Raw genomic sequence first — 72,089 nt, 5'->3', positions numbered from 1 at the left:
CCTCCCCAACCACCACCAACTGGAATTAGCCCAGGAGGAAGGAGGTGAACCAGCACAACTCTGTGCCGCCCACCCCTAATCCTCTGAGCCGATCCAGGGGAAGACCATGGTTGATGGTATTGAAAGCTGCAGAGAGGTCAAGTAGGGCAAGGATGGATGCACAGTCTCCATCGACCCTCGCCAGAGATCATCCAAAAGCACTACCAATGCTGTTTCCATCCCATACCCAACCCTGAATCCCAACTGAAAGGGATCCAGATAATCTGCTCCATCCAAGGTCCTCTGAAGCTGCTGTGCAACCATCTGCTCAATCACCTTCCTTAAAAAGGGGACATTAGATACTGGATGAAAATTGTCCAGTATAGTGGGGTCCAGCAACGGCTTCTTGAGGAGGGGACAAACCAAAGCATCCTTAAGAGGTGAAGGAACAACCTTCAAGGAAGCATTAACCTTGGCTAGAACCCACTCACACAACATCCCAGGGCCACTTTAGTCAGCCAGGAGGGACATGGATCTAAAAAGCAGGTGGCTGAGCTCGCAGCCCTAAGGACCCTGTCCACTTCTTCAGGTTTCAGACTGTTCCCAGATAACAGGGCAAACCTCCTCCCTAGGCATCTCTGCCAGGCCTACAACAAAGCCAGCATCCAACTGAGAACAAAGCCGAGCGATATTCCTTTTGTAAAGTAATAAACCAAATGTATATAATCTGTAGAGTTGTTTCATTTGGGGCTCTTTCTTCAGCTGTTTGTTGTTGGGGATCCCGCTGATCACTGTAGCGCATTCCAATAAAAGTACACTTTGTTCATCTATCTTCAAACAATTTGGCTTCTTATTTAAGGTGAGCATTTTTTTTTTCGTAACAGAAGCATGGATGTTTTACAAGGATAGAAAGATGTGGAAAGGTATAGTGAATGGCATTGATATAAACTTTTTCTTACTGCATGCCTTTAATTTCTTTTGCTACTTCATACTTCTTTCCTGCATTTTGCATAATATTGTTTAACCCAATAGAAATAATATGATGGAATATACATATCTTATAAAAACATCTATTTTATAATTCTTTGCAAAGAATCCAACAAATCATGGCATTGCATCATACATAATAAAGTTGCAGGGCAAGCTACAAATCTTTTTACCAGCCTTTTGAAAAAGCAAGACAGCAAATGAGATAAGGAAATGACTAGCTTATTTTTCCCCTCCTAAACATTGTCTGAAAGCAATGGAAAAATGAAAAATATTAAGTAGTCACAGGTGTACAACTACATTCTTTCTAATGGTTTTCTTCCACAAGTTGTAATCCTTGTAAAAAATGCTTTGAAGTCTCAAAAATGTCCTCTTAGAATATACACATTATATGTTATGGATAGCTATGGAGGCTTGGTTTAAAGAATCCCAGATGACAGTTTGGGGGAAAAAAGGGGGGGAATAACAATTGCATATTCAATGAAAGCATACTTGAAGAAGGAAATCAGCCCTGCATTCTTTCTTTAAAATTATATTGATACTCATGGTTTGCACATGCTTTTATGCAGTGAATGAAAACATCTGTCTGGTATTTCTGAGGATCTGGAAAGCAAATGGAAATAAGATATACTATCCCAGGCTTTTGATCTTACTTTTATTAATTGCAGATCAGAAAGCAAAGTAAGAATCCAGGTGAATTGTCTCACTGTATTTCTAGCCCAAAGTTGGATTTGTAACATTAGATACCCTGTAAGAAAAAAGAAATCCAATGTGTAAAATACATTTGCACATGAATGAGGAATGAGCATTTCACTGAAATGATACATTTGGATGTTTTGAAGCTATGGGATCTTGTGCTGCAAATCCTCATGGGTTGCTATGTACATGGACATGTACAAATGATGAGATAAAGGCATAAATGAGTGGCATGACCATGTAGAATGTAGTTACATTCTTCTGTAGAACAGTTCTCTCTCTCTCTCTCTCTCTCTCTCTCATCTATCTATCTAGTTATCATCTATCTATCTATCTATCTATCTATCTATCTATCTATCTATCTATCTATCTATCTATCATCTCTCTCTCTCTCCCCTCCCAATTGATGTGCTGTCATGTGCTTGAGGCACATGGGATATTCCAAGAAGTAGCAGCAGATTTGGAGGAGCCCAAGTCTAGCCTACATCCCTCTGACCAACTCCCTGTGTAGAATGGAAGCATTTTTCATTGACCCAACAGTTAGTGTTAAAACTAGTAGTTGCAGTCACTAGAGCAGTTCTCAGTGGCATCTTGGCAAGTTAAGAAAGGTTGTTGGTGCTGAGACCTTAATATTAAAACTGACATTCTCATCCCTCTAAGTGGTCCTGTCCCAAAGAGTCCCAGTAATAGTCCACCGTTTTATGTAATGCTCAAAGCTACTAAGAAATGCATTGCTTCCTAGCCTTCTGCTCCTCTTACATTTTTTATTCAACATTTGAGAATATGATATACATAATGGGGGTGGGGGGTCAGGGCAGGGCAGGAAAGGGCCAATATATCAATTAACTTTCAGTACCCATTTCCCACACTACCCAGTCTGTACCCAAAACAAGGTAATCACAGGTAATGATTTACCTATTTAAATTACTTTTTTCCACTACTTGGTCACTATTTTCTGTGAAGCTGTCCTTTTAGCACTACTGTGGCAGAGTAGATGCTTTTCCACTCAGTATTTAGATTTTAGTAACTTTATAGTCACCTGCCCTTATATTATTCCAACTAAGGACTTTAAATGGCTTGAAGATTTCATTCCCCTACCTCATTATAACTGTTTTATGTACACATCTGGAAAGATTGCCTGCTTCCTATCTGGTTCTTTCACATGAAGCAGCACACAGGCAATATCATTGGTATGATTTCCTCTTTAGGTTTATTACCCAGTAAAGCTACCTTGACAGTCAAAATTTGATGTAGTAGGTTAAGGGCACTGGGTTAGAAACTGGAAAACTGAGTTCTAGTCCTGCTTAGACACAAAGCCAACTGGCTTTGTAGCTCTTCCTCAGCCCTAGGAAGAAGGCAAGGGCAAACCATTTCTGAAAAAGTTGCCAAGAAAACTGCAGGGGCTTGTTCATGTAGGCACCAGAAGTCAAGACTGACCTGAAGGTACACAAACACAGACACACACACACAAGCTTGCCTTAGGAAGATTTCCTCTTAGATTCTGCAGTGGGCTCATTGATTGTCCTGGTGGTGGATATGGCAAGCCCACAGTGCTCCCACTGCAAAACATTTGAGCTTTGGCTAGCAGTGCTAAAACCACAATTCTACTTTTGTCTACAGTGCAGATAGATAGAAAATCAGTATATGCTGAAGAAGCATATTTTCTCTCAGGTATGAAGGATTCAAATGCATGGAATGCATGCACCATCTTTCCAGAAAATTATTTCACAGAGATGGGTCTTCTGAGATTTTATTATCCTTGTGGGGAAAATGCCCTCTTTAAATGAGGAATCAAATCATTTGGAGGTTGATTGACTGATTGATTATGTGCCATTAAGTCAGTGTTGAATTTTAGTGACCAAAAAGATATTCTCCATGATTGGAGATAGATACAACAAAGTATCTTTCAGTGGCATGCACAACTAGTGATCACTGGACTCCTTGCCACAAGAATGCAAAAGAGCTCCAAACTAAGCAGGGTTACGGGTTATATGCTCCCAGAACTGTTACATAGAAGTGACAAAGAAGGAATGTACATCATACTGTGACCTTGACATCTGATAAAAACATGGGGTGACCTTACTATGGTCTGATCTAGTGCCTCTAAAATCTACATTCCTCAACGTCTCTAAGCCTGCCCCCTTCTACTGATACTAGCACCTTCTAACATAAACAGTCCCCTTTATTGTACCTATGTAATGTCTCCTTTCACACCAGGGAAAGGCAACTATCTGGTTTCTGTTATCTATCTCCTTCCCCTTCAGGGTCATCAGGCTGTTTCACTTCTTCTGCTCTGTCTAATATGCATTCCAGAATCATAAGGAAAACATGGAATATTGTTTGGCCCTCACATTATGGTCCTTTGATTTAGACGAACAATAACATTGAATAATAATGACAATTAGTAGCACTTACAAACTTCATTAAAACCTATTACCTTGAAATAAAAGGTATTGAGTCTAATATTTCTTAAATGAGAAACATTAATCTACACTATTCCTTTCCCTCAAAAGATTCCAAAACCACTTCATTTGATTCTGAAAACTTCCCATTCTCAAGTGAAGCTGAAAGCCCTCAGCAATTGCAATTCCAGCCTCCTGAATGTATTTAGATAGTTATGCATCTTTTGCCTGCGTTGATCCCCCAATGACATCAGAGCAGCTTAACCAATGACACTGAGGATTGAGCAACTGGAGACCACAATTAATGAGAAGAGAATGTAGAAATGAAGATGTCAGAAGACAAGGAAAGGATTCTAGGAGAGGATGAAAATGCAGCCCATTGTGCAATGAACACTTGTCTAGTGTTCAATAAAGCCCTCATTCATCCGGGTTAAGGGAAGTTTTCACTGAGGGTTACCCTGAGTTTCTGCCAAAGCTAAATGCAGCAGTATAAGGAGATCATTATCTGAGAATAGTCCAAAAACTGCTCATACCATCCCAAAGTTCAACCTGGACTCAAAAAGGTCATAGCAGGACAAGAAGGAGCATAAGGATGCTGAAGATCAGAGAACTGTAAAGCAACTTTTAATTAGCAAAGAATCAAAATAGTTGTGCCATGTTCCTTACCACATTTCCAGATTATCATAATATCCTTCCTTGTATGAAGAACTGGTTGCAAATAATATTTTGAACATCTGCAAACATCAGAGATAATCCAATTACCCATGTCAGCTTTTTGTTTAGCAGATCAAATGCCAATCTTATTTCAACATGTATGATTGATCTGCAGTGAGACAAGACATCTATCCTATTTGTCTAAAAATAACAAGATCTAAATTTCATAAGCCAGTCATTGCAAAGACCATAATTAGTGATTTCAGCATTAAAGTTTCATTACTACTTAGATTACAACAATGATGAAAATAAATCCATAAATCCCTTGAATAATGATCTACCATCAGGCAACTTCAACCCAGTTCACTAGGTAATTATTGGCAAACCAATGTATTAATGACTATCAGTATATCAATTCTAGCTTAACGTAATTTAGAGCCAATGATTCATCTACAATAACGCCTCATTGAGACAGAACTGTGTTTCTTCATTTTCTAGGAAAGTCCACATGCTAAACTTCCCCCGAGAATGTAATCAAGCTACACCATCATTTCATGCAATACTTGATTCTCATCCAACTTTTTAGGTATCATGCATGTTACACAGCATATATTTGCAGCTTAACATATGAAACTGGGGCCTGATGTGACAGCCAAATGAGAAAGAACTACATGCCTATGTATTTGTCAAGAGGTTGTGCAACAAGAAAAGAATCAATCAGGGTAACAGGATGTTATCCAGGTGAGAGCTTCTCTCATGTTAAAAATAAATAAGGAATTTCTATTCTATATACCAGTTAATAAAGTAGCACCAGTCAACTGGTATGTGCATTCAAGGGCTCAGATAAGCTCTGAGAATGCTTTCCTTTTGAACCCAATCCTTAGAATTTAGGACTGAATGTCTAGAAACATTTATTTATCTTTGGTGGAAGATTTAGATCAGGCTTGATCAAGTGGCCACCCTTTAAATGTTTTTAGGATTATCATTCTCAGAAGTCCTTCTATCTTGGTGTGGGCCATGGGAATGCTGAGATTTATACCTGGAGGCTACAAGGTTGAAGAAGGCTGATCCTAGTGCACAGAAATATACAAAGTCAGAATATTTACTGATCAAATCCCAGTATTATCTATTTTAACAAGCAGTATTTCAGTATTTTGAGAAGAAGATCCTTTCTAGCCTCTCCTGGAGTTTCTGGAATCTTGAACTTTCTGCATGGAAAACATGTGACATAGCATAGAACTGGCTTTCCTACACTAATGATTTAATGCTTTTTTTTTTTCAATATGCCTTGCTATTCTCTCATCTGCTTGTAGAGTGTCATTTGATTTATTGCTATATTATTGCATATTGTTATTGTTTGTAAACAACTTGAGAATCTGCTTCTGGAAGCAGGCTAGCAGGATACCAGTTGAGAAAAAGAAAGATGAGTGAAAGAAGAGAATGGAAGCAGGATCCCAGGGTGAAGTGAGATTTAATAGCCAGGAGGAGAGAAATCTTCAGTTGCAGGTAAAAAAACCAAATTGCATAACAGATATGGAAGGCTAAATATTTAACAGTGGAATAATCAGTGGCATCTGTGGAGGAAGGGGTAAAGATGGCAAGTGATGACACTTGCATGATGATGTCAACTGCTGCAACTTACACAATTCTGTCAGATGTCATGATGGATTTGCATCAGACTTAGGAACATTGTTGTGTCCTAATGGTTTGCTTTGGACACTGCTGAGGATAATGTTTATGTCAAGGTTCTAGTTGTTCATGTAGTCTGCAAGCAAATCAAATGTGAGGGGGATATGGCACAACAGTAAAAGGCAGGTAATCCAAAATATAATTTCTCAGACTTCTTTGATTAGACAAGTGTTTCTCAACCTCAGCAACTTTAAGATGTATGGACTTCAGCTCCCAGAATTCCCCCAGCCAGCATGGCTGGCTGGGGAATTCTGGGAGTTGAAGTCCACACATCTTAAAGTTGCCAAGGTTGAGAAGCACTGGACTAGACAGACAGATTAAAATGATATTGTTGAGGTGGTGAGGAACCATTGCACAGAGATTCATAGCAATTGCAAGCTACTTAATAATCTGGGCAGTTGCAGAGATATTTTTCATTCCCAGATTGGTATATGATATTTATGAAAACTGGTGCTTTATGCATTTTGGTCAAAACAGGTGCTATTTACATGTTCAATCTCTTTCTCCCAATCTAAGTGAAACTGCTGGTATGCCAAAATGCTTTCTTTTTGTGGCTTTCATTATAACAGGAACCAAAAATATGTTAGATGAATGCTGCAAATTCCCAGTCCATTGCTTATTCTGGTTCTTCAACTTTATAATAATAATATCAATTTTTAAACATGTACTATGAATACAAAAGATGATGATTTCCCAATGCCTGCTTTACTCTGAAAGACACAAAAGGTCTGGTAATAAAGCCTTGGCTCTTTTGAAATCCAGCAAAAAGTGCGAGGGTAGAGGGATACTAGATAGAAACACAGTGGCAAAAATCAATATTAGCTTTTCATGTTTCTCATTCCCAGGAATCACTCAAAAAGTAATTGCATGCATACCAATGATCATCTTCAAACTGAAATTCATGTAACTGGTCAACTTGCAAACTGTTTGGCCTGAATTCACAGTTCAATAAATATTACATTATATGTTATTCACCATTCAGATCTCTCTCTCTCTGTCTCCCTCTCCCTCCCTCCCTCCCTCCCTCCCTCCCTCCCTCCCTCTCTCTCTCTCTCCCCATCCATCCATCCATCCATCCATCCATCCATCCATCCATCCATCCTTCATCCATTTATTTTACTAGGCTTATTTGACTCTGACCAATTTACAATCCTGCTATATGTAGACAGGATTAAAAGAAACAAATACATCAATCCAAATAAAAACAACAACCATGAACAGAAAGAACCACAGAATAATAACTTCCCATACAAGAACATGCAGAAGAAACATAATAAGAGGGTGCAAGATCATAGTTTCCCATGATGGTCAGTAATGGGAAGCTATTTTCTTCTGATGACAGTTTCTTAATCACACCTAGATATGAATCCATCATTCAGTCCCAGACTAACTATAATTAAAGTAAGACACTGTTTACGTGATTGTCCTTTGTTCACAATTCCAAGTTTTAAGTACCAAGAACGGAGGGACCTGGACCCATAAGCCCCAAACGTGCTGCGTTCTGTTCTAATAACAGGACAGCATTATTTTTTCCTTAGTCTGAACATGAGTTGAGCTGTCTGATTTTTATTTATTAAATTAAAAGTCCAAATGGTCTATTTGTACTCCATCTTTTAACTAGAGTAGTACTTCTTCCTTTTCTGCTTAGGGTAATGGCTTCCACATCCATAAGGCAGGTTTTAGCAGGAGGGGCTATTTTGTTCTGACTGTGTCTGGGGAAAGTGGGTAAACTTCCTTGGCACATGTTGCAATCAAAGGATGAATTACACTTTCTTCCATACCTGTAATTAATGAAATACACTTCAAGGAAGTAAGTTACCTATTATACATGGATAGGCTACTTTTCTTTCTTGTGGGCCACATTGCCAAGAGTAATCTATTAGGGCTTTGTCACAAATCAGTGGTGGGCAGAATTGAGGCCCATGGTGTGTCATCTTTACACCAAATGGAAGCAGCCACCTATTCTCTCTTTCTGACCCTCACTTTTCTGACCCTAACTTTCCTTTCTGTCTTCCTCTATGGGTTTATCTGCACTGCCTAGTTCCTTTCTTGCCAGAGCATGCAGGCAACTGTTTCTGGAAGGCAGAAACGGAAGATGTCACCCTCTATTAACCCTACCACCATCCAAGGTGACTCCAAGGCATCTTTCTCTGCTCTGCTTGTGAAGTACACTTGTCTCTGTCATGTTGACTTGAGGACTCTGCCTGTTTGGGCTACAGCAGTGTTGTCCAAACTTGGCCACTTTAAGATGAGTGGACTTCAACTCCCAGAATTGGGAAATTCTGGGACTTGAAGTCCACTCATCTTAAAGCAGCCAAGTTTGGACAACACTGGGCTACAGCACTTCAGTTTGTTGCAGGCTCACCTCAACAGTTCATTGGCTACTTTGCAGAAGAAGGGAGCCCCTTTCAACTGAGACACATGCTTATTATGTACAGAATAGGTTCTACATCTCCTTTTACCAGCACTGCTGAAATACCAGGATGGTACAGATCTTTAGTTAACTTAAAGAAGTTTGCCAATTTGAAACCCAACAGATTTTTTTAAACTATAATTTTTTAAAAAAAAAATTTCAGCAGTCTATAAGTTTACCATTTCACTGTTTCTCCAGTTGTGTGAGGTAGAATAAATAGTTTCATTCTAGCTCCCAGATAGCCCATAGTTTTCTTTTGGCTATCTGGGGGATGGGGGTGAAATCCTTCTAACTCCATGATTTCTCAAGAAAAGAAAAATCATCATATCTATCTATCTATCTATCTATCTATCTATCTATCTATCTATCTATCTATCTATCTATCTATATTATTTAGATAATTTATATGGCTGCCCAGCTCTCAAGAGGGACTCTGGGCAGCTTACATATGGTTAAAAGCATAAAAAGAAACCAAAACACACAAATATTCCATATGGAATAACCAAGGCCAACCAAAGCATATTCTGATTCAAATTAGTTTAATTATATCCATATCATCTATACCTATATCTACACATACATACATATACTGACAACTTTCTTCACGGTCAGTAAAGATCTTAACTGCATACACATGCATGCTCATATAAGGCAAATGTAAATGCCGAGGAAGACCCACCCACAGGAAGGAAAGCAATCATTAGTCATTTTCCAAAAAGAGAAAGGTGTGAGGACACAGCATCAGGTAACTGTCCAATGGGACAATGTGGTGGCCTGCAGTTTGGCCTGCAGTTGCCAAAGTGCCCCAGTTCAGAGTGGATTTCCTTAAGCCACCAAAGAGGCCATGAGCCCAAGGTGGGACCAGCTTAAATGGTACATGCAGCGATTTCCCATGTTGCTATTGTCAGACCCCCAAATGTTTTGCTTGCAAAGAGTTTCTAGAAATTAAAGTCAGACAAGGAATGACAATGTGGCTTGAGAGTCAATGAAATTCCTACCTCTTTGCCACTTCATAGCTATAATATCTTGTTCAGCCATCAGTCGCCTTTATGTCAGCCTGCAAGAAATCTTTCCTATACCGTTATGACTGTCGGCCCCATTTGCCTTGAAAAAAGGAATACATGATACAACAATATCCTTTTATTAGTGCATTTTCCCAATAGGTAGATGAACCTACTCCCATGTGAAATAGCAGGGGTCCTTGTGTACCTTTACCTGAGAAGAAGAGAAGATGTGGTTGAAAACCAGTGAATGGAAATCGAAAATGAATGGCTGGGAGATACAAAAGCATGCAGAAAATATGTGGATGTCTTTGAATGTCGGTCATCATTTGAATGGGGCATGCAGTGTAAGTGTGTCACATGCACATATCCCTTGGGGTGGGGGAAAAAAATGTAGAATTGGTTTCAACTGGGTTTAACTACTCTTGGTTGCATAACTGCCCAGAGTCCCTGGGAGTCAGGCAGCATATAAATTTTGATGATGATGATGATGATGATGATGATGATGATGATGATGATGATGTTGAAAAACTGAGAGAAGATGTGCGTGACACTGATTTTTGTCTATTTTAATATTACTTTCAGATTGCTCTTAAGGGGGGGGGGAGCTACTGATCATCCTAAATTCAAAGTCATTGTTCTTTTGTGTAAATATGGTACTTTTGTGTATACAAAAAACTATTCATATCAAACTCCACTTATAATGCAGAAATGAATATTTTGAAGGATAAGCCTCCTTTAAATGGATAAACCCTTGTGAATAATTACGAATGTTGGGGTTGCTTGTATCTGCTATTTTCCCCCCTCCTTTCTCTATGTTACTCTTATTTAAATCTATGGTTTTACAGTGACTATTGCAATGTTCTGAAGTGCAGCTTATTCTGAAAAGCATCCTGTTATTTTATTCAACTGAATATCATATTCTGAGAGTAAGAATCTTCACTGGTGCCAATAATTACTTTTGAATGAAAAAGAAAAAGAAAAAAAAACTTCAGGCAAACATTTTTCACTTGAGAGAGAAAAAGTAACCATTGCCTCTGATAAAAAGCTCTTACTTGAAAATAAGTTTGCTGTATCTATAGTTAAGACTGTGCTCTCATTATTTCTCTCTAATTAATTACATTTGGAATTGGGTTCTAGTTATGTTTTGTCTTTTCTTGACAAGTATTAGTGTCTCTGGTGATTGTTAGGGCTTTTCTAAATCCACTTTTTGCATAAGTAATTCAGTACATACACTGAATTAATTCTTATCCCAGCAAAATAGTTTTCATAAGGTAGTTATTAACCATCTCCTCCATGAGAAAGACCTTCTTTTCAGTCCTTTGCCTCAGTTTTTGCTCAAAGGGAATGCTTTCATTTAATGTATCAGTATCAGTTTTTTCTGATCATCTTAATGTAAATCCATGGAGTAACTTCCAAAATTCCTTTTAAAAAAAATCTCCAAAACATTGGCGTAGGTTAGAACTGTGATGAATCTAGTTAAGCTTTGAGAAAATGCTACTAAAATGTCATGAATTTGTTGCATAAATATGTAATCTTTTTTGTCTATGTAGTTGCCAATTGTGGATTTTTTTAAAAAAAAAAGAGGCACCTGTTCCTTTGCTTAGCATGTGAGAGCTTCTTAGAAAAAATATTTAGTTCCTGGTAAAATGCTTCCTATTAAGAACAGTCTCTGTTGATTATATCACTATCGAGAATTCATTGCTGTTTCTAGGTACAGTTTATACATTAGATTGATCATTCATGCCACTATTTTCTTTACCATGGTTTCTTGACAATTGACTGGGATTACATTATGTTCATTTTTTAAAAAGCCATCTTGGATTATGCAGCATGCTAAGACAAGAGTGTGCAACTAAAGGCCCCAAGTCCAAATGTGGCTTTTGAAAGCCTTGAGTGTGGTCCCAGCACAACTCCCCCCTCCCCTGGCAAAATAATGCCACTGAACTCATTTCTGATGCAGCCGAAGGTAGAAATTCACAGTATGTGGAAACTAATCCCATAAAGTTTAATTAGTTCAATGTAAATTAAATCAATGAAATTCAAACAAATTTCATTTGGTCTCAGTTTGATCTAGGTAAAACTTATCTATGTCCCTGTCTTACTTGTTACTGGAGTCTTGGCGTGGTTGTGCCACTCAAAGGACAAAGATGCTCTAGGCCTGAAAAAGACAATGCACCCATCTGCAGCTGCTTTAAGAAGTTGTGATGGATGCTAGATAGCTGCTCCTGCAGTTTCCAAAACATCTTTTTCTCTTTGAGTGTGATGGACTGTACAGCCCTAGTCTAGAGGCAGCAAGTAAAACACTTCCTCCTTGTTCCTCGGTTTCTGCTCTGCTTTCCTCTGATTGGAAAACCATTACTCTTAGCCTCCCCTCTCCAGCCTGCTTCCAACAGGAAGAACAATTACTTCCATCCTTCTTCTCTTTCTGCTACCATAAGAACAGAAAGTTGAGAGTTTTTCTATCAGAACAGATAATTTTCTTAATCAATTTCTCTTTTTCCTTTGGGCGTTATACTCCAGTCTCAAGATACTCCTATTTATGTGTTTGCTCATCCAATACAAACCCCAGTGAATTCATCAGAAGATTCAAACCATAGATATCTCAATTTTTCTTAACACCTACTTATTTCAAGCTGGATGACACATGTGCTTCTCCAGATGGTGGTGGACCTCAATGCCCATCAGTCCACATGCTGGCCAGGGATGATGGAAACTGGGATACATGCAGATCACATGTTGTTTTTAGCCCATGGAAATGTATCCTCAGGTGCAGCTTGTGGTTTTGAGATGTATAATTTGCCTACCTCCTGTTAGAGAAAAGACTTTCCTTGACAGAAGGACCAAGAATGATATGTGTAATACGCTGCTTAAGCCAAGACACCATTAATCAGGGCTCAAACCATTATTGTTGTCAGATCACAAGCCTCTCTGTGCATAAAAAGGGAGACATGGATTTTTAAAAAACAAAATTCTGCTTCAGTATAAGCTGCTCTAGCTAAACAATCAACTTGTTCATGGCAAATAAGAAATGGCAAATAAATGAATAGATATTTTGTGGAAAACCCCTGGAAAGCATTGAGTTTTGCTAGCTGGCTGAACGGCTGTCAAACAAAGATGGTCTGTCAAATGAAAGATGAAGAGAAAATATTGTGGTTGTTTTTTGTGCAGGATAAGAAAATGAATGGTACCAACAAAGATTTCCTAAAGTAAAATTAAACAGGATGTTAAAGAAGCGCAGAAATAAGATCTGTTCATGTACATCCTGCTGCGTGTTCAGTCTTGAACATCACAAAGGAAACCCAAATTTCAGTGGCTCTCCCAATCACTGTATGTAAATTGACAACATTGGATCCTGCAGATTTCCATAAGCTAATGTCCTCCATTAGACTACATCATTTAGGCCAGTCAATAAGAATGATGGGATTTGTAGTACATACAGTACCTGGAGAGCATCAGTTTGCTAAGCTATATTGTTTACCTTAAAACTGCAGTATCATTCATTTAGGCATCCACTTCCAAACAGTTATTGCTACAGGTCTTCATTGGCAGCAAGTTTTCTACATATTAATATTTTTAGGCTGTTCCAAAGAAAAGTCTTTTGTTATTCCATATTTATTCTATACCCTGTACTTTGAACAGCTACAAGGGGAAGAAAAAGATCAAGATGCTGATTGTGACTGCAGGATCAAAAGCCCAGATGTTTAAGACATGTAAAAAGGGGGCAGGGTTTCAATTGCATGGTCATGGTCACCATCTTGACTTTTTTGCCCCTCTTCTGCCAACGACCCTGCCCTGAGAATATTCTTTGATGTTTCACAGATATTATAAAGAAGAAACTAATGAATTACATCATGTGTTGGAATTAAATGACACATTTTATATGAAGTGTTCAATCCTAGCAAAATCCTCTGAGCTTCATACTGATCTCTCAGAGCTTTTTTTAATATGTCTTTTTATAAGGGTTTGCTCCTGCAGGCCTATTCATCAATTCCTAATTGTAGAAGCAATTCTACAGTTACACTTCTAAATGTCTGTGCAATTGATGAAACACAAATCAGTCTTTTTTAAAAACACACACACATTTTTGACCACATTCTTCCTCAGAATTTCAGATAGTGGAAATAAGATTAAGAATGTATGCAGGACATGTAATAATGACCATTGGCCACAGCACGGAGGGTTGATCTTGGACAAGGAATGAAATTAGGAAGGCAGCAGATGAGAAATAAGATATAATAATTGGAAACCTCAACTTCTCTCACATTTAATGACTAAAATCATACTTGGATTGTAAGGAAAAATGTTCGGATATATTAAATTATAATGCTCAGAGGACTTTATCAAGGAACTTTTAGTTAGTATGGATGCTAACAGAATTGTGCATAACATTTGTTTGTGTGTGTAGGGTTTTTTGTTTTTGGCCTAGCCTACTGTAATTTACATACAAGATATCTCACCTATAGTGAGGAAGTTGATGTGTGGAACCTTATTCCTACTTAGTCTGCTGTCTGGGCACTAACTCTTGATTAGCAAGTCAAATCTCTGGTTTCCATCCATACTTTTGATATATATTAAAATCAGCCATTAATGGAGGACAGTCCTTTTATTAACTCTATGAAAATGAACTATGTCTTAATTGCAAAACGAGCCTAAGATCTTATGTGTGATGTTAAATACTGAAGTGCTTGGAGGATAGTCACATACACATAAGTGGGAATTTTCATGTTATCTATTACAATTTTTATTTTTGGAAAACTATATAGAAGGTATATAGATATATAGAAATATGGTGAGAATCAGGAAGATCATGTCTCAGCAAGAGTATTTAAAAGCAGCATAATAGAATCTCAGCTATCATGTAAATCACAGGTTAAGAAAGGGACAATCAAGTCCAGGAGTCCTTGATTAGTTAGAAGATATTCTGAAAGGTGGAGTGTTGCCTTAAAAGCATAGAAGGAGCATAATTCCTGGTAAACAGAATATTTCAGTGACGCAAGCATACAACAATAACTTAAACATGCATTTTGCTGCTTAAACATCTGCATTTTTTACAAATTAGATGGACCCATTCACTGATAGGGAGCACAATTGTTCTCTGTCTTCTGAAAATAACTGGAAGAGAATGCAAGTGAGGACAGGGTGGCTTAAATAGTTGTCAATTTATTTACATTACTTATCCTGATAACCCTATCTAGAAGGGCATTGCTTTATTTTTATGAATTTCAACATCTCCAGTCTTAGCCTGAATGTAACCTTGAGTGGCTGAGGCACTAAGGCAAAGCTTTTAAAGGAGATTAGAAAGTAAGCACAAATCTTCCATATTCTTGTAATTGTCTTAGTTTGTGTGTGCACACGTGTGAGCACCTTCAAATCAATCTTGACTCTCATGAACTTCATGGGCAAGTCCCTGCAGTTTTCTTGGCAACATGTTTCAGAAGTGGTCTGCTGTTGCTTTCTTCTTCCTAGGGCTGACAGAGAGGGACTGGTCCAGCTGGTTTCATGACTAGGAGAGGATTGGAACTAGAGTCTCCCCAGTTCTAATGCAATACCTTACAACAGTGTTTCTCAACCTTGGTAACTTTAAGATATGTGGACTTCAACTTCCAGAATTCCCCATGGCTGGCTGGGAGTTGAAGTCCACATATCTTAAAGTGGCCAGGGTTGAGAAACACTGCCTTACAGGTTGTTAATTGTCTTTTGGAAACAAGTAAAGGATGTTTTCAAAAGCTGTAAAAAGAAGGGAAGGAAAGAAAGCACAAGTGTCCAAGATCTATCATGGTGCATCATCAAAACAATAAAGTATATTTTGTTTTTAAAGAAATTTCTAAGGCTGAAGAAGTACACCTCTCTTGTCTAGTGATCTATTGTCAGGATACAAACCTGTAATCCCTGCTTTGTATTTAATCATCTCAAAATGAGAGGTGAGATCCTAACAAAGTTGCAGTATTAACAGTAATGAAAATAACCATTAACTGAAGTAGGGGTTGCACGTTTGTATCCTAACAACAGATCATTGTAAGAAGGGGATTGTTTCTTTAGCAGGGGTGTCTGCAGGGACTGGGTCAAAAAAGTCAAGATGGTAGCCACAACCATGTAATCCAAGCCCTGACCTTTTTTACCTGTGTTGCAGTCTTGGAAATTCTCTTAGGCTGACATGTTAACATCTTCCCTAATGCAGTTTCTGAGAGAGGCATCATTGTAACTATAATTCAAAATTTGCTTTTATCACTTTATTATTGAAAAACAAAATGTCTTGTACTTTGGAATAACTTAGCAGAATTTAGATTGTGTTATTCATTTAATTCATTAAAATGGATAAAGCTGTCCAACTCTATAACAACTCTTTTTTGGTGGTATACAACAAAAACACAAATAAAATATAGATAAAATACACATGGAAGACCCCCAACAACCAGAAACAACAACCACCACCACCATTCTAACCAAGAGAGATACAAGGTTCTTCTACTCACTCAACCCAAGGTCTCTGCCAAGTTGTTAAGGGTTTTGTAAACACCTAACCCTGTTAGGTTTTCAAGACTTTTTTAACCCTAACCCTGTTGAAAATCAGGGACAGATGAATCTTAGGGGAGACTGGTGTTCTAGGTGCTCCAAAGGGCAGATGTGTAAGACACCTTTGTTCAGGTTAGCTTGTACAATATTGAAAGATTAGCTGTTGGTTTGATAGTGCTTAACATTTTTCTTTTTTTTTTTTCTGTCATTTTTTTAATGTTAATTATCTGGTTGTTTCACTGGGATCTGAAGAACTGACTAAAATATTTCCTTATAAAACATAAATGTAAATGCTATAATTTAGCAACAACTGCCACCATGTCACCATTCTGACCATTCTTACCACTAATAATTACTATATGAAGGCAAATAGTGATGGATATACTACCTTTTATACAGTTCTAGTTTATATGTGTGTAAAACCTATTAGAACCAACATGAGCAAAACAAGTCAAGAAGAACTTTTTGTTTTGGGGCATACTAAAAATATACAATGCATTCAGGAGGGAGGGAAAGTAGGACTAATATTTGAACAAATAGGCCTGGACCTTAACTTTTCTTCTACTAAGATTTAAAAAAAAAAAAAAAACCAATGATCTCTCTTAACTGCTACCTTTCTAAACATTGTTTTATTGACATTATTGCTATCTCAACTCAAATATGAACTTTTTGAAAATGGTGTTAATTGAAAAAAAAAAGTATAAAAGCATCAAATCCTCAATCTTTTTGTAAAAAGCACCCCAAACAGCTTAATTCTTCTAAGCAGACATCATCCTATAGTTCAGCATTTTTACTGGGATTTCTGATGACATATTTAGTCTCTTATTTCGGTGCCTGATTTTATTTTATTTTTTTGGTATGTTGAGAAAGTCTTTAATCCTACCTATATTTGGAGAGGAAGGGTAGAGGATGGGACGTTAAATTGAGACTTAGATAAATCCTGGAGATAATGTCTAACTGAGCTGCAAGTGCATTGAAAGTGACAGTAGCAGTTCACTGGAGATCACAGCGTGGGAGAAAAGAAAGAAAAGAGAGGACAGGAAGCCAGAGAGACATGACAAAGAGCATAAATGAAATTAATCTTCCTGCTCACAGTAATTTTTAGGCAAGTTACAGCTATCCATTTCTGTACTGTATCAGACACAATATAATTTAATCCCCAAATTTACTAGGAGAGACTGCAGGAGTTAGTATGCAAAATTTATTATGATATATTGATCCCCCAGTTCTTCTCTAAATAATCTTCCCCCTTCCCACAGGTTTCAGTTTCTATTGGATTATCACTGAATTTTTACAGGGAAGGGATAATAATCCCCTCAAGGCTTATTTTTATATTTTTACAAACTTTTGGCATAAATTGATTGATATATCCTTCTTCAAATCATCCCCCGTTCTTTGTATAAGTTGGAATCTTTACACAGACGTCCCCATGATATGCTTATTTCATTATGTGACCCGTTTAGTCACCAATATCTTAACTAAATACATTTCTGTTGCTTTATGAAATGGAAACCATATGCAGAAATGGACAGAGTTTCCTGACTACTTCCTGAAAAGGAGGATGAACATGTTAATATGTAAAAGATTTGAGAAAGGGTTTTCAGTGGCTAATCTGATTGCTTTAGTTACATAATTTGGCCATGGCAATTTTACATTTTGTAATATCCCAGGCTCCGCAACTCACACATAAGATTAGAGGCACCTTCATCATGCTCTTCCTCTGGTGTAATATATGCCACCATCTGCCAGCAATGCCCCTCTGGATCCTATCCAAGACAAACAGGCCAGACTTTATGCAAAAGAATTAATGGATATAAGTTTGACATCTCAAACCAAGGACAAAGTAATTGCAGAGCATTTTAACCTTCCAGGATACTCAATTACAGATTTCAAAGCAGCTGTTTTGGAACCAAGAAACTTTACCACCCTAGCTGAGCGAGGGGCTACTGAACTCATAGACATCCAAAGGTTTCAGACAATCTCAGAAGGTCTCAACAAACTGGTTTTTGTCTTTTTTCTTTTAGCTCTATCTTCTCTCTTTGCTGTACTTTCTGTTTTGTATTTTAATTGTATTTTGAAATAAGTCCTTATTAAAAAAAAGGTCTCAACAAACTTAATAGGTTTTTAATATTGCAATCATTAACTGATAAAGTGCTTATAATCTGTCTATGTGTAATCTGCATCTGTATAACTACCCTTCTTCCCCCTTCTTTTATCCCCCCACCTTCCCAAACCTACATCAGCTTAGCCATTTCACGCATCTGACGAAGTGACTTCTGATTTATGACCGTTCTAAGAAAGAGATGAGCAGTGCTAATTTATTGCCAGTGATCTTTTCTTAGCTAAGGTTGACTACTTTTTGGCTTGCTGCATAGATAACCAAATCACAGCAAAATCACAGCAGTTTTAAAAAGAAAAACAACAACAACAGAATCTGGAAAAGCCTCACTGTAAACAGCATCAATGTTGGACAAACACAAACCAAGGACAACTGCAAGCAGTCCTCCTTGTTGCAACATGAATCACTTTTTTTTATGCAGATGCTCTATCTCCCCTTCCTCATTGTCATTTGATTACTAAAGATGTCAGTTGAAATGGAAATAACATAGAATGTATCTATGGTTTATGTGTGCCTTTTGCCTTAAAATATCTTAGAAAGACTCTGTGCTACACTGTACGTATACCAGCCTATTGCTCCCCATCAGCATTTCTAAAAGGATACGGTAGTCTTTTCTAGGGAAATACCCTGATCTTTATATAATCCTCAGTGACTTTATCCGGAGAATCTTTCTACAGGCTAGTATGAATCAGCACTAGCTTTCAGCAGTCAAACAACAATAGTACCAACAAAATCTGTCAAAATGTTGGCCCTGCCCAAGAGGAAAGTCATTTCAGGGCGATGGTCACCTCCCTTGTGATTATTCCTCAGTTGGCTCTTGCCATGTACTAATAGACTCCCTTCAAGCCCATGTTATCTTAGGTCAGACCTTTGTTCATTGCAGCACTCCTTCCTAACCTGCTATCCTGTAGCTGTGTTGGAGAATAACTTTCATTATGGGTGTTGCAGCCTAACTCATCTGGAAGGCAACAGCTTGGGGAAAACAGCATTATTTTCTAGGAAACCTAGCAATTAGAAAGTGCAATAAAAAGGAGCAATTACCACTTGCAAGAGGATACATGGAGACATAGAGATGCATGCACACTTGTCCCATGTTCATATTGCAAACCAAAAGTGTGTAGGTATAAATATTGGGACCTCTCTGAGCTACCATCCAGAGTTGGAAAGGAAACAATGTGTTGTGAAAGTTAATTTAATTGTATTTTCTTTTTTAAAAAAAAATCATAATTCTGATTTGACTTTCCTGGGAAGACCTATTTTGTACTATATTTTGAATGCAATTCTATCCGTGGCATGTAAATAGAGGGGGAGCAAAATCAATATTCATTATTAATTTGGGAATCTCAGAAGCTGTAGCATTTGTCTGTCTGGACAATGCAGGCATTCTTTTCTATCTGATCACATCCCACTGCCTGACACAACACGTAATTGGTTGGCACAAAAATGTGCTGTCTCCTTTTCAAAATGCCATCCTTCAGAGTGAGGGGTGTATGGTAAATGGTTGGACTGAAAAAAAGAAAAGCACTTTTTAGAAACTTATCTGCGGAAACAGTGGTTTCCATCTGAGCCTCATGTTGCGAAAACTCAGGGCTTTTGAAAGATTGATCTGAATCATATTATAAATTAGATTTCTAATAACATTTCAAAACTTTGCAGCTAATCTTTAGCTAAGATAATCTGGAGTGCTTTTTCCCTTCCCCAATTTTTTAACCAGAGTCTCTAAAAGTGCTTCCAAGATGAATTTTGAAAATTAATAAGGGAAAATAGATTTTTCTTTGAGATTTATGATGACTTTGTGATATTTATTTTATTGACTTATATAAAGCAAATACACATTCTTATAGCAGGCAGCAAAACTACTACCCCAGCATCAGCCCTTCTCTAAAGAAGAAATGCTTGAAATAGTAGATCTCAGTGAACACCAGTATAAACCAACTACATTCTCATTTCCCCAAATAATTAGAATTTTATTGTCTACTGATGTTTGCATTTCTCAGACCTTTTGACATAATTCTTATTTTTAAAGAAGTTGACAGTGCATTTTATTTTGAGGGGAAATACATGTCAAATATTTAAACAGAAATTTTTCATTCAGGATTTTTTGAAATATAGTGTTGTGGAATTTTTTGCCAAAGACAGGAGCACACCGCTGAGGAGAAGAACCGTGTTGATTGCAATGATCACTGGGTGCCTGCTTTCAAGAAAGAGGGACCCTGAACAATAGAAAGGCGTAGAATTTATACACTTTTGAGGTTGAGAGGCAGAAATCTGAGGGATCTGATTCAAGGATAGGTTTGGATAGGTGTCAAATGGGGGATAAATGGTTTTTCTATTGTGAGATAAGAACCATGGCAAACCCTTAAGCAGACAGGTGATGGCCCTCCCATTGTTTCAGTATGAACATGGTCACTCTTGGGTCATGCAATAGCTTGGAGCTAATCCAGCTTTGCATGAGCAAAGACTGGCAAGGAGGAAGTGGAGAAAAGAGATTGCAGGTGAGGCAAGGGGGAGGAGGGGGCAGAAAGAAAGGCAAGGGGGAGGGGGGAGTAAAAGGTTTGCTGCAGGAGAGGTGGGGGGGGGAGAGTTTCCAGCTTTATTTTATTATTTTTCCATCACAGTAGATTAGTGCAGAAATAAAAGCCCCAAATTGAAAATGACCAGAAAGAGCAACAGAACCCCCAAAAGGTTTCAGCTTTAGATTCTCAAGCCTTCAACAGTTAACTGCTTCAGATGGTTTTTCTATTTCCTAACTAGCTGAGTAATTTCTCCTCCTAATTTCTCATGGCTAGTTTGGTATAGTGGTTAAGGCACCAGGTTAGAAAGCAGGAGACTGTGCATTCTAATCCTGCTTTAGGCACAAAACCAACTGGGTGACCTTGGGCCAGTCCTTCTCTCCCAGCCCTAGGAAGGAAGAAATGGCAAAATGCTTCTGAAACCTTGCCAAAAAAACTGTAGGGACTAGTCCTAGCAGTCAACTGGAGTCAGCACTGACTTGAAAGGGAAAAGAAACAAACAAACCTATATTTGAAACCCTCAAGATGCTCCATTTGTTTCCATAACAATATACTATTACTCCTCATCGATATGTATTTTTCAGTGAATGCAGATTTTGGTTTTGAAGAATGCAAATAGTTTCCTCTCCATAGGCATTGTAGTTTAAGCATTGGATCTGAGTACTTGTCATTTATTTCAGAAGGAATAGAAGTACTGTGCCCATTCTCATAGGGAAAACTCATTTTGAAATATGCTTTATTGTTTGCAATTCCAACATTCCATGAGGGCGGTTGCTATTATTCCCATATTACAGATGAACAAAGAGGAACTGTTGCTGACCAAAGCTGTTTAGTTAATTTATACTTCAGCAATCACACAAACACAGAGCCCCATGATAGAAGTTGACTTAGTGGCACCTCCTGCACATTATATAATGGAAGAGAAAATAGAAGTATCACTAAATGGCTATATCACCCTTATGAAATATAAAATACACTCATTTAGAAAAAAGAAATCTATACCTTGTTTATAAGGTTTAAAAATTGTATTATAAGGGCCCAACCTGAAGTCAGAAGGCCAAGTGTGACCTTCCACCATTGTTCCTAAAGCCTCTTCAGTCAGTTCCACGAAGCTGAAAATGTTGGATATGGCAGAATGGAATAATTATTAAATACAGGAGAGCGATCATAGTAGCTGTGTTTTATTAAACTTTATTGTAGTTTATGTTTAATTTAAATAAATTAAATTGAGCCCATGTCCTGTCTATGCTCAGATTTGTAGGTCCTGCCATTCAGAGTCCAAGGGCTGGGCTGGACTCTTTAAACAGACAGACAGACAGAGACAGCATTATTTAAATAATACACTTACATTTTTGGATTTGTCATGATATTTTTTGCTTTTATAATGTAATGTAAATATTCACTGTTACTTTTATCTCCCTCACAAAGAATATCTTGAAAACTAGTTGAACCATTAGGTATTTAGTTTTGTGCAGCTTTAAGATCTCAGCTTTCCTTTTTTTTCCTTGCTCATTTTTACAACAGTAGATTAAGGAAAAAATAGTATGTATTTAAACTTACAAAGTAATCCTATGTTTTGTAGGCCAACATCTCATTAACAATGGTTATACCAGAATTCTCTTTGACCTTGGACAGGGAAGTCAGATTCCTTCTTGTATCATATGGCTGGTCTTTTTCCAAATCCCTGATCACAGATCATAATAATTATAATAATAATTAGATATAATGGGAGATGGCCAGATGGAATTAAGGATCCATGAGATCCTGCCCCATTGCATTGCTTTAAACATTAAACATTGAAAAAATTAGGATTCTAAAGTGTTCTGAGCAATAGGATTGCTCTGTTCATCACAGTCTGAACAAACATTGAAATCAACAGAGCAAGTTAGTAATGACTAATTAAAGCTGAAATTGTTTAATTCCAGTTCAGGTCAAATATTGAAGTTGGTTTGCCTAATGCAATTTATTCAAGTGAGATTCAAAATAAAGTTGAACTAATTTTCTAACTTGCATCTCACGCTCTCTATCTATTTCTACCATCTAATTTCCCTTTTTGTCTTGATAATACACTACAATATGGAACATGATAAAGAACAGCCACAAAAACTTTCAGAGGAGTTGGTTTAAAATCATCCTTACATGTGGTTTGCTTAACTGATGATTAAAGCATGGGTGTACAGGCATGTTTACTAATGCAATTAGAGGGTGTCTCCTCTCCCAAAGAGGACATTAGCATTACAAAATTTAAAAAAGGTGAGAGAGAAAGTTTCGATTGAATTTTTGGGAAGGGAAGGGAAGGGAGAAAGGAGAAGAAAGAAAGAGAGAGAGAGAGAGAGAGAGAGAGAGAGAGAGAGAGAAAGAAAGAAAGAAAGAAAGAAAGAAAGAAAGAAAGAAAGAAAGAAAGAAAGAAAGAAAGAAAGAGGAGGAGCAGGAGCAGGAGCAGGAGCAGGAGGAGGAGCAGGAGCAGGAGCAGGAGCAGGAGATCTCTCTTGGCAATAATCTCTTGGTATGGGATTTTTTAAGGATGGTCTAAAACCTCTTAAGAACATGCTTTTGAGAACTATAAATATGCTGGCAGAAAAATACTCTCTGTGATGTAATAAGTAACTGTTAACCTTCAAGTAACTGAGGCTATTCCAAACTTAACAATAAAACATTAGCTAACACAATCTTATTTTGGTGATGAAGTAGAGAACATCCTTAATCCAAATTTGGCTCTCATAATTCCCAGGGTTAAAAAGTGGCTTCCTTTCTTTTCTTACATGCCTGAAAATGAGTGGTAAATAGGCAAAAATAGTGAGGAACAAGAACATAGAGGGGGCTGCAGTTCTGGGGTACCGTGCCCCCCAATGTCTCCCTTAAATGTTAAGGAGTAAGCAGTGGCAAGAGATATAATGCTACTTAAAGCTAGCCAGTAACTTCGTGGGTTAGCTGATAAAGCTGAACTCAGTTGCTATGTTGAACTGACACATTTCTCTTTCCTATCGCAAATTTGAAAACAAAATTCGGGGGTGGAATATACGATTTCATTCCAAAATTGAATTCTTTGTTTCATCTTGTATGGCCATTGTTTCCGATGAGAAATGGTATTAAGTGAATAGAATTAGATCTGCAGCAAATGAATATCTGAAGAATTAGTCAAGAATATAAATTGTAGGTTTTTCCTTCCCCACTACCATTTAGTCCTTTGCAGAAGATGACTTAGATGAGTCATCTATCAAGATGACTAGCAGGAAAATGAATCTCCCAACTACACAAATTATTGTCAGTTTGACATCAGATGCTTTTTGATATCAATGTATCAACATGATTTCAGTATTTGATTTTGGTATCTGATAGAACATTTATTTGGTATCTGACAGTATAGGTAGTCCTAGCTTAACAACCACAGTTGGGACCAGAATTTAGGTTGCTAAGCAATGCGATAGTTAAGTGAGACATCACACGACCACTTTGCTTAGCGACCGCAATCCTGACATTCCCAGTTCCCATCATTAAGCAAGAATCACAGGTCATTAGGCAAGCCAACAATCAAGTCAGTGGGGAAGCTGGCAGGAAGTTGGAAATCCCAGGTGCTGCCTGGTGGGGGAGGCAGTGAGGGGGTGCATGGGAGAGTCAGGGAGGGGGTGTGGGGGTGTGGTGTGGGTCAGGTGTACAAGAGCCTCAGAACTGCTTAAATTTTCAGCCCCAGAGTTGAGAAGCTTCTGAAGCCTTTCCATTCTGGAGGTGAAAATCCTCCATCATTGAAAATCCTGCTTGGAGTTTGGCACAGGGCATTTTCAGCCAGCCCCTAGAGTTGAGAGGACACCCTCTCGTCTCTTGGGGCTGGCTGAAAAAGCACCATGCTAAGAGTTCTCTTGACTCTGGAGGTTGGCTGAAAACACCCTGTGCCAAAATCCTGCTTGGATTTTGGCATGGAGCTTTTTTAGCCAGCCCCCAGAGATGAGAGGGAGTCCTCTTGGCAGCTGGCAGTGTCCTGCAGCCTTCCCTGCTGGCTTCCCCATTGACTTTCTTTCACATGATTGTGGGGCACTTGGCAACCAGTCATAAGTGCAAACCGATTGCCAAGGGCCCAGATCGCAATCACATGACCGTGAGGGCGCTGCAATGGGCATAACTTCAGGCACGGGCTGTAAGTCCCTTCGTTCACCACTGTCATAAATTCAAATGGTTGCTGAACGAATGGCCGTAAAGCAAGGACTACCTGTATTTTATAGCTGAGCAAACAGCAGAGGTGATAAGAGGAGATAAGTTGTGGAAAAGTACAATATTTGGCTAAAATATCCATCCTTTCTGCCCACAAGGAATGAAAAACAAACAGAACTAGTATGTATTAAATTTAAAAAAAAAACTTCTATTCCAATCACTCATCAAGTATGAAGGCTTATTTCTTTTTTATTAACTCATGATTTCAAATAGAACAGAAAAATATTTTATGCACACCTTGATCACCATGTCAATTGCCCCCACTGTTTCAAAAAGAACAAGAGAGATACTAGCAGATAGATCATACCATCAGCTATCATTCTTTGGAAAAACTTAAGGCCACTGTTATCCCATGATGTTTTCTTCTTCACCTGAGATTTCTAAAACATTGGATGGGAGACAAATAATATTTAGACAGTATATGTGAGGAGGGGGAAGAAATTATTTTACTCACTACTAGTTTTGGTCCCACTCACTTTCGAGAGCTTACCTCCAAAGGAAAATGATCTTCATATCCCATCTGTAGTTCATGACTATAGCCTTCTCCAGTTCTATGGACAGATGGCTACTTCCTTCCTGGCAATCAACCAAATGTTGAATTTAATTATTTAATTAATTCTTGCAAGGATACTCACCTTCACAGCAATGCTCTAGGATTCCATGACTGAAGAAGCAGATTGATCATTTGACAGGGTTGAACAGCTATTTCACGTATATGTCCAGCCATGTTTCTAGAAGTTCCATATGTCTGCATAAATGTCAGTAAGCAGGTGAAAAATGAACAAATACCTGTGTTTTACAGACTCATATAAGAAGGGAAATTGTGTCAGGAGATACAGCCCAGGCAATATATAGTATAATTGATGGCAGATATTTCATACATTAGTCTAATTAATACACATAGCTCTATATCAGTATCCTGCATTGTCTGGATGTAAACATAATCCCTAACTAAAAAAACTATCCAGCTAGTACATTATCTAACTGGTACTCTCCACTTTTCAACATCACCAGTGGGCTTCCAGGTGCAATTCAAGGAGCTGATTATTATCTATGAAATGATGCATGACATAGGGCCTGCCTATTTGAGGAACTGCCTACCTTTTATGGTTTCTGCCTGTCTGGTAAGGTAGGGCACAGTCAATGTGCTGCGGGTCCCTTCAATCAATCAGTGCCATCTATCGGTACCCAGGAAGTGTGCCTTCTTTGTCACAGTGCCTGCCGTCTGGAAGAGAAATCCATGTGGCTGCCACCTTAATGCTGTTCCAGAAGAAACCTGGCTCTTCTCCCAGATTCTGGAATAGGATGCTGTTGAACCCCTCACATGTGGTTTGTGTAAGGCTTGGAAAAGGTGAGACTTGTGCTGCAACAGTGCAATGCAGCTTTCGTTATTTCCCCTCCTTGACATGCCTTGTGAACACTGCTTTCAGCACCTGTTATTGATAAAATAAAACATCAATGTAAGGAATGTATTTTTTTTTCTTTGTTGATACCTGACATCTTGGAAATTGCCTCTGACAATTATCAAATGTGATGGGACAACTTTTTCTCTGCCTGAAGAATCTTTTTCAAAAGGGAGCAAATCATATTCTTTTATTTCTTTTATTTTTTTCTGATTCACACCTCTTAAATACAAGTATCTATTTGCCTGTGGTTTTAAGAAAACCCAATTTCACCATCTGCCTAGCAAGCACATTTTTTTCCTGATTTTCTTGGAACAACCTTCCAAGTGCATAAAAACTGCAATATTAGTTTACTCATGAATGAGAAATGTTTCCATTTGCTTGTAGCAAAATTACGTAGAAAAGAGAATTCTTGAGCTACACAGTCAGATTCTTACCCTCTGAACTTTTTCTGCAGTGGCAAAAGCTAGAAATAATCCAGAGGAACCATTTTTACCAAAAGCATTCATTCATTCATTGTTTAGATTTCTAAGGCTAACATTGGCCAACTACTTTGGACAACTTACAGATGAGAACTGCTGTGAAGAACAAGTAATGTAATTCTGGCTGTATTTGTGGGCCAGGGAAAAAAAGAAAGATGGTTCTTTTTTTCTTTAAATTAGACCATTGCATATAAAGTTTGCCTTCAATCATGCTGTAAAGTTTAGAATATAAACACACTATATATAGTTAATATAGTATATTATATTATATATATAATTGAGTAGTAGTATATATATAATTGAGAGAGAGAGAGATGATGGTAGATAGATAGATAGATAGATAGATAGATAGATAGATAGATAGATAGATAGATAGATAGATATAAAATATGTAGTGTATCTCTTTCACTCTTCTTCCTTAATTCACTGGGATAATAGATAGATGAAGAATTATATTTAAAACAAACAGCCTTCCATAGGAGGGGTGGCTTTTTCTGACAATAGCTACAAGATATCCTCATGCTTCTTCCTTCTGCTAAAGTTGGGGTTACTGACTTTCCCAGATGGAGAGTAACCAGCCTCCACAGCATTAAGGAGAGAAATTGGAATGCTGGTGGGATGGGGAAAGTATCCACCGATAGTTACACCTTCACTTGCCAGCCATTGCCACTCACCAAACTTGTTGCCAAGGCAGAATAAAGATCAACTGTTGGGCTGCCACTTTGTGCCCTGGATGAAAACACATTAAGCTGGCTGTGAGGATGTGCCTGAGTTGTCCTGTGCTAGTGAATTTGAGCTGTTGGGAAACAGCAATAGAAGAGAGATATAAATTAATTTGTGAGTTTGTCATTGTCATCTAGTTGACCTCTGTGGGAGACAGGACACTGGACTGTAATGGATGATAATGATGATGATGATGATGATGGTTGGTCACACAGTCAACTAGATGTTCAGACTGGATTTGACATTTTTATCCATCTATTGAGTCCTTCCCAAGGACCTGGGATAGGCAGTCATTGTTGTTTGATGGTGTTGTTTAATGGTGTTAATGGCATCGTTGCAGGATGTAAGCTATTCCAAGTAAACCTGCCTTTTGCAATTGACTGATGGTGATTTTGTCAATACCAATGGTCTTCAAGTGGTGCTACAGATGCTTTGGGATTGCACTTAAGGCACCTATAACTATTGGTATTATCTTTGCCTTCTTTTGCCACAGTCCTTCTATTTCTATTTGTAGGTCTTTGTATTTTGTGATTTTCTCCAGTTCTTTCTCTTCTATTCTGCTGTCTCCAGGTATTGCAATGTCCTCTATCCAAACTTCTTTGTCTTTCTTATCAACAATTGTCAAGTCTGGGGTGTTGTGTGGCAGGTGCCAGGCAAATGGTATTTTTTGCAGACATTCCAATGCACCATTGTTGCTACTTTGTCATGCCATTGTTTGTAGTCAGTCTGTGTGATCTTCTTGCAGCAGCTAACTAGGTGGTCCACTGTTTCTTCAGCTTCTTTGCAGAGGTGGCATTTGCTGTCTGTTGCTGTTTTCTCAATTCTGGCTTTGTATGCATTTGTTCTTAAAGCGTGGTCTTCTGCAGCCAGAATCAGCCCCACTGTTTCTTTCTTCAACTTTCCTGCTCTTAGCCATTGCCAGGTCTTGTTGTTATCTGCTTTGCCTGCTATTTTGTACGTGGGTGTGGGTGTGTACTGGCTGTGTAATACTTTGTCTTGCCATGTCTCTTTTCTGTTCTTCATTTGGTCTTTTCTGTAGGCCAGTTTGGTTTCTTTGGTATTCAGTAAGCCTTCATGGTGTACTAGCTTCAGTGCATCTTCTTCACTGTCCTTCAGATATTCTTCCAATGACCTTTTTTCTTCTTCAACTGTCTAGTGTACTTGTAACATTCCCTGCCCACCAATGCTCCTTGGTAAGTAGAGTCTGTCAACGTCTCTTTACCCAAAACAGCCAGACCACCACAGTGTCTACGAAATTCAGCTTGAGAGTGGGGTGAAGAATGAGGCAGTGGCAAACCAGTAGGCTAGAAGTAAAGTCTCTTAGCCAAAGAACAACTAAGATGATGCATCTGTGTCTGTATCTACCCCTGCCATTGATTCATTTTGTTGAGACATACAGATCACTTGCTGGGTCACACTGTCAGCATCAATGAGCTTTATAGCTGCTTGAGTGGACAGAGTTCACAATTTCTTAGGTGTTTGCTTCTGGCCTTCAGCTGACAACTCAAACTAATGTGAGTAGCTTCAAAACAATTGGAAGCAAGCCACAGCCATTACAACATCATTGAAAGATGAGGGACCCCCCCCCCCCCCAAGTAAGCCTCCAAGGAAACTACTTGTGAGTTCTGTAGCTAATCATAAATTGGGTAGTCTGCATGAAGAAAGCTGACAACCACTTTAAATGGAGGACATCAAGTCAGTCTGCATGCAATAGTCCTATCACTTCCTTTGATCTTGCAATTGTTCCTACAAGCAGAATAGGCTGATGAGGAAGAACTGTAGCTGTACTATAATGGAACATACTCTCCAACAAGACTTCTGTGGATATGGTGTTTATTTAGGGTGATTGGATAATGGATTTCTATTCAATACATTCCAGCCATGTTTTTGATGGAATGGAGTCTCTCTGGCACAGAGCACTGGCTTCCTATTTCATCCTCCACTGACCATTTTTCTTTGTGCAGCAACAGAGAGAGAGAAAAAATACTTGTCTCCCACCAACTGTTCTTGCATGGAGCAAGAGATGAGATCATCTGGCCTGCTGAGGTTCAGTTCAGTTCTCCCAATAGGAAGAATCCTTGGGTGTGTAGAGATTAACAAACACAAATGAAGAGTTATTCTCATATTGGGTGTGTGTGTGCATATATGTAGAGATGTGGGTCTGTGTATTACATATGCCATCTAGCAATAAGAGAGATAAAAATCCCCCATTACAGGGCATATGCAAATGAAAGAGATACAGCATGAAAGGGTTAAAAAAGTCAGAGTGACCTGTTCCTATCTCATCATAAATTGGCAAGAAGGTACCTTCAACTTTCTTCATATTTTGGCAGAAGCAGGTGCTCGGGCTAGACTTGATTTCTGATGAAAGCTTAAACTTTTTGCAATGTGCTTTACAAGGAGCTGCCTTTGAAGGCCACTTGCAGTGACTTGAAAATCAGTGTTACTCTGCAATGGTGAGGTTGTTCTACCAGCAGCTTGGTTGCCATATTCTGGACTAATTGGACTTTCTGGATCCTTTCCAAAGGCTACTGAGTGCAGAGTACATTGCAGTAATCCAACTGTGTGATGATAAGGGTGTGAGTAACTATTGCCTGGGCATTCTGGTTGAGATAGGACTGCAATTGGCACACCAACTGAAGATGGGCAAAGAAACCCTTTTAAAGAGGGCCCATGAGTCCAATAAGACTCTCAAGGCATGGAATAACTTCAGGAAAAGTGTGACTATTGTTGCCAGACTGAGTCAATGTTTATTGATGAAAATTAAAATTCAGTCTTGGAAGAATTTAATGTGAGCTTGTTTTGCCCCAGCCAGATCCTGACAGCCTTCAGCCACTAGTTCTGGGTGTCTATGGCACCTCTGTCTCAACCCAGGGTGGTGAAATAACCTTATATGTCCTCAGTATATTGGTTAAACATAACCCCAAACTGACATATGTCCTCTCCCAATGGCTTTATAGAAATGATAAGTAACATTTAGAGAATACAAGCCCTGCAGCACCCCACATTAGAGTGACTCCAGAGCTGCCTCCCTGTGATTATGAATTGGAATCACATACTCAGGTAGGAGCAGAACCACTGTGAGATGATGCCTTCCAAATTCCAATATTTAAAGGTGGTCCAGCAAGATATGGTTGATGTTAACAAATGCACCAAAAGATGTAATAGGACCAAGAAGGGCACATTATCCTTATTAAATTCCCTGGGGGGGGGGGGGTCATCTACTAGGGTGGCCAATGTCATTTCCATCCCATTACCTGGTATGAAGTCTGACTGGTATGTATCTAGATAATTCTTTTCCCCTAGGGCATGATGTAGTTGAGCACCCACTACCTTCTCTACAACTTCCCTGGAAAAGGAAACACTGGAGACTTGTCAAAGTTGTCAAAAATGGTTGGATCTAGGATAGGACTCTTGGGGAGAGATGCACTACTGCCTTCTTCAAGGCAGGGGGCATCACCTCCTCCTTCAAAGAGTTATTGACAATCTCTTGGATTCAGCTATTTATGCTGGACATGGTCACCTGAAGGAACCAGGAAGGACATGCGTTACAAGCAGGAGAGTCAAAACATAAAAAATCCTATTTCAGATGGCTATGATATAAAACACCAGAAGTCAGTTAAGGCCAGTGGTAGTTCGTTCTCTCTCTCTCTCTCTCTCTCTCTTATATATATATAAGATAGATAGATAGATAGATAGATAGATAGATAGATAGATAGATAGATAGATAGATAGATAGATGCCTTATTAGTAAATCCATTATTCTAAGGATTTTTTTTAAAGAAAAACATACAATAGAGTGTCATCAATCAGTGTGAACTTCCTGACATGCCCTAGTCTGTTCAGCTGGGGAATTCTTAGCCTTTCCACCAAGGATTTCTCCATTCAGTACAATCCTGGGGTGGGGGGGGGACGGGGACACAGAAAGGAAGGTGTTTTGAATTTTCTTGTCCAAACTCCAGAAATTTAACTAGCCTTGTTTCAGACCTACAACCATAAGGGGAAACTATGTGACCATGTAGTGTTACATATGGAGAAGATTTTAATAAGAAATTCCCTTACCAACTAATTAAGCAAATATCCAGATATAGAAATTTCATAGAATCATAGGGTTCATTTGATAGCACCCTCTATATTTACTGTGATATAAGTCCAGTTTATTGAATGAGGTTTACTCCCTCAGTCTTATATATGTCTTCTCAGTGGTAGGTCCTACTATATTAAATAAAGTTTCTTCTGCTTTAAACATGCAACAGTCTTAATATCCTTTTATTTCCATTAGCTTACATGCATAGCGATAGTTTGGTTTGTCCAGTAAATAATACAAGGGCATCTTAGGGCCTAATCGTGTGATAGAACTTTTATTTTATACATACAATTTTATTTGCATCTTTGTAGAATAATTTGTAGAGGTATGGGACACACCTCTCACCTGCATTGCTGGAATTCCTGACCTTCTCTTGACTTTGTATATAATTAACCACTGAAGAAAACACTTTACGTAGCTTATTAAATGGGCCATGGCCTATGAAACATATGCTAAAATAAACATCTCAGGCTTTGAAATGCCCCTACAGAACTCTCTCTTACTGATCCTCCTTGATAGCTTGATCATATCTTCCAGACTTTTGTAATATAGTTTAGTACAATGTTTTTTGGCAACTGCTTGTATCTTCTTTCAATAGGCAACTCTGTGGCTACAAAAAGTCTTAGGAGAAGTACTAGCATTCTTCTGCTGGAAACACTTGAAAAGCATACGTTAAAGCTCAGTCACTATATTTACAGCATAGTAACCACAGGAACTCAGAACATTTTGAGGACATATCATAAAACCCTTAAAGTATAGAAAGGGAGTATAGGGCCACATGAAGTGGTACAGAGGTGCTATATTTTGTAATTGCCCTCCTTTAACTAGAATAGATTTAAAAGAAATTAAGTATGGGGTTTATATAAATTATACCACTATAGAACCAATCCACTGAACCTTCAAAGTGCAATTATGTAACAGCATGAAGATAATACTTCTCAAAATGAAACCTTCTGAAGACATACAGAAACATGATTTGTCTTCAAGGAAATTTAATCCCTCCTCTGATACTGGTGATATATTTAGCTTTTGTAAGTACATGAACAGGTGAAGTATTCTGATGTCTCCTCCCTTAAAAAAAGAAAGGTTGAAATGATTTTATATCACCTAATTTATCCTCATTGTTGTATTTATCTTTTTTTTAAAAAAACCATTAATTTATACTATTTTCATTTTATACAAAATAAAAGGGAAAGACAACCGTTGCATATTTTTTCAATTATTGCTAGATTGTCAGATTTATTATGATTAGTTTCTTATTATAAAGGCAAATGTCCTACTGTTTCCTGAAAGTCTATATATGAATATGCTTGTTTCTTCAGAAAAACTGAAAAGAAGTAGGCAATAATGTTTCCTCTTTTCTTTTTAAAGTTGAAGGACACAGTATATTAGAGTAAGTTTGGAATACCTCTTTGGCTAAGACTAGCCCAGTGACTTACAGACTGCTCCTCTGCAAATTTGATTAGCACCATTTTAATACCTTTGAAACTAAGGGCTAATAGGACTTCTTGTGACAGTGAATTCCAGAAATTATCTGTATAATGGAATGATTTATTTTGTCTGTTCAGATTTAACTTGTATAAATTAGATTTGTTCTAATTTTCTCTGTTCAGATTTAACTTGTAGAAACAGACAGGTAGGGATGTCTGTTGGATGAAGTCAAAGAAGTGAAGATGGCAGCCATGCAGTGTGATCAAAGCTCTTATATTCAATCCATGTGGAACTTTGATCACCCCATCACAGCAAACATCTTTTTTTTTCCCCAATAAGGAGTTTTAATGCAAGAATTGGGGCTAAAGTACAGAATAACTGAAATCACAATAGAAATATCCAGCCTTCTTTTCTTAGTGAGTTCAAAAGGTGATGTCTCTTTGCACGTTTTGAATCTCTGCTTCCTGGACTTTTTCTTTATGATAAGCTACCAATCAACTTCTCTTTCATTTTTGGGTTTTTTATGCCTAGAATTTTTCACATTTCTTTTCCAGCGTCCCCCCAATCTCTCAGAGTTAGTGTCTCTGGGGACTCAGTAGCAAGGTTTAGTCTTCCTGTAAGGTTACCAGGACCATGGGAATAGGTTAAGCCTGTCAGTTGGACTCTATAAACTACCTAAAATGGCCCCTTAATCAACCCAGGAGAGCTTAGATTTGTCTTCAAATAGATCTGGCTTTGTGTTATATTAAATTAATACGACTCCCTCTTTGTCATGCAACTATTACCAAGGAATTATTAGACTTCTTCATTCATAAGATCTGGAAAACATTCCTGAAATTCCTCCCCCCCCCCCTCTCTCTCTCTATATATATAATTATTTTTTTTTCAAATGAAGATAAAAATAAACTAATATAAAGTATGGAAGAAAAAAGAAAAAGAAAGAAATCAAAGAGCAAGAAAGGGAAAAAAGTAAAAGAAAAATAGAAAGAAAAAAGATACAAAGAAGTGATTTCCAATTTTCTTTATAGCAGCTATAAATACAATTATAAATATACATTTCTCTAAAGTTACAACATGACTCTTCTTTCTCTAATCTATCCTGTCTAATCATCAAAACCATAAATCATAATTTCATTTTTTTCTGTTTTACACAAAAAGTCTATAAGGGGTTTGATCACAGCCAACATCTTGATTTTTTTGACCTGCAGACATCTCTGTCAACAGGTCACTTCCAGAACTATGCAAAATTATGCTTAAGCAGATATTGTATGTTCTGCTACCTCTATAATAATAGAGGGCAGGTTGGCTATTCCCTCTGACCTGCTCCAAATTGGCCCAACATGCCTGGCTTGACTGCAAAACAACTTTGAGGAAAATGTGCCACTTCTACTGTATGGCTATGTTGCTACAGAACAAGCCAAAATGTATGGATGCTACTGAATGGCTGTACAAATTATAATTGTACCAGAAGTTCTATCCAATACTTTGAAAATTCTACTGTCTAGCTGGAGGTGTGTTCTCCTAAATAAAAACTCAACTTTTTTGCTAGTTCCTCATTCTTGGGTTTCTCAGTATTTTAAACCTCTGAGTTCTAATTATGTTGTCACAGGCTGGCAAGTTTCATCTCAAAATCAGAGGAGTCAAATTCTAAATCATGGATGTTGTGGCTCCATGAACCTTCTTGAGGTTTCAGCTCAACCCCACTGCTGCTCTAAAATTTGCTGCCAAATTATAATTTTAGATGTGACAAAAAGAAGAAAATATTAACTACATAGGAATAATCATAATATAAGTCATAATCACAATAAATTTGTGCTATTTAATTTAAATACAGTTTAAAGTGCATTAAGAGAGAAGGCTTTATTTTGATCCCATTTGCCTATATTTTAGAGCACTGCTTCTGCATGGTAACTCGAAGGACAAATGTAGGATTGATCCCTAAAATGTGTGAAACCCCATTCTAAAAATTCACATCTCTTTGCCCTGAAATGTGATGCAATGTCATATCACAGTGATGTTGACAGAAGTGAACTTGACTAATCCCTAATTGGAGGATAGCCTCGGCAGATAATAGCCCCTAGCCAAATCTTGGCTAATCTTGGAAGTTAAGCAAGGTTCATCCTTATTAGTACTTTGCAGGGACTGCCTGGGAATTGCTGGTTTAGACTAGGAAAAAAATCACAGAAGAAGCCAGTGGAAACAGTCCCATAACTCTGCCAAGAAAATTGCATGGGTGTTATCACCAGGATCCAATTTAACTCTAGCGTGTTTTAATCCTTACCTTTACTCTTTCATTCTATTGAAGGTTCAGGAATGCCTGAAAGTGTGATAAATAATCTGTATGCTGTCATATCCAGTTAAGAAAAAACTGCTATACAAACTGGAAACTGAAAGGCTTTACTTGTGGAAACTGCCCTGGAAGACATCTTAACAAAAATCTGAGAAGAAGGAAAGGTTGAGAAAGTGGAGAGCAAAAACATACTTCCAGAAAAGACTGTAGAGATTAGTAGCATCCTTCTGCCCTGGTCCAGAAGCAGCTCCACAGCCAAGGAATGACCAAACTAAGGCCTACTGTTGCATTCCAGTCCAGAAATGTATAGCCAGAGACAGGTTTAATCATTCCTCTGGTTGTCACTTAATTACAGGACTCTGCACCCTCTGATGTTTCTGCTTAAAAAACGATTCTAAATTATATCCTTTTCTAAGTTGGTCCTTTTGCTTTGGTGCCTGCTTTTCTCCTTTCTACTAAATAAACCTTGCTGCTTCTTATTTCTAGGAAGTTACTAGATGAACATCAACCTGACTCCTTTCAGGGGACTTGGGAAGCACCACACACTAGAAAAGTTTTGGAGCTCTATCCAGAGCCACTGTCAAAGGTTCTAGATACAGCCTGGTCATTACTGGTGCTTTGAACATATGAAGAAATTTCCTATCAAGTGAACTAACTCTGGGTATGGCTGAGCAGTTCATCTCCCAAGCCAGGCCTCCTAGCAGTTCCCAGGTGTTAGCATTTGTACCTTTTGGACCAGTGTTTCTCAACCTTGGCAACTTTACATATGTGGACTTCAACTCCCAGAATTCCCCAGCCAGCCACTCTTAAAGGTGCTGAGGTTGAGAAACACTGTTTTAGACAGTTTTCTGGCTGGTCCAGATGTCTAGCTCAGTCCTGTTCCATATGCCATTCCACATATCCCACATTTGTGGATCTAAATTAAGCTGAATGAGCTCTCCTTTTCCTCTTCCTATATAACTTTGTATGTCTGGAAGTGCCACATTCCTGACCTCTGATTAAACAGCAAACTGAGCACACAGACAAGCCCATGCAGCAAAAATAATTACACTAGAATCTTTTACATCCTTTTTCCCTATCATTCCCTGTCTCCAGCTCCAACGAAATATCTTCAGTTGTTTTAGATTTGACTTCACAATCAGGTATCTGTATTCATTTGGCCAGTGAAATTCTTTAAGATGTGTTAAAATCACCTTACCTTTTCTATTATCAGAGTCCATTGAGTGTCAAGGGCAAGCTACATATTACACAGGAATCCAACGACTACAAGCCTTACACATTTTGATTTTGCAAGATTAGCCACCAATGGAGGAGGATCTTTGGGCAGGACCTGAGGAGTTATAAGAAAAAGAATGAGAAAAGGATTTCATACATTGCCACCAACACACAGTAGTCTTGGCCAAACTGACCTTCTTGCTGAGGTAGATAAATAGCCAATGTTCAGCAACAGGACGTGCCAAAGGTTTCATATTCTGTCTTCAGAACTGAAAAGAATCTCATTCAGAAGTCCTGGAGGGTTGCTGCCAGTGAGATACAAACTCTTTTTGTTGTTGTTGTTTTGGCAACCTTCCTTTATTATATTGCCAAAACTACATTAGCTAATCACCAAACATGGGCAATGCAATTTCCTGGGGATTTCCAGCCAATAAGAGGTGTTAAACTTTTGGATAGTTTTAGTGTGCCTTAAACTAGCCTGAAACCAAAACCAAACCAAAACGAAATGAATATCCTGTTGTTGTTTTTAAAGAAAAAAATGTTTCCTTCTTTTTCATGTCATGACATGATCACACCACTCCCCAACTGCTAAGATAATTGTTTTAAAAAATTGCAGAGGCAAAAGGCCCAGGTAGTTGGCAGTACCTATGCTCTTTGCCTGATCTCAAGAAAATGAAACTGGATCAGATCTAATTAGGATGAGCAACTACCAAGAAATCGCAGAATTGTGGGATACATTGGAAAGTCTAAAAATATCCTCACAGAAGGCAATGGCAAAGTGGTTATGTACTAGAGCAAAGAAAACTAGTCCATGAAGTCACCAGGAGTCATACTGACATTAAGACACTTATCAGTGACAGACTACTGAGCTATATGGAACATACTTTCTTCTCTCCATGGTTAAGAACATATTTGGGGGATTTAGGTCCCCCCACCTTAGCAAAAGTAGACATTATTTACTTTGGCAAAGGAACAATTTAAGATAATGTGGTATATTAAGAAAGTTCTATCTTGGATGTTTTGTCATTAATGGCCTATTAATGTCTTGACACTGTACTGTGCATAGATTTGTGACCCGGTGCCACAATATTCATAGATGTAAATACATGCTTTCCAGTGAGAGATACTTAATGCTATTAAAACACTCATTTAGTTAAATGCCTCATCGGAAACCAGCAATGCATTGTCATGTGAAACTATATTCAAGATTCATTTGGGACATATTTAACATACCTTCAAAAGCAGAGTGTAAACTTTTATTGTGCATCTGTGTTTGCAAGGGAGGTAGATGGAGGCTTGCTCATACAAGCAAAGAATTGCACTTTAAATATTGTCCTATCTATTTAAGGGGGAAACAATAGATTGTCATAACCTGACACATTTATCTTCTCAAGTCTGTGTGAGTTTATAACTTTGGGGAGCTATTTATCATCATCACAGTTTATGAAAATCCTTTGTAGCTTTGCCATAAATCATAAGACAAGGGGAAATGTGTTACTTCTATTTAGAGAAGAGCCCTTGGCTGGATTCTCTTGGGAAATGAGACTTCTAGTGGTAAGAAAAGTCTTTGACATCTCCTACAGATGGCAATATGAACAATATATCATTCATTTTGCCCACTAAGACCCATTTTTGATGGCTTTGGTATTGGGACCAAAGAGGGCAAGAACTTTCTCAATCAAGGCTCTACAGAACTTCCCTATAATCATTTCTGCCTCTTACAGCAGCCTTCAGCTGTTTTTCTAAGATACAACTTAGAACAGAGGAGTCAACAACCTTCTTAGCTATTGACCAACTGCCTCCCCCATAGATGTACTGGGGAAATTTATTTTGGGTTTTTTTTTTCTGTGCCACCCCCAGCCAAGTCTGGCCCATTTTCAGACTAAATCTTTCTTTTGCTGGCTTCATGAACCAAATCTAAACCAAATGGTACAAGTATGTTCCATTTTGAGAGGGTTAGCCTGCTGATGAACAAAATCCTGACCCTCCTTCCATCATTTCTTTCCAACATTCCATGGGACTGGAAAGAATAAAAACTGCAAGAGATTTATCTCAAGTACAAAGGCACCCTGTACATGACTAGTTGAAGGACTATTTGGCAGGCTTCTTTCATTAGCAAGAAGTAGGAAAACATGATATGTAAATGAAGGTTTCCTCAACAAAAGATAAGCAGCTTGTCAAATATAGTATTGAAAACCACACTTCAGTATAAATTAATGAATGAATTCACCTTATTACATTCTCTAACAATTACAACTTGAAATAAATAAAAATCTACTAAATTCCCAATAACATTCTCATCAAAAGCACTATACACAAACACAAAATACAGCTAGATTCTAGATTTTATTTTTATGACATAGGAAGCCTACACAGTATGGCAAACATAAGACCACACCTATTAGACAGAACCCTCCTTATGTCAAGTCTATATTACCAATAAACCAAGCTTGCTTTAGTTAGATGGGAGGCCATATCAGATCCTACCATTGTCTGCCTTCATTTTAGCAAAGTTACTTTGCCCTGAGGGAACTTGCACACGCCTCCTTTCAACAAGCACAATAGGAGTTGTGTTTCCTCAGGCTTGCCTCTAGCAGAGTTCTTCTTGGGCTGCCATGTAAAAAGGTTTATTGGTACTTCACCTCAAGCTACAGGAAAACATTGCTTATTTCTAAACCTTCACAGCAGCTTGTGGAATTGAGCATATCTAATGGGCATATTGGAGACTTTTGTTAGGGCCTTGTAACATGCATTCTCCAATATTCCTCTCCTTTCAACATTCACATTCAATAAGAGCGAAATCTCTGATCTTGCCCGAAAATATCAACCCAGATTGCTCATAGCAGTTAAAAGAAACTATAATAACATAAAAGAAGAAACTGCTTCTTTTATGTTGTTGTCCACCTAAGAAACTAGTTCAGCGGGTGGAAACAACTAGTTCAAAAACTCAGAACGGATGGCCCTGATGAGTACTTTGATAGGGGACTGACTGTTAATTCCAGGGACTGTTAGCTAGACTGCAAAGTTAAGGGGGGGGAAAAAGGTTCCCAGGAAAAGGCAGTGGCAAACCTCTTCCACATTGCTGCCAAAAAAACTGCCTGAATATGGAGCTCATCATGAGGGTGTCTACCTTACCCTGCCTAAGATGGCATGGTCAGGTTTAGCCCTAATTCAAGGATGGCGGGCAAGATGATCATTTCATTTAATTGATCTCTATTACTCTGGACTACTTCTTCACCATCTGTTCTCCTCTATAATTGTGAAAGTAAAAAAAAAATAACACTTTTAAAATTTGATTGCTCAGATATCTAATATAAAGTGACTTTAAATGCTATGAGCATTGTCTGTAGCAGGCAGAATCCACCAGCAGTGTTGGCTTCATGATTTAGATGTGATTTGAACTGGTGGGAAACATGTGCCTTAGATTTTGTCTTTACCTTATTAAAACCCACTTTGCCTCCACTCCAGTTATTTTTGGATTATTAGCTTAACCATTTATCAAAAGCAGGCTTATTGAAACATGCGAATTGTAACCCTATATTTCTTGTTGTTTAACGGACAGCAATACAATTTAGCTTTCCTCTCCTGGAATCACTTCTTTACTATTTTCTAGCACCGTGTAAATACAAGATCCTGAGGACAAGAATGTGTGTGTATTGGGGGTGGGGTGGAGGGGAAGAAAGATGTATTAGCATGTGTTTTTTTTTTTTAATTCTTATCTTTAACTCTGTTCTCTAGCACTAAGAAATCATTTAGCGCTCATTTGACTACTTCAGTTTCTAGTTAAAGCATTCCTTACGACAATGAGCAAAGTTAGCTCTTAAGAGCTGAGTGATGGCACAAGATACTTCCCTTTAATAAATATAAATCAATACCATGCATTCTTTAACTTGTGGACTTCAGAAAAGAACCCTTCAAAGTGATTCTTAGGAGCTCTGAAAAAAAGGTGTGGATTGAGTACCCAGAGCAGCAAAAACAGACTTTTCCTTCATGCTCTGGGTGATTCATCATCAAACAATAACTTGGCTCAATAAGAACTTATAGAAGATAGATAGGTCTACTGCAGTGCTCCAAGAACAGAACTGGAAAATGAACCTTGCTTCATCCTGAAAAAGTCTCAGTAACAAGTCCCCCCCCCCCCCATTTGACCAATTACAGGGGTCAGGGTTAGTGATGTTGATAATGGAGGTTCTCCCTCCATTTCTTTCCCAAAAATGTACACTATGGCATGGAAGATGGTGACATAGCATTTGATCTTCTAAAATTGACAGATATCTTTTTTCCCCTGTGTGATCTTGCATTTCTCAGCTTGAAATGGTAATCTGTGGGTTCCGTTTTATTGCCTATTCTGTTTTCCTCTGCAGCAATTCACATACAGTAGTGTAAAAGGAAGACTGACATTCACAAAACTGAAAGGGCAATTTCTAAGTTCTCTGACACTGAAAAATTGAAGCGTGATCCATTTCTCCCAAAGGTGGGATGAAGATGGGCAATGTTTTAACATAAAAATCAATGGGAATATTCCATTTGGCTATAATTAGGATGTCTGGTAGATACTAATCAAGAAAACAGGTAGATGAATTGATTTCATCTTTATTATTTTCCCAACAAGTTTCTGCAACCTATTGCTCCATCAGGTTAAGATTTTTTTTTTTACGCGCACAAACATTGATACATTTTTATATGCAACTTTCCCTTGTATATTTTCTTTCATGTGCTTTCCCACCAATATATGTCACATTTTTGTCCACTAGGTTGGCATGCATTTAAATGGAGACCAAACTAAGTTCTCCTCCATCCCTAGTTGTAAAGCTGGTAGACCTTCTATCCTCCTGAGAGTTGTACCAGACAGGAGAGTGAGACAATTGTGACAACTAAAATAACACCCTGGCAAACAAAACTAGAATGCCACATGGCTCTTCAAAAAAAGTCCCAAAAAGCTTTGGCAGACAGAAGCATCAAAGAGCCTCGTTTAGATGCTGTTCAGAGAACAGAACAATCTCTGATAGCAGCTACATTTAGCTTAGAACAAAATGCTACCATGTGGTCATATTGTTCTCACTTTCATTTTCAATAACATTTTGATTAGAGTGGGTCTGCAGTTTATCACCAGCATAAAACAACAGCACCAAATAAGATGGAAAAGTTCATTTAGGAACACTTTGTTTCTGCTTATATCTCTCACTTCTTTTGTCATTAAAAAAGAAAGAGAACTATATAGTGATAAGTCATGGAGGGATAGGTGGAAGCTGGGTTTCCTGGAATATCTCTGAGGATTTGCAGTGAATACTGATACTCTAATACTAGTCATAACTGAAAAGCTTCATCTCACCCCTAAATTTGGTTCCTGGGGAAAAAGAAGAACCACATATACACATTTGGAGGAAAACCAATTATTTGTAGAAAAAGGCTTATGGATTTGGTACTGGTTTGAACATTAATCAGAAGGAGCAGGAGATGTTCGTGAATGCCAAAGACACATCACATTACCAGCTTCAGATTTACTGATTTTGTCAGGCTTTCGGGCAGTTAACTCAAATCTAAATGCTTTTCCCAGGCACAAATCACACAGAGTCTTCTTAACAAGATTTATTGAAGTAAAAGGGATACAGTTAGAAGAATTTCAGCAACTGAACTATTTTTTATTAGATCAGATTGATTCCCTAAGATGTTAGTGTTATACTTTCTTCCTAATTGCTTTATTATGAACTGCCAAAGGGGGGGGGGAGTATTTTTACTGGTAATCAATAAGATTGCAGGTGTCTATTTATAGAACTTTCTTCTGAATCCTTTAGCACCTTGAGAACCAACCCTCACAGATTGATTGGCAGAGAAACAAATCTTTTGAGAATTTGTTAGGCTTGAGGTGGGAGCCAGTGATTCTAAGGTCAGAGATGGAAGCTATGTAAACATAGATCAACTGCTGAGCTTCAAGGTCACCAAACAACCCACCACTACCAGTCCATTAATTCATGGGAAGGGCAGGAGATTGAAACAGTAAATTTAAATTACTAAAGGCATAAAAATCATTTGTGCTTCCTCACTGGCAGTGGGCAATTGACTATTTTGTATGGCTTCATTATTGTATGCAATAAAGATTCTAATCTAGGCAAGCTTGAGTGTCTACCGCCAAGATAGGTTGAGCTAAGCTGTGAAGTGTCAAGAGATCTGTGATTTACCACCAAGGTTGAGAAACCTGTTAGCACCTCTGTATGATCTAGAGCTATGTTTGCCAACCTGACAACTTCCAAATGTATGGATTTCAAGTCATAGAATGTTCCAAAATAACCATGCTGGCTGGGAAATTCTGGGAGTTAAATCCACATATGTTTTCTGCCCTAATTTGGAAACATTAATCTAGAGAAGGGGTGCTTAACCTTTTTGTGCCACAGATCCTTCTGAGAATCAGGTGAAGCCTACAGACCCCTTCTCAGAAACATATATTTAAATGCATAAAAAGATAGATGATTGATAGATAGATAGATATTATATTATATTATATTACATTACATTACATTACATTACATTACATTACAAAGGAAACAATTATGCTCAAATATAGTTAGCAAAATATTAAAAAATAACAAATATGTAATAGAGCAATATACATGCTTCTTTATTAATCAGGACAAGCTAAATTTCAGTTACAAATTTCAGTTAGTGAAAGTAAAGCTGTATTTTTTTTTTCTCATCCAAGTTCATTGACCCCCTGAAACCTATCTAATCACCCTGCTCTTGAGCAAAGCTGGGCAGAAGATACATGACAGGGACCAAAACCTTTTCAGGTGTTAGGCAATATCACATGATTTCATAATGGCAAGGTTTCCAGAAAATAGAGTAATAAAATAAAAATGCTAGAAATCCCATGATCTATGCAATTCTGCAAAAGAATACTCAGATTTCATCCAATTTTGAGCAAGGATGCTGAAATTTTACAAGGCTTCAGTGTTTCTCTCCTTGTATGTAACCACTCTGAAATCTCATCTGATTTGATTATCTTGCAATTGTTTGTTTATGTATTTATTTATTTATTGCCTATTTGTTTAACATAAAGTTGGCATTCTGCAATTATTATTTCAGAATGCCTTGGTCAGATTAATATCTGTAGGTGATACATTTCAAGACAAGTTGGGCCACAGGATAACTGTAGAACTCTTTCAAGAGGAAAGCTGGTACCATCATCATCATCATCATCTTCATCATCACCTTTAGCAAATGATTTCATAACTCATCCTTCTTCATTCATAAAACTGTACTGATGTCATGAAAGGACAAAGCTATATATTACAGAGGAGTACAGGTTTTTAACAAGCCTAACACATTCTTTCTTGCTTTCAGCACTGCAGCTTTGACCATTAGCAACATACTCCACCCTGCCATAAAAATGCTCACAGATCTTCCCAGTCTTGATATCTGCCCTAAACAGATATTTATATATAGACTTCTATAATTAAATAATTACTTTAATATAAGCTTAGTGTGTAAAGACAAAATGAAATGTTCTTGAAGTACTGCAATTAGGAACATAATTTTGTTGTTTTCTTTCCAGCTTGATTGCTCTTACAACGCTTCCTCTCTGTCACCTTTACAAACTAGGTAAAGCTCTCTTTTCATGTAATGCTATTCTAATTATGCTCCTCATTAGAACGGACATAGTCCAGGTTTACTCTGGCAAAACTCCGATCATAATCTAGCTCCCAAAATTGAGTAATTCCCACAGTCTCAGTATGAAATAGTTGGTGAACCAGTGAAACTACGAGTCAAAACTTGCTGCATTGGCTCATCTTCAGGAGAACTGTTGGTGGGAAAATGCTTAGGGAAGAGAAAGCTGACAAACTGTCCTTTTGCTTGGCATAAAGAGATTCCCTACTGATAGCTGTCATGCAGCAATGTATTTAGCTGTAGTGAGGCGAATATGAAAGGTTATCATTGCACCAAAAGTTACAAATGGACTTCTTTAAGAGGCCTTGAATCTGCTAGATTCCATGATCAAACACTAGGCTTAATGGGCAGTACTAGTCTCAATGTCTTGTAAAAGCCATGGTTTCTCCCACTGAAAAATCTCCTTGTGATAAAAAGGCAGATGGTGCATAAACCCATCAACGCTTATTTTCTTAATGTATCAGTTATTATTGCATCGGAGGCTTTTGAAAATATTCTTTTCTATGGCTTGGCAGTATACAGTTTGATTTTTTGTTTGTCTGTTTGTTTCTTCACTATTTAGGCAATACCTGCATTCATGTATGTGGTTCATGTCAGCACAAAAGTATAAGAGGTGTTTCACGCTGCCCACTTCAACAGTTATGGGGAAGGGAAGGGAATATCCTCACCAATTGTAACAGATTAATTGCTTGGCCTCATACCCCTGAAGTACATATGTAGCATAACTGGGATTCAAGATGGCAGCTGAATTGCAGGCTAATGTGAAACTTCATTCTTTCACCTTTTTCCTCCAAATAATCCCGTTTTGAAATCTGTTAATAATATAAAAATGTAAAACTACTGAAAACAATATGGTACATTGACTCAATCAATCGTAGTAAAATGACCTCACTCAGGCTCAAAATTCATCCCATCCTCACTAGTTCACAACTTCCATTGCACCTTGCAACTTGCTAATCATAGATATTCTAGTTTGGACTTTAATCTTATCTATTTATGTATTATACTTCTATCCCACTATCCTTCAAGAATTAAAGGCAGTAGAGATCACATCTTTCATGTTTTAGCATCACAAGAAGTCTATGCACCAGACTGAGAGGTAATGACCTAACGATTCTCATGACTAACTTGGTATTTGAACTAAATTCTCTCCAGTCCTAATCCAATTTTAATCAAAGTAGTTCCATTTCTCACATAGCCAAATAGACTCTGTACAAAATGTGCTGTTCTAAATTTGCTACATTCATATCCCTTGTTTTGGAATTCTGTGAACACCCCAGTGCATTCAAACATACAAGGAACTCCTTGTAAGAGTGAAATTCCTTAGATCTTTTAACAGTGATGACAGGTCCATATGCATATCATTTGAAGCATAAGGTTTCCATACAGAAGAACTGGAATTCTGTGCCCCAAATTGATCCCTGGTTTGGAACATCATATTTTTAATATTACAATAGTATTGGACAGAATGAACTGCAATGGGATATAAAAGACAATCAATCATTGGATCAATGCCAGTATGGAATGATTTCAGATGTATGAAATGACTTAGTGTTTCCCTCTCCCTAAAGTTTCCATCTCTAATTTTCATTCTGGCCCAAGGTGGCATAATAAGTAAATAATGCTTTACCAGGAACAGCCAGCAACATAATATTATTGCCTTCATGAATGTTATACGTCTACAAAATTTGCTTTCTCAACAATTGCTCACTTTTGTTGCATAGCATCACAAACACAATTATTCAGCTATAACAGTGTTCTGGTGAAGTGTCTAAAGAAGAAGGAAATCAGCAAAGCAAAACGTTTGCTTATAAGCAACATCTGTTCAGATCACAGTTCATTACATAAGAATTATTTGCTACAAATCTATTACACTGCAGGTAAACACCATACAAATTATGCTTCCTACTTGGAACAAAGCATCACGTCCCAAATTAAAGAACATTTTAAACAACAGAAGAGGGGATAAATTAATCTGTTTCAAACATCATTTTCTAATAGCAAGCTATTTTTTAATTAAAATGCTTTTTCTATAGATGTATTCCTTTAGAATTAACTACCAGTAATGCTATTATTGAAGGATGTTTGCTCATTATCCAAAAACATAGCAAGGCAATCATAGACTATATGCATTGTTATTTCCTAAATTGTGCTAATTAACCCAAAGCCCACCAGAGATTATTCACCAGATCCTTTACCAAAATAGATGGTACTTTTTCCTACTGCAGATTCTACAGGAACTATTTAATATTTAGAGCTTTCAGCTAAACCATCAAGTGTTTTTTATGTTTGCATTAACTAAATTTGGCATTTAACGCTTGCATGATAATTCTGTGACGACCTAATGAAATTAGTCACAGCAGGTTAGAAATGAGCACTGGATGGTGAAACATGGAGTTTTCCAAGACTCTTGAGAAAAGACTATCTCTCAGATGGCCACAGCTGCCTTGAGAATACATGACAATACTCTTCCTTTCTAGGGAATTTAGCAATGGGGTATTATTTTGAGGACAACAGAAATCTATTTCTAATTAAAAAGAAGAAAATATGAAAATAAAAATTATACGAGAAAAAGGGTAAAGTTTTTTTTTTTTTTTACTTTTGCCAAGCCTGAGTAGGTATCTACACCCAGAGAGAAACTCAGAAGAAACCCAAACCCTTTATGGACTTTTTGCTGAAAACACAAAAAAATGAAATGGTGATTTCTGAATTTGCTGATTAAAAAGGGTTGAATATGGGATAGAAGGGAGCTATGTAATGTAATTTTAAAGAGGGAGGAGGGATATTAAGTTTGTTTGTAACTGCTGTAAAGAAGGTTGAAAGTCACTTCTTTAATTTTCTTTTTCTATCTGTACTGTTCTTTGCACCTTTTGAAATCTAGTTTTTCCCTTTTCTAACTTTTCTTTATATATTTTTGTATTTATTTTTTACTTAGGTAAAAATCTTTTATAAATATATGTATAAAAAATTCCTTTCTCACCTCTATGGATGGTACGTGTCTTCCTCAATCTCAGGTCCTCTACCAGAGGCTTGGGAGTTTGAGGGTTCTGGACAGTATCTTAGCTGTTCCTAGCACTGCACTCTTCTGGACAGAGAGCTCAGATGTTGTTCCTCATATCTGCTGGAGCCACTCTCCCAGCTTAGGAGTCATAGCCCCGAGTGCTCCTACCACCACTGAGACCACTTTGGCCTTTACTTTCCACATCCTCTCTAGTTTTTCCTTCAGTCCTTGGTACTTCTCCAGCTTCTCATACTCCTTCTTCCTGATGTTGCTATCACTTGGCACCACTATATCTATCACCACCACTGTATTCTGGTCCTTGTCTACTACCACAATGTCTTGTTGATTGGCCAGTACCTGCCTGTCCGTCTGGACCTGGAAGTCCCACAGGAACTTAGCCCTCTTATTCTCCATGACCTTCTGTGGAATCTTCCGTCTGGACTTGGAGTGGTCTAGCCCATACACTGTGCAGATGTAAACAATGCCAGCTACTTGGTTGTGCTGTTCAGTATATGCTGTTCCTGCCTGCATCTTGCACCCTGCCACTATGTGTTGGACTGTCTCTGAGGCCTCTTTGCACAATCTGCACCTTGGGTCCTGCCTAGAGTGGCAGACCCCTGCTTCTATGGATCTGGTGCTAAGTGCCTGTTCTTGTGCTGCTATGATCAGTGCCTCAGTGCTGTCTTTTAGTCCAGCCCTTTCCAGCCACTGATAGGATTTCCCAATGTCAGCCACTTCAGCTATCTGTCGATGGTACATCCCATGCAGAGGCTTGTCTTGCCATGGTACTTCCTCCACTTGAACTTCATCCCATGTCTGCTGCTGCCTCAGGCATTCTCTCAGCAGCTCATCTTTGAGTGCCATCTTAGTGATGTACTCCTGGATGCTCCAAGGTTTCGTCCAGGACAGTGGCTTTGACACTCATCAGACCCCGCCCGCTCTCTTTGCGGCTGGTGTACAATCTCTGGGTGTTGGACTTGGGGTGGAGACCACCTTACATTGCAAGGAGCTTCCAGGTCTTCACATCGGCAGCCTCCATATTTTCCTTTGGCCAGCTCAGTATACCGGCAGGGTATCTGATGACTGGTAGGGTGTACATGTTGATGGTGTGTATCTTGTTCTTCCCATTGAGCTGGCTCTTCAGGACCTGTCTTATCCTTCAGTGGTACTTGGATATTGCTGTCTTTCTTGCATCCTCATCGTGGTTTTCATGTGACTGTGGGACACCAAGGTATTTGTAGAGGGTCTCTATGTCTGCTATGTGACCCAGTGGTAGTTCCACTCCCTCAGTCTTAACTACCTTTTCTCTCTTTACTATCATTCAGCCACACTTTTCCAGTCCAAATGACATCCCAATGTCCTCACTGTAGATCCGTGTCAGGTGGATCAGTTGAGTCGATATTTCGCTCACTCTTAGCATACAGCTTGATGTCATCCATGTAGAGGAGGTGGCTGATGGTGATTCCACTCTTGAACTTGTACCCATATCCAGTCCTTGTGATTAACTGGCTGAGGGGGTTTAAGCCTATGCAGAACAGCAGCGGGAACAGTGCATCACCTTGGTATATGCCGCATTTGATGGCCACTTGTGTGAGCTGCTTGAATTGATTTCCAGTGTTGTCTTCCACAGTCCCATTGAGTTCTTGAGGAAGGTCCTTAGTGACCTGTTGACTTTGTATAGCGCCAGGCATTCACAGATCCATGTGTGTGTCATTGAGTCATAGGCTTTCCCGTAGTCAATCCAGGCTGTGCTCAGATTGGTCTGCCTAGTCCTTGAGTCTCGGGTGACTGCTCTATCTATGAGCAACTGGTGTTTTGAGCCTCTGGTGTTGTTCCCAATGCCCTTCTGAGCTGTGCTCATGTACTGGTCCATATGGTCTTGTACCGTGGCAGCTGTGATGCCTGATAGGACTTTCCATGTTGTGGGAAGGCAGGTTATTGGCCGGTAGTTGGATGGTGCTGTGATCTTTCATGATCAGCACTGTCCTTCCTTGTGTTAGCGAGTCTGGGTGGGAGCCTGCTGCTAGCAGCTGGTTCATCTGTGGTGCTAGGTGTTCATGCACTGCTGTTAGTTTCTTTAGCCAGTAGGTGAGGATCATGTCCGGGCCAGGTGCTGTCCAGCTCTTCATGTTCTTGACCCACTGTTGGATGTCTGCTACTGAAATGGTTCCTGTTCTGAGAGATTGTTGTGGTCTGCTCTCAGGTCCTGCAGCCACTTTGCATTGGTGTTATGTGTCTTTTCTTTCTCCCATCCAGTAATGTTCAGTTTCTGCTGCTAGTGGCTCTGCTTTTACTGTGTAGTTGCACTGCAGTTGGGAGTATACTTTGGATGGTTGTTTGGAGAACAGGGCATTTATCTTCTTGGCCTCTGCTTCTCTAGTATATCTCCTTATCCTGGGAGTCAGTGCTGTGAGCCTTTGCTTAGCAGTCTCAAGAGCTTCAGATGGAGTCAGATCCATATATTTTTTCAGTAGCCAAGTCTTATCTTTAAACTCCACACCCTTCTGTAGTTCCATCAGCTGACTGACTTCTCTCCGAGTTGCCTTGATCTTAGCCTCCAATCTCATTTTGCAGGGTGGGTATGTACTGCTGTTCTTCTTGATCGTGTAGCCAAGCATTTCCAGGATTACAGTGGCTATAGCATATACCAATTCATTGGTTTGAGTTATGGTGGTAGTAGGGATTGTCTGGAGGCCTGTATTAGCATCTGATGGTATCCAATGGTACTTCTCCACTGAGCCTTGGTAATCGGACTCGAGGGTTGACTGTAGCTAGTTTATCCATGATCTTATGCCTCATAACAGCTGCTGTGCTCTGTAATGGTAGTGACATTCCAGCTTCAGGTGTTGGCTGCACATCCACTTGTTCTTCCAGGTCTGCTTGAGTCCGGGTTGTAATGTGGGGTTGGTCTATGTCAAGTTGTGAGAGCAGCTTCCTCTTCACTATGTTGAAGTGCTGGGTAACTAGTTGTTTCTCAGTTAGTGTGGATGTATGTCTTCTGTCCATCCACTTTCCTAGTACATTTCATATAACCCCTCTCATTAGGTCTACTGTTGTAGTAGCATTCCATCAATTCCAAGTTCTCTTGTCTCATCCATTTATGGTTTGTTCCAGTAGCCTACTTATCATGAGATTGTCCTAGTTCCCCAACATCTGACGTGGACCTTGTTAATCCGGGCGACGTCTGAGCCGGCATGATTCTCTTAGTTTGCGTCACTCTCATATTTGAGGTAGGCAGGTGAAGCGTTAGGGGGTCTTTGCCCAAGGACCCTTACTGATAAGGTACGTACCAGCTGGAATTTGAACCCCGGTCTCCTGCATCAAAGGCGGTGCTCTAACCACTATGCTATCCAGCCGCTATGTATATCACACACAAAGAAATGCAAAAAAAAAAAAAATGCAAGGCTTGTCCATACCTGATTATTTCTGTTGGTCATATAGAAAAGGGCTCCTTCCCAAACTTACAGATAAATTCACTATCATGATTCAATGTTCCTCCTCCTTCTCTTTCAAGGAAAACGTGTTTGTTGCTTAGAAGCTGCACTAGGGGGACATGGTATATTGAGCAGAGCTAGAAAATAAAGTTAGACTGAAAAGGGCTTGAAACATTTTGAAAACAGCATAAAAAGGAGCCAGGCTCCACAAATAGCACTCAGTTCCTGGCAAAACCTCAGGTGCCTCTTCAGAGGATCTGTAAATAAAGAAACGAACATTTCGTAATTGTGCTCAGCATAACTACAGCCTTCAAGTACACTATCTCTTATTGTGGTTTATGTACTATGGGATGTTAGTGTTCGATAACTATGTCTATTCTTGAATATAATACAATGCAAGCAATCATAAGATTAAAACCAAACCAAAAGAACCTGGCCTTAAAATGTTCTTGAAAAGGACATCACCAATTCATATCTGTATCAGGCATCTTGTGTTCATGCATAATCTAAGTTTGTCAAATCAAAAACTAACATGTTGCCTTCTTCCTGTCATGCCTTGTACAACACCTGAGCTTCTTCCTAAAAAAAAATGGGTATTATAATGCAAACCATTAGCTGTGGTCATATTTAAACTTGATTACTCTAATATACCCTATATGGAAACCCCGCTATGGAGATAACTTGCAAATTGTATATAGTGTTGGTATGTCTTCCCATAATTTCCACCATGTGCATTCATATGGTGTCAGCCTGCATCCCAGAATTCACTACCATATATGATTCATTTTAGTAGGACTCCTTCAGCAGCTCTTTCTTCTCTTATACTGTAATGATATTTCAAAGCTAAAAATGGTTGAAAATTGCAACCCATTCTCCTGCTGGAAATTCTTCACTGGCAAACCTCCACTACTACCGCTACTAGGATTCTGTAGAAAATTAAAATAGTAAAATAAAATAAAATAAAATAAAATAAAATAAAATAAAAAAGCTAAACAAGCAGTGCAACTATGCAATTTACTCAAATCTGCAAACATGTAATATATCTCGCATGACTTATTCCTAGCAAAATGTGCTTAGGATATCAACAAAAGTCTGACTATTTAGAAGACATATAAATTGGGTTTATATTCACACTAGCAAAGTGTGATTTGTTTGGTTAATAGCCTAGCACCTTATGCAAATCAAACCAATTATATTTTATTCAATAAGCCATTGTTTTTTTAAAAAAACCCAGTTACCTGGATGATTGAATAGCTTTGATACATTAAATGTATTGCCTTGTTAATGTTACCCTATTTTGTCTGGTATGTTTATTGTTTAAGGCTTTTTGAAAAAAAACTAAGTTGCTAAAACCCACAGATTGCCATTATATGCAGGACAGAATTTTGAAATAGAATAAATAAAACAAAATAAAAATAGGTGGACAGGGTTCTCAGATGGAAATTCAACTTAACAAGTAACATTTCCACAAGCTCAGCCATACCGTATGTATACATGAATGCTTCTCCCCAAAGTGCTGTTTATAAAGGCATTATAACAAAGAGAGAGAGAGAGAGAGAGAAACGGATGCCAGACTTACATGTCCTTCTTTGTAAGAAACTATTTTGAACAAGCGAATGCCCTTGCTGAGAAAGGTAAGGAAAAAGGTGGAGCTACACATTATTCTTTGAACAATAGTTAGGCCGAAAGCCACCACAAAGTGATGCTTGGATGAAAACGCCCTTCTTTCAACATTATCTGATCTAAAGGATGGCATTCAGGTTTCGCCTGTATGCACGCATTCTTGTTCTCACTCTCCCATACATAGGGATTTTTTAATTCATTAGAGAGTGAGATAAAAGCATGATAATGAAGCATCATAAAAGATCATCTTGAGAAGATCAGGCATGTAAACAAAGTTTCTACACACCCTACAAAGGGATTCCTGGAATGCAACTTCTTTTGGTATTATTCTACTACAGGCTTTGCAATTCAGCTGAGGATCCCCAAATAGGAATATCAACAATGAGAAGGAATGGTCAGAGATCCTTCTGCTCAGGGATTGCGGAAGAGAGGTGGAAAAGTGTTTTTGGCAATGTTTTACTACCTGTACCAACCTCTATTTCTAGGATTCTTTAATGGAAATCATGACAGTTAAATAGCAAAGCAAATGAAATGTGTTGGATATAAATGTTTTATTTATTAAAAAAACAAACAATACTCAACTCATTATTATCCTTCTGTCTTAGGTGTGTCTAGATGATTCTTGATTCTCTGTGAGGCGCTTTTTTTTTATGCTATGGTACTGCATATCTTTTCTAGATCTTCCTCTCGTATTCTTAAATCACTAGCTTTCAGTTCCTACCCAGATATTTCCAGCTGTATTCACTTCTTATCCCCAAAATCTTCCAGATCTCTGGTTTTGCATCTTCTTAAAAATGACTATGATTCACAATCATAATTATTGATAGCATTGTGCATAACAGCCTTCCTAAACTGGTGCCCTCTGCATTTCTTGGACTGCAACGCACACTAACCCAGCCTGTTGTCTGGTATGATAGCAGTTATAATCCCACACATCTGGAGAGGGGCAGGCAAAGAAAGCTAATATATGAATTTTACATTTGATTGAACTTTGATGCTAATTCTGATATTTTTATAAATGACATTGAGCAGACTTTGAGAAACTGGTATTTTTTAAAATAATAAATCATGGAATACATAAAATATCTCCTTTGTTATTACTTTCCGGTGCTCTGCTGCTTTATTATTCCTATTTCAAAAAGACCACAGTCCGTTTTGTTTTGTTTTTTCTTTTACTTTTCTTGATGCTGTGATTAACATTGCAATCTGCTCAGAATTAAGATTCACTGAATGCCATAAGGACAGAAAGGTGGAATATAAATCATCATCATCAAGCAAATGGACATAGTCAGTGGAAAAACATTCTCTAAATCACTGTGATAGTTTAAATGACAATGGACATGTTTTACTTCAATTGTGGCAACCAGAAATATTATAGGCATCTAGAAGCTAAGAAAACAGATGATGAGTGGCTACAAAGAGTTATTGTAACTTACAACTGAAGCTAGAAAATGTGCTGCAAATCTTTTGCATCAATTAAATGTCTTATAAGGCATTGAATATAGGATAAACACAAATAATCCAAAAAAACATTTCAAGGTATTGAGTAACCTTCTAGAATGCTTCAGAATACCTGCTATGACTCAGAAAGCTCCTGGTTTAAATATCTCTTCATCTACAAACTGAACAGGGGTGGTGTCAACACCTAGTATTCTTGGGGAGTTGCCAGTGTCCAGTATTGTACTGCTTCCAAGGCCCAATTTATGAAGCCACCCTTCATGGAAAATTTCTCACAATCGTAAAAGAGCTAATGTAGCGCTGTTATGCCAGGTGCTGCAAGAAACTGTGGGAAATTGGACATTGTGGGCAAGTACCTGGATTAAGTACTGGGTCACCAATGGAGAGAGAATAAATATCTTACTAGAAGCCTTCTTCAAACTTGGAAATAACCTTCCAAGCGATTGTGTTGTCAGAGAAGCCAGTACTTCTGAAACGTCTACAGCTGTCAACTTTTATTCAAAAAGGAAGGAAGGAAGGAAGGAAGGAAGGAAGGAAGGAAGGAAGGAAGGAAGGAAGGAAGGAAGGAAGGAAGGAAGGAAGGAAGGAAGGAAGGAAGGAAAAAATGCTTGTGCAGAATGAATTCAGGATTGAAGCTAGTGAATAAGAAGTAGATCTGGTGGTGTTTGGCATATCAGAAGTCTAGGACCTTTCAGCCAGAGCCAGAGAGGATCCTGGAGAATTGTAAGTAAAGCCTAGAAGATTTTGGAATGTCCTGTGCAAGAGGAGGTAACAATATGGGCCAAATTTCCAGTTGTTATAAAGAATATCGAGGTAACATATGTGAAGCATTTCAATTTTTTTTTCTTCCTAGCATTTTCCTGCAGGTACAGGATCCACTGTTTCAGAACGACTGAATGTTGATCCTGAGGCTCAGGTGACCAGCCAGTCAGTCAATTCCTGTTGCAACCAACGGATCAACATTCAGTTGTTCCAAAAAAGCAAACCCTGCACCTATGGGAAAACACTAGGAAGAAAAAAAAAATTTTTTTGAAGCATTTCAAAATATCCAAAAGGATTATATTGTGCTAAGTTTAATTATTACCCTTTAAAATAAACAACTTTACTTCCTATAATCTTCATTATGCACATGTAGGCCATTCTTCTCTAATCTCTCCTATTCCCTACTCCATCCTTAGAAATTTAAAAACTGATCAATCTAGTCTTATTATCAAGAGCCCAAAATAAGGGGTATCCCAAATTTACAAAGAGTTTCTTAAACTTCTGAATTTACGGAAGCTCCCCCAAGTCACTAGCTCTTTGTGAAAACTGGGGATACCACTTTCCTTTCCCAAAAGGGACTTCCAAAGTAGACTGGAAAGACTTGTAGGAAGGCAACAGCGAGCAAAATACAGGGATGTCCCATTGCACAAATGGAAATCCATTCACCTAGCCTTGGGTCCAGTTCCCTGATTCCAGCAGGACTTGATGTAAGTAAGTATGCACAGAATTGGAATTTAGTAAAGCCAAAATAAAGAGTGAAAAGCCAGAAGAGAAAAACTATGGCCACAGGTACTCCATCTGCCCAAATGTTTAGCCATTCATTTTAACTGCTAAATATTCAATACTAAGATACAGCTAAATATTCAATACTAACCTACATGGAACTTCAGAGAACCGAATTCTGAGTAAGTAATAAATAATTCAGTGGAAATTGTGCCCAGGAAGTCAAGCATAGGACTGTACCTGAAGAAATACTGTACAATCAAAACAAGAGAGTTGTAACACTGGTTATGAAACAGAGGCAGGAACAGTGACTGTAAAATCAAAACACATGCCAAGAGCCCTAGATAAAATCACCACAACAAGTTACCTTTAACAATCAGTCACGTGCTGCTTGTGTGTAAACGCAACATACCAGTTATCTGGGGACAAAGCATTTAGCAAGAATGGTCATATGATCCTTAATCTGAGATTATAAAGCAGGGCCTTTTGCATTCATACTGTACATTTTCCTTTCAAAACATTCTACAACAATGCTTATAAAACAGATTCTCAGGGTTGTGTGCAGAACTTGGTGTCTTAAACTTTTTGAACTCCAGTGCCTTTCCTGATCGTCTCTTGTTATCTGCAATGCCAAATTTTGTGGGCAGAAAAGAAAATTGCAGTCTCCATGCACCTTTCTTGCTCTCTCCACTATGAGCTTCAGGCCTTAACAAAATCCTCCCCCTCCAGTCATTTTCAGAATGCCTGCTTTGGATCCCATTAAGATCTGTTTACGCCACCATGTCTTTAACCCGATGGAATGGTGGGTGTTCATCCTAACCTGTATAATAATTCTTGTTTGATTTTAGCATTTGTATGATTTCCTCATGTTCTTGCTTTGCTCTACGTCACCTAGAGCAGTGTTGTGCAAACTTGGCCACTTTAAGATGAGTGGACTTCAACTCCCAGAATTCCCCAGCCAGCATCAATTCTGGGAGTTGAAGTCCACTCATCTTAAAGTGGCCAAGTTTGGACAACACTGACCTAGAGTCTTGCGATTGGGGCCGGTTGCACATGCTGCCACCCAATCAGTCAATCAATCAATCAGTCAATCAATCAAAGAATTGGGGCAAATCATTACAATCACAGCCGCGGCTCTCAAAAAGCTCATCACCCACTCCTGGAGTTATGAAAGGCCTTTTTAAAGTTGATCCAATTCAATATGCATGAAATGAAGAGAGCTTATGCCAATTCACACGGTGTTAATAGGGGGAATGCTATGTTCAAATGTTCCCTCAACGGGGACTTAAAAACTATTCCTATACAGAGGGCACTAGAATGTTAGGCAGAAAGCTAGTGTCGTTTCCTGATTACTACGTGGCTACAGAAATAATATATGTTATCATGAAACACATGATTTTTTTTCACCACCAAAACTAAAGCTACCAGGGGCTATCTGTGGAAGAAAGGGAGAAAAGAAAAAGTCAAGGTAACAGCCGTGACTGTGTGATCAAAGCCACATTTTTTTTTACACATATGCATTGCACATAAAAAGGGGCGGGCTTTGACTGTGCGGTGGCAGCTACCATCTTGATTTTTTTGACCCTACCTGCAAAATCCTATCACCCTGGCAAGCTGCAGCAAATCCTTTCTCAGAACATGCTGTGAGGGGAAAAACCGCATGCCGAATCCAACCTTGAGAAATTACATTCCATATCTCATAAACCCTTAGCTGCTTTTAATAAAATTGGCAGTACCTATTATATAAGACAACATTATCTGAGTGTATGCTATTCACTCACCGTTGATATGGATGATTACCAACATTAATGGGGAGTAAGTCATTAAGGGTGAAGCCAGACTGCACTGGCCTCTGCACTAGTGGCAAAGTCCACAATAGAATTTGTGCCAAGTTAGTTGGTTAATCATTTATACTCCATTACTAGCAAGGAACAAGTATATTGCCTTTTAGTCGGAGCAACACTTGGGTCATAGTCTGAGTTGACTGTCCTGCTCTTTTCACAATATGGGTCTATGTCACAAATTCTAGCCCAGCTGCCCTCTCTTAAGATGTCATGAGCTAATGGCTCCCCCCCCCACCGTGTTTGCTCTAGACCAGTGTTTGTCAATCTGAGCAACTTTAAAATGGGTGGATTTCAACTCCCAGAATTCCCCAGCAAGTTGGGGGGAATTCCCAGAATTCTTCCAGCCAGTAGGGCAGTGATTTTCAACCTGAGCGGCTTTAAGATAGGTGGACTTCAACTCCGAGAATTCCCCAACCGACTTGTCTGGGGAATTCTGGGAGTTGAAGTCCACCCATCTTAAAGTTGCTCAGGTTGAGAAACATTGCTCTAAACAGAAGTCCTGCCTTCTATACCATCTTTGTTTCTTCATACAGCCACAAAGTCAGGGAATTCTAGGATCTGGATTTAACATGCTAATCTTACTTTGGGATGAGAGCCACCTTTGTTAATTGGATTTGTATATCTAGCCTTTCCTCCAAAAGCTCAAGTATTGAAGCATGTAACCTTCCTTCCTCCAATTTTCCCCCACCACGACAGCCCTGTGCGGTAGGCCAGGCTGAGAGAGTAAACCAATCCTGCTGCATCTGGATCCGTGGATGGCTATCCCAAAGTCCTACTGGGATAACACCACTGTACAAAGCTCAGTTGAGGGCCAAAGCTAGATATGATGCTGAATACATGGCTGGGAACCACAATAGTACATATGTGTGTGTGTAGGGGAGCATAATAATAATAATAGCAGGCTTATAGGCAGGATAGAACTGTCTGTAGCTCTCTCCCTTCTTGCTTCTTGCAAAGCAATTAAAACCTTTTAATGCCTCCATCTTTTCGACCTGATGAGATGGTGGGTGCTGATCCAAATATGCTTAATATTTCTTGTTTTAGTCTGTTGTTGTTGTTGTTGTTATTATTATTATTTCCTCATGTTGTTGCCTTGTACATCACAAAGTCTTCTGATCAAGAATCTGGTCAAACTTGGCAACTTTAAGATATGTGGACTTCAACTCTCAGAATTCTGGGAATTGAAGTCCATACAACTTAAAGTTGCTAAGTTTGAAAAAACACTGGTCTAGATGAACCCCCCCCCCCATATATATCACGTACCTAATTTTGTTTTAAACTTTGCAGATACAAATTACAGTGATGATAAGTTTAGATCTACAGTATCTCTCTCTTTAACTATATTAATATATGTATCATAGCCCTGTAGTTGTTTATTATCTTCATCCTAGGAATAAGGCTATAAAATTGTACAAGACAATACAAAATATTCTACTAGTCCACCTCTGCCCCTGCATAGCAATCTGAGTCACATCTGTTATGTCTACAATCCAGGGAACAAAACGTCACTTTTTAAAAATCCAATGTATGAATTTTTTCTTATTTGCTTCCCTGCAGGCTGCTGAACACATGGCTATATGCCAGGCTGGTTTATGTCCTTTAGGTTTATGTTGCTTCAGTCCATTTACCTTTTGTCAAAACCAACTTCCTAAGGCCCTAGACTGAATGCACTTTTTAACATATATTACCTGAAAGGTTGTGGTGAAAGGGACCTTCTTTAGCAGGAGCAAGCGTGTGAGTTTCCATTCTGTAATCTCCCATACGGCTACCTGCCTCATTCCTTAGTAAGAAGGCTGTTGAGCCCATGATAATTTTATTTATTTGTTTGTTCGATTTATGTACCTGCTCATCTCAAATGCATGACTCTGAGCCCCATACATTTGTGAAAGCACACCACTGAACAAGGAATATACAGCAGAGGGGAAAAAATGCAAACAAGGTAGGAAAAACACTCATTACTATAACGGTCACTAACAGAAATGGACAAAGGGCCAGCAAGTTAGATGTAGCAGGCACTGCCCAAACATAATTTGCATTGTAGAATCCCATTTCCACCTGAAAATCAGGCAGAAATAGTTTTATTCAACTATCGCCACCCGATCAGATAATGTTTGTAAACTACAAAAATATCTTTACTTTCTCAGCTGTATTAACCCACTAACCTACAAAATACCTTTGAAGTATATAGTCAAAGCTGGCTTAGAATTAAGTCAGATGGTATCTAAGATGTCTCAGGCCTGAAATGAGAACATATTGAAAAACATTTTTGAGCCAATCCAGCAACTTTGAAATGTCCACCAATCCCCATCACAGGAAACAAACTTTTGGTATCTGAGGGCTGCACAATTTATTTTGAGGAGAATGAGCATCCCAGTGGGTAAGACAATGATACCAAGTATGTGGGACAAGGTGTATAATGTATGTCTTTTTAAAAACTAAGCTTATGTTAAGGTTTGGACTATATCTGTCTTACCTTTTCTCAAAATGGAAGAAAAATCTTCTGCTGGTATTTGAAAGCTCTGAGGATCAGAAAATGGTTGTTCTACCTGGGATGCTATAAGAGTCCTCCCCAGACATTTATTTGGCAGTAGCTTGAAATCTTTCCTGCACATCCATTTCCATTTGCAACGTTGGCTCCCAATATGCTCTTCCAAGGCAGAGATGGGCAAAAGCATTCTTTGCAACCTCAGAGCCTTTTCTGACCATGTTTCTTGCAAACTGACCACATGGGAAACAAAGGAGAACAAATATAAATCCTAAAGTAGACATATCACCATTCAAAACCGAAGTAAATCTCTAAATCCTCTTTACATTCTGCTCCACCTATATGTGTGATGTGTTCCCATGCACTTTCCAACTTTCAACCCTTACCCAAATGCTGAATATGTCTCTGGGCCACCCTGTACTAAGGCACAGGTGGGGAACTTCATTGGTCAATGGCTGTACTTCAGGGACAGGGTCATTTTTAAAAAAAATATTTGTTTTGCTTGTTGACATCTCAGGAGCCCCTTTTGGTTTCGGGAATCTGAGGGAGTTAAAAGCCAAAAACTAGTGTGTGGAGCCTCAAGGAACCACATGTATAACAGAACACTCCTGAACCAGTAGTTTGAATGATTAGAAAAATGAAAAGGAGAGAAATAGACTAATAGGTCAGGCTGGACTTGTGATTTTTTACCTTCTTTTTGGTTTAATGAACTGTTAACTCTTTATAACAAAACAATGGCAGGAAATCCAAAATAATGCCCAAGAGGGTAAAGTTGCTAATGTTGTCATCTGGAAGATGACATCAAGCTAAACTAGCTGTGATCTTATCAGTGATTCCTCCTTCTGTATATTCATCATCTTCATCATCATGGGGGTACCTAACAGTTCTAGAACTATTGCATTCAGATCCTCCTTGCCATAGTGAAAGATGTAACTGAAAGAACACATTTCTCCTGTTTGGACTAAAGCATTTTAATGTAACCCCAGATCCACACCCTGCTAAGCCCAATGAGACATCAACAGTCATATGAAGGCCAAAGAAGGTTAAATAAGGTAACAGTTGAGAGCAAGAGACATTCTCAGTAAACGTTGCAGAGCTAATTTAAAACCAAGCACTTTTTTTCTTTTGGAGTTCACATCTGACTTTGACAAACCATAGGGCATTCTTTGCTCATCCTTCCTAACTTTCAGGAAACTGGAGAAATCATTGGGAACAATACTACATCATTTATAAGGAGCCACCCTGCACGTGGTATCTCCTGTTTGGGAGCACAGCATTCCATATTTCGGAATGAGCAGCCTAATTCATCCCATGCTTTATGGCTGCAAAGTTATAGTCCTCTTACAGAATCAAGACAGGAAAAAAATTCAGCTGGTGATTGTGAAACACTTGCTTTCACTGCATCTGCATGTTGCATTTTTGACATCCCACTTTTTTTTTAATAATAAAAGAATAAAAAGAAAAAATAGAAAGTGCAGAAAAGAAAAAATAGAAAAATAGAAAACAAAAAAAATAAGGATATAAAAAAGGAAAAGGAATATATAAAGAAATGACTTCCCTCTTCATTACAAGTATAAACAATTTCAGTAATTTATCACTTTCTCTTAAAATACAACAAATGACCTCTTCCCATACCCCATCTCTTATCTATAAACAAATCCATGAAGTCTCATCATTTCAGTCCTGATGTTAGCAAATGTCCATTAAAGGTTACCAGAGATAACAACATTTATTTTAACCTTGATCAAAGAAACCATCTTTATATTCCTTCCTTTTAACAATCTTGATCTTTAGTCCCTTCAAACAGTGTCCTAGAACTTGATTTCTTTTTGTTTTTTCTTTGTCCCTTCTCAAAAACTCTTCAAAGCTTTAACAAGTCTCTTTTGTAAATCCAATATAGGAAAGTTATCCAGGTCACTCTTTTGGTTTGTTATTTGCATATCCCTTTTAATTATTAAGGTATCAGCTGGTTTCATTTGTATGTCCAGTGTAGCATCTTTTTCCATATCATTCTTGTAGCCTGCCATTTTTAAATCCACTTTCAAACCAGTCTTGATCTTGTCAGGTAAAACTTGTTCCTCTTCCATAAACATAGTCTATCTATAGAGGCAGACACTCTTAAAATTAACTTCTAGGTCCATTGTTCAAAAATATTCTTCAATATGGCCAATGTTAAAATATTTTGCTTCATTCCGCATTAGTAAGTCAAATTTAAGTGTTCTTCTCCTTTAATTGTAATCTTTAGTTCCTTCCTTTAGTTCCACTAGTGTCCAACTTACAAAGTCTCATCCTATCCTTTTTTTTTTTAAGGATAATTCAAAAGAAAAGCATTTTCCCATGGGAAGGATTCCTGTAATTAATTCAAATCCATCTGGACCCTTAGTCTGTTTGTAACTTTCCAAAATCAAAATTCTAAATACGCTTTTGCTCTTTATTCCAAAAGAAAAAAAAATTAAGTCCTTAAACCTGTATTTAACATTTCTTTTGCTAAGAATTGAAGGAAACTCATCTGGTGCTGTAAAACTTGTCGATCCAAAGTTTCCTAATAGCTGAAAAGCAGTTAACAAGCAATTTTCAGAAAAGATTAGAAAAGGGAGTGTGCCAACCCGCTATCCTTTCTGAAGGCGCCAAGTGCAGTTTAAGCAAAAAGATGGCTATTCCCTCATCTCCTAGAGCTCTAAACCAGCTGGAGACCACTGTCTTGCGGTCTCCTCGCAAGGAGCAACGGTATGGAGCACTTGTGGGGTGATCTCAAGTCTTCTTGTTTGGAGAGGAATTATGAAGAGCCAGTCTACTTGCCAGCTCTTCATTCTGCTGTGATAGGCTTCAGTTCACCATTTCTTCCCCCGAAGTCACTGTTAAAGGCACAAGTGACTAGACGTGTGTGTCCTGGCAAAAAGGGGTGGCAAGTTAAAATATGAAACAATCTCTATCATATACCTAAGCTTGTATGATAACCACCTACAATTAGCATGGACAAGCTGACTAGCTGTTGCAATCATACATTTCAGGAACGAAAAGTTGGTGCAACTCCCTTATGAGGGAAGTTAGGAATTTCGGGGGTTCCTTTAACATACAAAAAAGATAGGTGCAGGGGTGGGCCATGACAGATGCATATAAAATTGTGGATGGAATGAAGACGTCTATTGCTCATCTGTCCATCCCTCATTTATCTCCCTATAATCTCATCTCTCTATCACTTCTCTATCACCTACCTATATATCATCTATCACCCTTTCCTCCATGATTTATCTGTGATCTGTCTATGCTCTATTCATCTATCAACTATCTTTTTATAACTGAAAATCTATCTTTTGTCTATAATTTACCCAGAGGGGTGTTCAGGCTGTGGTCCAAAAAGTCAAGATGGCAGCCACAACAGTGGAATCAAAACTCAGCCCGTTTTTGTGTCTGTTTTTTTTTTATGTGCAACACACAGAAAAATAGGTGGAGCTTTGATTCCACCCTGGTGGCCACCTTGACCTTTTTGACCCTGCTCTGTGGACACCCCTGCACATCCTATCATGCATCTCTTATCTCTCTTTTTTCCCTTCTAACCATCCATTTAGCATCCCTATCATTTATCACCTACAGTATTTACCATCTGCCTTTCATCTATCTGTTCCTATCATTTATCTATTATCTATCCATCCGTCCATTTCTCATCCACCATGTATGTATCACTTGACCTATCTACTATGTATCTACCATCTATTTCTCTTTTATGCGTCTACCAGCTGTCTGTCGGTCCTCTCCCATCCCCCCCCCCCCTTCTCCTGTATCTTCAGATGCGGAGCTCCTTGCAGACGTGCGAGGCTCAGCAGCTCTGCGTGTTCCGCAGCTGAGCGGGTTTCCTTTCGGGAGGGCCGATTCCTCGTTGATTTGGCGCCCCCGGTGGAAAAGAAGGGGCGGTGCACCGGCTCAGCCCCGATGTCAAAGAGACGCCTTTTAAGTACAAGCAAGAATTCAAACGTGAGACACTGCGGCGCGCGTGCATGTCTCCGAGAGGCTTTGTGGGTGGGTGGCGCTGGGTGGATTTCCAGGGCCATCGGTGCCAGACAAAATAATAAGGGTTTGTTTGGGGTAAAGCTGCTCGGGAGGGGGGAAAGCTCTGAGGCTTCTCGTCTAATAGAACTGCAGAGATAATTTGCAGCAGTTAATATGCTCTTGGAAAAAAAAGCGAAGTTCAGCTTCGGATGTTAAGGACGCTAGAGCGCATTCTCTGGGGAGTGGGGTGCTGTAGCCTGTCTTTGGGCAACATTATAGGGTCGTGCTTTGGTTTGGTTTTTTAAATCTTTTTTTCCCCTGAAGAACTGCGTTGCAGCCTCGGGCAGCCGCTGAGTCTTAGGAAAGTGGCGGCAACGTACGGTGGAACTCCGTAGAAACCCTTTAAAACTGGAGGGAATACGCGTGTGCGTGTCTGTAGCAACCTCGAAAGGCGGTGGGTTGCTGCTTAGGAAAAGCCCATCCTACTACGGTGCGGAATTTTTCGCTCCTCCAACTATAAATCATAACAGCGCTTCTGGATTACGAGAGAATGAGTAGATGGGTGTTCCTTGCTTTTTTTTTTTTTTAAATCGCAGGAAGCTTTTTATTAACCCTTCGTAGGGACGCGCCCAGAGAAGCGTGACCAGGTGCGAGGTTTTTTTTTTCCCCCTCCGGGTGCCCCGCTCTGTCACGCTGCGTCCAAAATTGCATTTCTTAAGGCAAGTCGGGTGGGTCGTGGACGCCGAATTGCTGCAGGAGGCTTTTGAAGCTGCAGGAGGCTGCTGCTAAACGGCGCAGGTTTCTGCGCTGAGGGGGACTTCTTATTACTGCTCGACGGCGGTGCTTCTCGGTCTCAAAGAGAGGAAGGGGGAAGCCCTCCCCTGCCTGGCGATCATGGCGGCTGCCTTGCGCCCCCGCCCCGCGTCTCCCCCGAATTCCCGCTTCCGACGCAGCGCTCAGCCCTGCCGAGAATGACCTTCCCCACCGCCGCCAGGTTAGCGGCGCGCGAGCCAGGCGCGCCCAGGAATTCCCGCCCTGCGCTCGTAAGCGCCCCTCCACCCCGGTTCCACTGATGCATACCCAAATCCGCCTTTTCTTGATTGGCTGGAGCCAGGCCTTCATTTGAAAGAGCCGCCCCTCTCATTGGCTCCGACGCATGTAAATGAGCGAACCTTCCCCTCCTTTTCTTTTTTTTTTTTGCTCCTTCTTTTCGGGCGCGCTCCCCCTCCCCGTGTCATCCTGTGATGAGAATTTTTCAGACAGTAACTTTGCGCGTCTCTCTTTACTATAAGCAAATAGTTCCTCGCCCCCACCCGCCGTATTTACCACGGGGCGAGGTTCCGCAGTCCCCTCTTTGAGCTTAAGAGAGAGGGCGGAGTCTTTTCGGACCTATTCGGAGGGAGGGGAGGGGAGGGGAGGGGAGGAGGGAGAGGGAAAGACGCGTAGCCGCCGATTCCCTCCGGCGGAGGGATACGAAAGTGTCCGCGTCTATTTCTTTTTTTTTCCTTCCCCCACCAAAATATTGAGAGTTAAGAGGCCACTGCTGCGTGCAACGGAGATCAGAAAGAGAGCGGTGCCAGTCGGAGGCTGAGCTGCTGCTGCTGCTCCTGCCGCCGCCGCCGCCGCTCCAGAACGACCGCCTCACTGCGGCGCTGCATCCCGGACTGGATTTTATCGATTCCTCCCTTGGTCGCGTGGGTTCCTTTGCACGACAGGAGCAAAGACACCCAGGCTGGGGTGCCTGCGGAAAAAGCCGCGAAGCCCGTTCGTCGCTTTGCTTGCGTCTCTGTTTTTCTGATCAAGATTGGCGTGTGGACCCCCCCCCCCCGCCAAGGACACGTCCATTTCCCTGGGATTCTCTGCCTCGCGCTGCTGCCGGACTGCGCGGACTTGCAAGTTTAGTTTTGCTTCGAAGTGTCGGTGGAGGAAAGGAGACGGGGGAGCCGAGCAGCGGTTTGCAAGCGAGGCTTTTCCTCCTTCCCGGTCCGGGGAAGGAGCCCGCGCCGTTGGCCCCGCTCAGTAACGCTCACCGGCAGCCCCCCCGCTCCCCCTGGGTTGACTGAAGAAGCCTTTGCGTCGTGACTGTGGGATTTTTTCTCTCCCCCCCACCCCCGCGGTGTCGCCTGGGAAGATGTTACTCTCCAAGTTTGGGTCCCTGGCTCATCTTTGCAACCCCACCAGCATGGATCACTTGCCGGTGAAGATCCTCCAGCCAGGTAAACAATCCCGGCGTTGCCTGGCGGGGGGCGGCGGTGTGCGCTGCGCGGTGTGTCTGTGTGATGTGCGTGGCGAGGGTTTCCTCTCTCCTCCCGCGTCAGCCGCGGACGAGGAGCTGCGGATCCGAGCGGTCGCCTTGAGTCATTCATTCATTTTCTTTTTAAAACCTCCACCATTGTTAAAAGCGCACGGGGGCTAGCAGAGCGCTGGCTTCTTGTCCCGGTTATCCTAACCGGGAGTAGAGCGGATGGGAGTGGAGCCGCGCAGGCAATTTTTTTTTTTTTAACCAAGGGATGAGGAAGGGGGGGAAAAATGGAAAAATGTTTTTCCAGGGGCTGGCAAACCTGCCTCACAGAACTCCGGACAACCACGAGAGGGAGGCAGAGTTAAAAGTTTCGAGCGGCCGCCCCGGTTTTTGTAACCCAATCGATTCCCAAATCTGGGTTTGGCGGCACTCCTTTGATTTTGGCTGAATCGGCTGCTGTGACTTTAGAAATAAATGATGAGTTGGGGTGAGGGGGTAAGATGCCCCCCCCCCAGGGTGAGAGCTTGCTTCTTGTCTAGCCAGTATCCAGTCCCTGGATCTCTTTCCCACCGACCTCCCCTGGTTCTCACCCCTCGCTTTCTCTTTTCTTTCCCTCTCTAGTGAAAGTGGAAAAGGAGCCATTCGATAAAATCTATCAAGTGGGCTCAGTCTTGGGCAGTGGGGGATTTGGCACCGTCTATGCCGGGAACAGGATTGCAGATGGCTTGCCGGTAAGAGGAGGCTCTTGAGCAAACCCCCCTCCCTTCTCCACCCCCAACCACGAGGCTTGGGGTTGCTACCACCCACCCTGTTTGCGTGGCTGGAAATTCCAGCTGCGGAATCCGGAGGAGAAATCCTGGGCAGCTCGTGGCTGAGCAACAGGCATCCTGCTCGGTCCCCCTTCCACCCTGTCCCACAGTTTGCCAACTAGCTTCCTTGACCTCTGTTTTCTTCCTGCTTCCAGGTGGCTGTGAAGCACGTCGTGAAGGAGCGAGTGACCGAGTGGGGCACAATTGTAAGTATCCAAGGATGGACCCCAAAATGTGTGTCTGTGTGCGTGCGTATGCGCCCTGCCTGTGCCTTGCAGTAGTTTCCTGCCGCTTTCCTCTCCCCGCATTAATAACAGAAGGCTGATTATCGTTTCCATAGATTCCCCTTTCCACCCTGCATGCTGCTGCCTTTCCATCCTCTGTTATTGTTTACATTGGGGTGGGGGGGATTTTGGCAGGGTTTCTTCTCCTCCTCTTCCCCCTCTTCCCTCCCCTTTTGACTGCGGCAGCAGAGACACCCAGTGGAGTAGCTGCAGCCTTCCCCATCGGTGTGGCTCCCTAGCCCTCCCCCTTCCCGTCCCCTGCCTCTCCGCTGGAATTTCCATTTTGAGAAAGAAGTGTATGATTTGTTTTCGGGTGGCCAAGGAGGGGATTTTCCCTCCTCCTTCCTCCCCTCCTCCCTGCCTGATATTCCAAATACTTCACCATGTCTTCCTCGGCTCTTTTTCTCTCTGTCTCTCTCTTCCCCCCTCCTCCTTGTAGGGTGGAGTAATGGTGCCCTTGGAAATAGTCCTGTTGAAGAAAGTGGGTTCAGGCTTCCGGGGTGTAATCAAGCTGCTCGACTGGTACGAGAGGCCCGATGGCTACCTGATCATCATGGAACGGCCAGACCTGGTGAAAGATCTCTTTGACTTCATTACGGAGAAGGGGGCATTGGATGAGGACACCGCACGGGGCTTCTTTCATCAAGTCCTGGAAGCAGTGCGCCACTGCTACAGCTGCGGGGTGGTACACAGAGACATCAAGGATGAGAATCTTCTGGTGGATCTCAGGACAGGAGAACTGAAGCTGATCGATTTTGGGTCTGGAGCCATCCTCAAGGACACGGTCTACACTGACTTTGATGGTACGCGCCCCTCCCAACTGCAGCTGGTCCCTGCATGTGGAGGGATGGGTGAGAGGAGGAAAGTGCTTAATTGGGAAAGTATCCTGACACAGCCCCCTCTTTCTTTATCACATTCTCACCACCTACTATCAACAAAATGTATTTTTGCTGCCGCAGTCAGTAGCAGGTTGATAATTAAATCCTTTGCAATGGAGGCAGCTGGAGGGGGGTGTCAAGTTGTGTAGGAAAGGAGCAATTCCAGGCAGTGACGCAGCAGTTTATATTTTCCCTGCCTTCAAAAAAAAAGCATTTTCCTAGAGGGCGATGTGTTTACAGTTGAGTCAAGCTTTACCAGCGTGAGTGTTTCAATCTGTGCTTTTCTTGTACTTTTTTCTCCTGTATTCTGTTCTTCCACTCCCACCCCCAGTACCTGTTTTTCTCCTTTCCCAGCCCCTCATTCTCCTACAATGCTTTAGAAATCCCGCATTGCAGATTGAGGGACCAGGGGAAAAAAGACACCCTTTCCAAAAAAAAAGGAGAAGTTCTTTCTTGCTTTCTTTTTTACCTAAACATTGAAGCATAGGTTGCCTCCTTTTGTTATCAGAAATATATTATCTCTTCCTTTTGCCTAAGGATAGTGAGATTTTCTTTCTTTCAAGATGAAGGTGATCCATGTAAAGGAGGCACCCGTTTTTTCACCTCCCTTCCTAGTCAGCTGCAGCATTTAACATCTGTTTGTTGTGAAACGAGAGTCTCCTGGCCATGTGACCTTCAGCATCACAAATTCCAGTTTTCATTTGGTATCCAAGTAACCACTCGGTGCAGAGGGAGGGCAGTTGCTAACTGCCTTCTTAATGCGTGAGGCAGATTTCACTCTTCTTTTAAAAGATTATTCTGATTTTCTCTCTTTCTTAAAAAAAGGGAGTGGCACACTTTTGGAACTGACCAAAACTGATTAGTCACATTTAGGAACAAGGCTGGAGTTTCACCTTTTTTTTCTTTCCTCTCTCTCTCCTTTCATCCCCTCTTCCTTTGTCCTTTTGTGTCTATTTTTGGTACGGTGCTGCAGACGCCACGTGGTCAAGGAAAGGGAGCTTTATGTTAGTAAACAGTCAGCTGATGGTTAGAACAACCGGAGGGCCGAGATTAAAGCATGATATAATCCCAGGGGTGATCTAAGGTCTAGAATTTTCCCATATATGTTTGTGTGCTGTGTGTTTATTTTTTTTTTAATGGGATTTTGAAGTTGCAGCACATAAAATATACAACTAACCGAAAGTTCATCTTGGCTAACAGGGCAAGGGGTCTTGTATTTTTTCCCCCTGCAGGAACACGAGTATACAGCCCTCCAGAATGGATTCGCTACCACAGATACCATGGGCGATCGGCTACTGTATGGTCACTGGGCGTTCTGCTCTATGACATGGTCTGTGGAGACATCCCTTTTGAGCAAGATGAGGAGATCTTAAGAGGACGCCTGTATTTCAGGAGGCGAATTTCACTCGGTGAGCTGAGATTCACAGATCTCTACAACCCTGTTCCTCTCCCTGCTTAATGGATTGTTCTGGTGGTTGCCTCCCCTTTTCCTGAGCTGCTTTCTCTGTGTCTTTCAGAATGCCAACAGTTGATCAAATGGTGCCTTTCCCTGAGGCCTTCAGATAGACCAACCCTTGAGCAAATTTTTGACCACCCGTGGTTGCACAAATCTGAAGTTGTGAAGTCAGAAGACTGTGACATAAGGTTACGGACCATTGGCACGGACGTGTCTCGCACAAGTTCAAGCAACGAGAGCCTGTGAAATACTGAGGACCTTGTAAAGGGAGGGGAGCCACAAGCAGAAAAAGAGGGGGAAAAAAAAAAGACCAGAGTGCTGCTGCTGCTGCCAATATGTAGAAGGGGCTAGGAAAAAAATGCATTAATTATTCTGTAGTTTGAATCTTTGTCTGAGGGAATTGATTTTTTTTTTTAAATTTTCCCCTTATTGCTGGTTTCTGCTTCAGAATGAAATTTCCCTTGGAAACGCTGATATATGGGAGTTGGCAGGCCAGTACTTAATCCAAAAGACTGACCTTGTTATTATTATTTTTTATTATTATTAAGAAAAGCAGTGACCTCTTTAAATAACATGGTAAACCTTTTTGCTCTCATAGAGCCTGGACTAAATTTTATTTGCTTTTTTGAGTGCCTTTTTGAAAGCTGCTTCAGTGGGACTTTCTTTTTTGAGCTGTGTGTGTCCAAAGAAGATCCAGTACATTATAGAATCTTGCTTCCCTTCTCCACTCTCGGTGCTGGGGCAAGCAGCTCCCTATGATGCACTAGAAAACATGTTCAGTGACTGAATGAAGTAGTCCCATCAACTGATGATGGAATACTTGAACACAGACATTTCGCCCTGTCCCTGGTTCTTCCCCAGCCTCCTCTCCCCCCTGCCCCCAACAAGACCACCTCTGCTGCTCCACACGATATTTCCATAGGCTGCACAGGTTATCAGCTCTTTATCAGGAACACTCACCCATGTTTCATTTCATCTCTACCACTGGGCACAAGAAAAAAGGCCCTTTCTCAGTTCCCCCAACCTGCAAGTCTTAAAAAGTATGAATGGGCATGTTAAATGCACAATCAATGCAATATTCAAGGACTGTGTGCGTGTGGGTTTTTTTTTTTTTTTTCCTTTTCCCATACTTGTATAATGTGTTCGTGTAAATTTTTTCCCTATACTATACAAGTTTTATTTATTGTCTGGAGTTTAGAAGACCTCTCACAGACTCATCTGTGGCTATTTATTTTAGCTAATTTATTTGTTTAGAATTATGCAACACTGCTTTTATCTCTCTCCTTCTGTTGTGGAGATTTCTCTGGGATCAGTCCACAACTTATTTTTGCATTCCTGTCTTTTCCTCTTTTGGGGGTAGGGGTGGGTTGTTGAAAAAGAAATATATATATATAAAGTCTGACCATACCTGTTTTTTTTTTTCCTTCATTTTTGGTTGGAAGATAGAAAATTGTTGTACAAAGTCTAATTTAAGGGAACTAGAATGACTTTAAAAGTTAGTATGCCTTTTTTGTCTGGTATTATTGACATACCAGAACTGTAAAGTAATGCTGTTTTGAAGGGTTTTAAATTATTGACATTGTACAGTCTTTGTGCATTGGCTCTGGAAGGAAGAATGGCAGAGTCATAAACCTTAATTTATTTTAATAGATGTGTGTTCTGTGATCTGGTTGCACTTATGCAGCTTGGATTTGGATTTTTTTTTCCTTCTGTTTAACAGTGTGAAATGTATGGAGATCATATTTTTTTATACAGGTATTTCAATTAAACTTTTTTGTAGATAAGTGGCACAATGTGTTCATTTGAGTTCAACAGTGGCTTCTCAGAGGAGGGGCCTCAACACAGTTGTACAAGTCTACGCGGAAGTTAAGTCCCACAAATCTCAATAGAGATAGGACCGCAATCTTCATGTTTCAATGCTTAGATGTCTTTGTCCACAGAGATAGAAATGGTCCTCAGTAATCAGGTTTGGCTAGTGCAGAGATTCCCCCATCTTTGGGAACTGGTGAATATATTTAAAGGTTTTAAGAGAATATTACAGATATTCTTGGCAAAGTGGCTGCTGTAGTGCACATGACCAACTGTGAGGTACAACCACACATCCCTTCTAGCTCCCAAAATTCTCTTTACCGCTGTTTCCCTTTGCTTTTTCTGGACAGGTGCTCCACTTCCAAAGTACTGAATTGTAGGTACCTATCATCTTGTTTTCCAAGAATGCTTCTGGGGTCTGTGAGAGCTCAGAGGCATTGTGAGAAATACAGCTTCCCCTTATGGCTGCCACTTTCCAAGGTTCATGTTGCCTGTTTTTAAAATTAAAGATCTGAAGTATTGTGGTCCTTGGAGCTTGGTGGGTAGGAATCCCAATGGGGGAGGGGAAGTCAAGTCAAGATGGTCACAATCGCAAAATTGAAACCACCACCACCTTTTACATGTGTGCAGCACATATGTACAAAAGGGCAGGGTTTCAGTTGTGCAGTTGCTGCCATTTTGACTTTCTTGACCCCCCCCCCCACAGTGGATGCCTCTGCCAGTGGTAGGGAGTATCACATTGGACCCCATTGGTGCCTATAGTGGAGACTTGGGATAAAATAATGGCTCATGGAGATATTGCGGACAACTGCAGGTTATCCAAGTC

At 39.7% G+C, this 72,089-nt stretch overlaps 1 protein-coding gene and 1 long non-coding RNA gene across 3 annotated transcripts; one reads left to right on the top strand and one right to left on the bottom strand.

The window, feature by feature from the left end:
- Positions 1-25,400: 25,400 nt before the first annotated feature.
- LOC112540540 (uncharacterized) lies at positions 25,401-60,007 on the bottom strand. Of its 2 annotated transcripts, XR_015796309.1 has the most exons (5): positions 59,787-60,007; positions 36,790-36,921; positions 26,277-26,608; positions 25,666-25,751; positions 25,401-25,555 (listed from the first exon to the last, which is right to left on the bottom strand). It is a non-coding gene; the product is annotated as an uncharacterized LOC112540540 (long non-coding RNA). The 2 variants fall into 2 exon arrangements; XR_003084624.2 differs by having other exon boundaries at positions 25,666-26,608.
- Positions 60,008-65,296: 5,289 nt separating this feature from the next.
- Positions 65,297-71,238, top strand: PIM3 (Pim-3 proto-oncogene, serine/threonine kinase). Its single transcript, XM_007427379.3, has 6 exons — positions 65,297-66,001; positions 66,649-66,758; positions 66,992-67,042; positions 67,560-67,923; positions 69,231-69,407; positions 69,516-71,238. The coding sequence occupies exons 1-6, from the start codon at positions 65,917-65,919 to the stop codon at positions 69,698-69,700; spliced, it is 972 nt and encodes a 323-aa protein (XP_007427441.1). The 5' UTR covers positions 65,297-65,916; the 3' UTR covers positions 69,701-71,238.
- Positions 71,239-72,089: the final 851 nt, after the last annotated feature.

Source organism: Python bivittatus, unplaced genomic scaffold, assembly GCF_059951505.1.
Source record: "Python bivittatus isolate LINGU-HERP-01145 unplaced genomic scaffold, Pbiv_v1 ctg000330_np1212, whole genome shotgun sequence".
In the NCBI taxonomy this organism is placed as follows: Eukaryota; Metazoa; Chordata; class Lepidosauria; order Squamata; family Pythonidae; genus Python; species Python bivittatus.
The sequence above is the reverse complement of the archived record's forward strand: the minus strand, read 5'-3'. Positions and strand labels throughout refer to the sequence as shown.

Bases quoted from the DNA above. Each gene is read 5' to 3' on its own strand.
- PIM3 (XM_007427379.3), top strand. From the start codon at position 65,917: ATGTTACTCTCCAAGTTTGGGTCCCTGGCTCATCTTTGCAACCCCACC. The intron at 66,002-66,648 runs GTAAACAATCCC...TTCCCTCTCTAG, and splicing joins GGTGAAGATCCTCCAGCCAG to TGAAAGTGGAAAAGGAGCCA. The intron at 67,924-69,230 runs GTACGCGCCCCT...TTCCCCCTGCAG, and splicing joins GGTCTACACTGACTTTGATG to GAACACGAGTATACAGCCCT.